The sequence below is a fragment of the Lolium rigidum genome, chromosome 3 (assembly GCF_022539505.1).
Source record: "Lolium rigidum isolate FL_2022 chromosome 3, APGP_CSIRO_Lrig_0.1, whole genome shotgun sequence".
Lineage (NCBI taxonomy): Eukaryota > Viridiplantae > Streptophyta > Magnoliopsida > Poales > Poaceae > Lolium > Lolium rigidum.
The window spans coordinates 102851526-102922418 of NC_061510.1; the positions used below are offsets into that span (position 1 = coordinate 102851526).

General features: G+C 47.8%; 5 protein-coding genes across 5 annotated transcripts; 2 read left to right on the plus strand and 3 right to left on the minus strand.

Annotated features, from left to right (window-relative positions):
* The first annotated feature begins 11200 nt into the window (after positions 1-11200).
* Positions 11201-12582, plus strand: LOC124697907 (AT-hook motif nuclear-localized protein 23-like). Its single transcript, XM_047230432.1, has one exon. It carries the CDS (start codon positions 11496-11498, stop codon positions 12291-12293), a length of 798 nt encoding a protein of 265 aa, XP_047086388.1. The 5' UTR covers positions 11201-11495; the 3' UTR covers positions 12294-12582.
* An 8816-nt stretch (positions 12583-21398) lies between these two features.
* On the minus strand, positions 21399-28848 carry LOC124702074 (serine/arginine repetitive matrix protein 1). The gene is made up of 12 exons (XM_047234174.1): positions 28716-28848; positions 28518-28607; positions 28278-28400; positions 27471-27638; positions 26203-26289; positions 25942-26066; positions 24110-24724; positions 23907-24020; positions 23691-23831; positions 23514-23597; positions 23305-23427; positions 21399-22521 (listed from the first exon to the last, which is right to left on the minus strand). Exons 1-12 carry the CDS (start codon positions 28734-28736, stop codon positions 21738-21740), a joined length of 2475 nt encoding a protein of 824 aa, XP_047090130.1. The 5' UTR covers positions 28737-28848; the 3' UTR covers positions 21399-21737.
* Positions 28849-31237: 2389 nt separating this feature from the next.
* LOC124697909 (protein PSK SIMULATOR 1-like) lies at positions 31238-33411 on the minus strand. Its single transcript, XM_047230433.1, has 2 exons — positions 31477-33411; positions 31238-31320 (listed from the first exon to the last, which is right to left on the minus strand). The coding sequence occupies exon 1, from the start codon at positions 32965-32967 to the stop codon at positions 31537-31539; it is 1431 nt and encodes a 476-aa protein (XP_047086389.1). The 5' UTR covers positions 32968-33411; the 3' UTR covers positions 31238-31320; positions 31477-31536.
* A 30234-nt stretch (positions 33412-63645) lies between these two features.
* On the plus strand, positions 63646-67426 carry LOC124702075 (uncharacterized protein At1g76660-like). The gene is made up of 4 exons (XM_047234175.1): positions 63646-63851; positions 63976-64158; positions 65506-66751; positions 66991-67426. The coding sequence occupies exons 2-4, from the start codon at positions 64057-64059 to the stop codon at positions 67215-67217; spliced, it is 1575 nt and encodes a 524-aa protein (XP_047090131.1). The 5' UTR covers positions 63646-63851; positions 63976-64056; the 3' UTR covers positions 67218-67426.
* Positions 67427-68109: 683 nt separating this feature from the next.
* On the minus strand, positions 68110-68646 carry LOC124695273 (skin secretory protein xP2-like). The gene has a single exon (XM_047228135.1). The coding sequence runs from the start codon at positions 68644-68646 to the stop codon at positions 68110-68112; it is 537 nt and encodes a 178-aa protein (XP_047084091.1).
* Positions 68647-70893: the final 2247 nt, after the last annotated feature.

Consider the following 70893-nt stretch of genomic DNA (forward strand, 5'->3'; position numbering starts at 1 on the left):
CTGGATCATGGTAAACATTCCGGCCCAAAGGTGCCGGTGGAGGCGGTTGGCCATTGCCTTCTCCCACCTGGTTAACTTGCTGGTACTGCTGTTGCCGGTTTGGCTGAGGCTGTACCGGTAGAGCATTTGCCCCGGTAAGCGGCGGTGGTGGTGGTAGTTGATGTTGTCGTAGCATATCTTGAGATGGTGGTTGTGCGGTGGAGCACCCTTGTGCTTGCGCATCTTTTACTGCTCCCTTGAGCATCAAGTACTTGGTCCAAGAGCAATCCTTTGTCAGATGATTTGACGGCTGAGCTGGATTCGGTGTGTGCCACCGGCAAGGTTGATCCATGGCGGCTTCCATGGTGTACTTCACAGGTTCTTGCCAGTTCTTTTTCTGGCCCCAGGGTTTCTTTTCGACCCACTATTTTTTAGAGCATCTCCACTCGTCTCCCCGACGAGGCCCCCGAACGACGTTTTTTCCATCCGGACGGCGTAATTTGGCCCAGTCACGCCCCCGGTTCCTCGTTTTCGTCCGGATTTGGGCCTAAATTCATTCGGCGATCCCACGCCATCCCCGGCCCCCGGGAGCGCTCGGGAGTCCGAACGAAACGAAAGCGCGGGAAACACCGAGGAAACTTCCCGCGCGTCTGGTGGCCCCAACTTGTCGGAGAGAGAAACCGATCGTCGTCCTCATCGCATCGTCTTCCGCGCGCTGTCAAAGCCTGCCGCCGGTCTGCATTCGCCGGCCACGCGGCGAGTTAATGTCGTCGTCTTCCGCGCACGCATCGTCTTCCGCGCGCACTAAAGGCTACCGCCGGTCAGCTCGCCGCGGACGCGTCGCATTCCACGCGTCATTAATCACCCGCGCCGGCCCGCGCCTATATACGCCGGTCCGCTCGCCGCGAGGCGCACCCCGTGCTCCACTCTCCCTCCACTCTCCCTCTACTCTCCCGATGGCGTTCTACGACGACGACGGCGCAGCCAACAACGGCTTCCCCCGCCGGTCGCTCCACGCGTGGGAGGGGCACCTCCTCCACCAGGCGGGGTACCCCTGCCCGCCGGACACGAGGCCTCCCAGCGGCGGGTGGCGGCTTAGTGCTGGCGGCGTACCAATCCCGCCGCCGCCTCGTGGCCACGCCCTCGACGTCGCCATCGAGGAGGCGCGGATGACCTTGACGGACGAGGAGCGCGCCGAGCCACGCCACCAGCCCGACAACTACACGGCGTGGAACTCGTACTTCCTGCGGCAGTGGGAGCGGGAGCTCGCCTCCTACGATGGCCCGCCGCCTCCGCCTCCGCGCAACAACGCCGCGGGCCGCCGACGTTGGTGGAGCGCGCCGGAAAGGACGCTGGCGAACGTCCTCGCGCACATCGAGGGCGGAAACTTCCCGGTGCTCACAATGCCCCCTCCATCGAGGGCATCGGCGAGCCGCCGCCGGGGAAACGTCTGGCAGCCACGGCGCACGGCTGCCAGTTCATCGTCTTCCGGATCGGTGCCGAGGTCATCCTTCGCGCCGGTGAAGAGGGAGGAGGCGACGTCGCCTTCGACGCCGGTGCGCGTCAAGAAGGAGCCGGCGTCTCCGCCGCCGACCAGAGGGCGTAGCAGCGGCGCCCTCGTCATCCGCGACCAACCCTCCCAGTCTGGGCGGAAGAGGAAGGTGCCGAAAAAGGAGGACGCCGCGGCCGCCGCCACAAACAGGCTCGCCGAGGAGGAGGCGAAGCGCGCGGAGGACGCCGCCGTGGCGGAGGTGATCGCCAGGTCGCTCAACGACCTGGTGCCTGCCGACAACGCCCTCCCCGAGGACGCCGCCCTTGCGTGGTCCAGGCAAGACTGGGAGCGCGAGGAGGCGGAGCAGCAGCGGCGGCTGCTGGACCTGGCCGCCGCACGCCGACTCGCCGCCCGCGCCGCCCGCGCCGCTCCAACCGCCGCCGACGACGCCGCGCGCTACCGCCGTCCTGCGACACCTCCATCCGGCGTCGTTGTCCCCGTCGTCGACCTCGAGTCCTCGGACGATGAATGGTACAAGCCATCCCCGGGGTGGGGAGACGCCGGCCAGGGCAGCAGCCGCCAGGCCGCGCCGCCGAAGGTCGAGGACGACGGCTCCGACGACGGCGGCGACGACTACACGGTGTTCTACCGCCGTTTGGGCATGTAGAGCGCCGTGTTTTAAAATTAGCATTTGAATTCCCCTAGCCGAATTCGAAATATAGTCGAATTCGGCCTCTATGTATTAACTCCGCCCGTTTTAGTCTAAATATCATTAAATTTAGTCTATATTCGCCCGAATTTAGCCGAAGTTTATCAAGTTTCCGTTTTTCAAAATCGCATCGTCGTCTTCGCCTGGGCACGCGGCTGGGAAACTACTCCTCCCCACGCCAAATCTTCCTCCAATCCGGATGAAAATTTCGCCGGATTTGGGCGTGGGGAGCGCCAACGAGTGGGGATGCTCTTAGGACCCGCCCATGGCTGCGATTCAGTTCTTTGCCTCTGACTGCCGCTGGCCTCAGAGTTCTCTTGTACAGCAACAACTTGCTGCGGACTGTACCTTCTATCCGGGAAATCTTCCCTTCTTTTGTTGTTCCGGTTATCCCGGTGTTGCTCTTGGCGCTGCTGAGGCGGGTTTGATTGTTCCGCTCAGCTTATGTCGCCGTTGCATTGGGTCTCCCAATACATAGTTATCTGCCACACGTATCATTTCCGCCAGCGTTGTCGGCATGTTCCGCTGCAGCTTTTGCCACAACGGCGAACCTCTTCTGCACCCACTGCTAAATCAAGCAATGGCTTGCGCCTCTATCACCCCTTCACAGGAGTTCCTTGTGGTGTTCCACCGGGCCAGGTAATCCCGGTCTGTTTCATTTGGGCGATGTACACACAGGGCGAGCTGCTGCGGCCTGTTTGGCCTCTGGTACGTGCTGCTGAAGTTACTCACAAAAGCCTCCTCAAAGTCCAACCAACCATTTATGCTTCCTGCCGGCAAGTTGTTTAGCCAGATTCGAGCCGGTCCCACCAAGAATGATGGTATGATTCTCACGGCACAACGCCGGTTTCCTCCTCCAGCTACGGTTCCTCCGCCACCGGCGACGTATACCGCGGTCACGTAATCCGCGAGCCAGTCTTCCGGCTTAGTGGTGCCATCATACGTTTTTGTGTCACGGGGCAACTGGAAGTTGCGAACCGGTGGTCCTTCTTTCATGATCCTTGGACCAAAACATTTTGGGCCCGGAGGACCTTCTGCCTCTATCATTTCCGACAAATATACTCTATCCAGACGGTGCCTCGCATCCCGTTCTGGCAGGTATCTTTCTCCCAGGCGTTCTCCCCATGGGTTCCGATATGCTGCGGGTCTTGTGGAATCAACCTCATCGTCATGCTCCGGTACCGCGGCCCTTGCCTGCCGGTACCTTGGGGGATCCATTTCCTCCTCATCGTTCGCTGCCCTTGCAGCTCGATAATTTTGCCCGGTTTCGTGTCTACCGGCATGATTGTTTCCGACATAGCCTCCTTTGGCGTAGCCTCCGTCTGCCCCTTGCCTTTTTCTACCGGCATCATGTTGCCCGGCTTGTTGCTTTCCGGCAAGAACCGGATCATACACAGTCATCTGCTGCGCATTCATCTCTTTTTCTCTTCTTCTGTCCGGATGGGGGGACGAGGCCTGCCCATGGGACTTGCTACCGGCATTCTTTGTTGAACGCGCGGATTTTGAAGCCACAGCCTTGTTCAGCTTAGCTAGCTGCTCAGCGTTTGCTTGCTCGATGGTTTCAAGCAGCTCCCGGACACGCTCTTGTTGTTTTACCAGAGCATCCCCGGAAAGCGATTCACACAGCTCTACCGCAGCCTTAGCAGCTTTTATAGTTTTATCCGGGCTACTGTACTTAGGTTTCTCTACGATGCTCACAGATGCAGAGACACTTTTGCCGGCAAGAACTTCCTTACGCAAATCCTGATCTAGATTGCGAGCCTTAAGCCGGTTTTCTGGTATCCTAGCAGCATGAGCGCTAACTGAAGCAAAGCCATGGGCAGCGTTATACTCACGTATGGTTAGGTTCAGCTCGCGCTGCGCCCTGACGACGTCCTTGCCGTTCTCGAGCAGCTGCGGCGCTGCGCCTCCAGCTCCGCCTGAGCCGCTGCCAGGTCGATGTTCTGCGCGATGGGCGTGGCGAGGACGCTCATCGCCGCTTGGAGCGGTGTCTCCGGTAGCGCTGACGATGCTCCCGCAGCGCCTGCGTCGCGCTCCAGTGGTGGCTTGGCCGCACGGGTTGATGCCGCACGCCCAGCACCTTCATCCACAGCTTCTTTGCCGGCACCAACCACGCCAGCCATCATCACCTCCATGCTGCCGGGGGCGCGGCCAGCATGTAGCCACCTTGGCGGATCCGGCGCCACCAGCACCGGCGAGAGGCGCTGGGGCACAGGGACAGTGCCGAAGTAGACGCGGTGGCTGCCGAACTCGATGATGCGGCCGTTCTTGGGGAAGATGCCGCCGTTGGCGAAACAGCCTGCGTTGTCGTTGATGAAGTCCATGGCGTAGATGCGCTGCACCAGCGCGGACACCGTACGCTGGCCGGCGACGTCGAGGATGCCCGTCCGAATGTGAACTCCAGCAAGCGCCACTTCATGCCCCACGGTGGGCGCCAACTGTCGTCGTGGTGAACGAGCAGATGCCATGGGATGGCTTAAGTTGGGGCCGAATGAGCGCAAGATGATTCGGGGGAGGGTTTGTGATTAGATGGGATGAACTTCCGGATGCTTTCCTCAAGAACTCAGCCAAAGGCAGTGATACAAGAAGAAACACACAAGGAAGAACTCTGCTCTAGATCACTCTCTTCATTGATCTCAACAGGACACAGGTTTTTGGATACAAGGTTCATCTAAAGATCGACCATCCCGGATACGGGTGTGCCCCCTCTCCTTATATAGGGGAGAGGGTGGCTTACAGAGCAAGAAACCCTAATGGCATCTTTGACTGGACAAACTACTTTACAAAGTAACTTCAATCATAGATGACGCCGGGGTCTTCTTTAATCAGGGAGGCTGACGTCCTCCGGCTTCTTTCAGCGTCATCTTCCTCTTTGGCGCCAGGGCTTCATTTAAAGCTACTCTGCTTAGCTCATCTTTGTCCTCTAGCTCTGAAGAGAATCTTTGACCAGTCCTGCCGACATGCTCTTCTTACCGGTAGCCCGGTGTCTTCTTTATCCGGTTCCGGTATACCCCTCTTGGGGATACCGGCTTAGCTTTACTTAGCCAAACTCTTATCTTTGTGCTCCGGTATAAACATTAAACCGGTATCTTGATGGCTCAAACCATCCGGTTTGGCATACCTTTGGCATACCGGGGGTCATCCCCCCAACACAACCGGCGTAGCTGCCGCCCTCCTCCTCCGCCGTCGTGGGCCCACGCATTTCATCCTCGGGACTCTGTCGTATGCAGTGCCCCAGACGTTGTGCCGTGCCGCCATAGCCACCACCACCTCCGTCATAGCCGCCGCCTCGGACGCCGCTGCCACCAGCCGGCCGGTGAGTTTGGCTCCGGCGTCGACCGCTCCCTAGGCCTCTTTTTTTCTTTTTCCTACTTATTCTCTCTTAGAAATATTTAGAGATGGAGTTAGAAATATATAGATAAATTTAGTTAGAAATGAGTAAATGTTTAGTTAGAATTTTTTAGTTAGAAGTATTTAGTTAGAAGTATTTTGTTAGAAATATTTAGTTAGAATTTTTTCATATAGTTAGAAATATATAGTTAGTGAATTCATATACGTTAGAAATTTAATATATGTTAAAATATTGTTTCATATAGTTCAAAATTTCATATATGTTAGTGAATTCATATATGTTAGAAATATTGTTTCATATAGTTCAAAATTTCATATTTGTTAGAAATATTGTTTTATATATTAAGAAATTTCATATATGTTAGAAATATATAGTTAGAAATAATTTTGTAGTTAGAAATTTAATATATGTTAGTGAATTTCATATGTCTTAGTTTTATATAGGTTAGTGAATTCATATATGTTAGAAATTTAATATATGTTAGTGAATTCAATATATGTTAGAAATTTTTGCTAGGGCTAGAAATAGAAAATAGAAAATGTGGGCAACAAATAAGGAAATTCTAAGAATATTACATTTTGGACATAAGATGTTGTTCTGTATTATAATTTTGGACATAATGATTTTGTGATGTTGTGTATTAAAATTTTGAGATGTAATTATGTATTAAAATTTGGTGCAGCAATCGCGGGTAGGGGAAGTAATGTCTTCGGGTCGGGCATGGCAACGCGCGCCATATAGGGATGATGGAAGGATGTGGCAACGCACGCCATATAGGGGCATCATCAACCTTTCACGCGGATTTCTTAACTCTGTGAAGGCAACCATTTTGCTCTATGTCCTTGATTCATTAGCGCTTTGTTGTGTTTATAGCATTGATATAACTTGCAACTCTTTGCAAAAACTATGGACCCCGACAGAGAAGAAGAGCAAGAAGAGTATATGGCGAATCTCATCGCCGTTGAAGATGATATCACCACAACTTATCTGAACGACTCCGGCGAGGGAGCGGAGGATCTCGAGCGAAGAGATGACTCCGGTGAGGTAATGGAGGGAGAAGTTCTTTCTTCTTTTGACACTCCGGAGTGAGCCAATCTTCTGTAAAGACGAAACGAGGCCCGACGAAAAAATTGGACAATAATGCTAGGTTCAAGATCGAAGAAATCGCTGAACATGGCCAACCGATTTCTCCCGCGAAGAACGCATATTTTTTTGTAATTCAATGCAGACTTATTGTTAGGGACAACACTCCGATCACCATTCGAGAATGGAACAAGCCAAAGGCAGATGGAGTTACTTATGTCGAGGATATCCAACGATATGCTTTGGAATACGCTCATGGCACATTTCACCCTACCGGAAGATGTTGATCCATTAAACATAGTTATAGAGCGAAAAGTCAGAGCGTGGGATCTTAAGAAGATGGCTGCATAATTCAACAACCACAAGAAAATATTGCAGAAGGACTATATCATGAAAGAAAAGACTTGAGAGTTCACTAGAGCGAATGAGAAGCTAAAAGATCACTCGGATGAATTCATGTTGTTTAAGAAATCGGATGTAGCTCTGAAAAGGTCGGGAACAAATAAGGCAAATGCAAATATGAAGATATATCACCATTTTATGGGGACAAGTGGCTACAAGCAGGCGCGGATCTTGGGCCAAATCCCATGGCGGCGAAATGGTTTGTGAGGACGAAACATGCTTATTTTGGTCATTAGATGAGTCACTTAGTAGTAGATACTATGGCATTTCTTGCTGGGCTGGGGGGCAACAGCCCATTTCGCCCCCGAGAAGGTCCGCCAGTGGCTACAAGAATAACAGGCCTAAGTGGAAGAAAGCTGAGAAGGAACTGAATGACAAAGGGATCACTCCAGAGACATCGGGGTGGACCGAACGGGAAAAGGAGTGGTTCTACGGGGGTGGGGGACAGTTGAACCCAGAAATAGGGCTCTGTATTTATACAAAAGAACATCTTGCACAACCTTACAAAGCCCTTAAAACTGCACATCAGGAGGTGTAGGGGGAAGTTCCACCCCGAAAGAGAGAACAACGAGCTGACACGCACCCTTGGAAATTCTAAGCACGTAATCAGGACAAACATGAGTCACAGCATGCTCCCTTCTGCGGAAGTTTGGGTTTGCCGAGGAAAGGAAGAGATTTCCCGATAGAACCCGCAAGAGGAGAAAGGCAAGGGATGCAGACTGGATGCAGCAGATAGAAGAAACATTGAGGTCACAGTAGGAGAAAACTAACGCGGTACTTAGCCAGCAAGGTGCCGGCCCATCTCAGCGGCAGCATGAAGATCTTGCATTTGATGCTACCATCCCACTATCTCAGCGGAAAAGCAGTGTGGCTTCCACGGAGCTCCCGACTGATGATGATGCGTGCTACCCCGTGGATGATATCACAGAGAACAAAAATGATGAGTTGCATGTGAAAGTCGTGAACATATCCATGAAGGTGGAAGTCAGCTTTGTCTTACCTCCTAGACCTAGACCAACTTACCATTGCTCTCTGGTTCCATATGTCTATGTTCATGCCGGGGTGGATGAAGTCATGATGGATTTGAGCAGCTGAAGCTTGAGTTCCTGGATGTGAAGGGGATCTGAATGAACTGGGAGAAGCAATTAGAGGTACCATTCTATGGCGAAAAGAAAACATCGTGTTTCCAAATTGGAAGCCAATGCCACCTCCAACTCATTCTCCACCGCCTCCGCCTCGTCTGCAGACTCTGCCGCCTCAGCAGACTCGGCAAAAGCGGAAGAGCACCGCTGCTCTGCCGGCTAGTAGTACAATTGCGAAGAGATTCTCAACTACGAAGAAGAATCCTCCTAAGTTACCATACGAGATGACTGATGAGTAAAATGTTGTTGTCGTGGCTGCCCATGTGAAGCAACGACAGAAATAGTCGAACGAACATCCATAAATGTTGGTACGGCTGTTCAATACCAAGGCTACTATCCCACGGCTAAATTAGCATACAGATACTCATATGGGAAGCCTCTCCTCAGATCTGACTAGTCCGCGCATCTAGGAACACAAATGCGAAGATGCATGATTGGTGCATGAAAGCCTGTGTGAAAGGGGACATCATGCTCATCGCGGCAGTTCGAGATGAGAATTACTTCCGTGGAGACGATGAGATACACATTAAGTTTGAAGAATTATTTCATCTATTCAATCAAGGCACCATGGAAAAATCTCTCGTCGGTAGCTATTTTCTTTAAGTGATTTATTTCTGTAATTAAGTCTCTAGCTCAGCTCGTTTATTGCACGAATAATTATCATCATCATATTCTTATGTACCCTATTATGCAGAATGAAGATGCTCGAATGCAAAATATGGATAAATCTATGACCTTGGGTTCATTGATCCAAATACCGTTCATAAATTTACAGTAGAAAACCATGCCAAGGACATAGAGGATTACTTGCTAACGTTTTTAATGAAACAAGAAACCAAAACGGAAAAACTATTTTCTTACAACTTCAAGTGAGTGTTACTGTCTTGTACACATTCGATTTCGCTTACTCGATGTTAAGTGTTATCCTCTGAGTTATGTGTGTCCGGTTCCACTTTATTCTGCTAGTCATTCAGACCTTAGCAGAATGCTCTAGAGGTAATTTCAATCATTATCGCTCTTTATCAACATCTTCCATTCATTTCCTGATATCAAGTAATTAATAACTCATTTACTCATTTTTCTTTACCGAGCAGGGTTTGGAAACGGTTCATCAAGCTTGCTAGGGGCGAATGGAAACAAGACCTTACATTTCGAGATTACGATGTAAGTAGTACTATAGCTAGGTCCACGCATCTCTTTGATTCTTGTTTCCATACCATTATCATGCTTGATTATTATTTTGATTGAACTCTATTCTCGTAAAGTGTTTGACGTAGCAAGATGGAAATAATTTATGTGGATACTACGTTTGCGAGTATATTCGCCAGATGACCTGTCGATAGGGGGGAGAATTCTACAAAGCCTTCATGTACGGAAACAATATTAGATCGGATGTCTGCCGGATATTCTCCTAACAAAGGATCGCGTACAAGCAATTCAAGAGGAATTGGCGGGATTCTTACTTACGGAGGTCATAGATGCAAAAGGAGAATATCATCAGGACTTTGTATTTAGAACATACGGATTGTAAGAGGACTTATATTGTATATGCATTAATGTATTCATGACAATGTCTATATTCATGACTGTGTTGTGTAATGCTTCCTTGATTGTTGTATGTAATACTGTCAATTTGAATGAAAAACATAAAACCCTAAATCTCGGTCGCGGCAGAGAAACAACCATTTTCTCTACCGCGGCAAAGAAACGGGTATGTCCCTGCGTCTGACATGTGGACGACTTTAGTCCCTGTTGGTAACACCACCGAGACTAGGGGGGGCTTTAGTCCTAATTCCTTAGTCCCGGTTCCAAAACCGGGACTAAAGGCACCTTAAATTCAATATAAAAGTAAATATTTTGTCTCCTTAAAAAACATCAAAAGGTGCGGAAAATGTATCCTGAATTAAAGTTAGGGATTTGCACTTCGTGCTCAGTCAACTTTAAAACCGATGAATTCTGCATCGTGATTTGTGCATCTATGAGCTGAAATCTTTAGTTGCAAGTAGGGTGTAAAGTGGGGTCCCACTTAAATCCCACATGTAATGCATTTTAGCTTTTCTAGTGTAAATTGTGTCCTCAAAATTTGCACTAGAAAAGCCAAAGCACACTATAGGTGAGATCCCAAAATTTACACTAGAAAAGACAAAGCACACTATACGTGAGATTTGGGTGGGGTTTCAATTGACACCCTACTTGCATGGTGGGTTGCAACTGAGATTTTTTGGTTGCAAGTTGAATTGTAATAGAGATTTATTTAATTGCGAGTGAGGTTGCAACAAAGAATTTTAAAACTGAAGGTGAGTTATAAATTAAAAAAAATATTTATATAATATAGAATTATGGGATGACGTCACTTGACTGAGAGTCGGCGGAGAACTAACTTAATTCTTCGATCACTGAGAACTAATCACATCTCTTAAGTTATGAATGAACATGTGCAAAGGTCATAAACATGCACATGCTAAAAATAGTTGAACACATTCGCAGTTTTGGTTGAAAACGCAAGCACATGTGACTTTGAAGCCCTTAATTTGAGGGCCGACTTGGGCACCCTGTACCAGATGTAGGTAGAGGTGGTTTTCCATTTGTTACTTGCAAGAGACGATAGATAGCCGTATGTGTTGAACTTTGAACAGACGACCGGATTAAAGCAGCAATTGAGCACGCATGCATGGATTGGCACAGGGCCGGCGACAATGCAAGAGGGAACGGCTCATCATTCATGGATTCCTCAAGACGCGCACGTGTTTCAACAGCTCCGACGCTCCGTGCATCCGAAGGCAGGTCTCTCGGTGCATCTTGGTCGATTCGCGCGACAAATTTTCAAAGCCCACCTGACCCGATCAGAAGGCCATGCTTCCTCCTAACACTGCTTAACGTGCGCTACTGCCCGCTGGGTCACACCAGCTAGCTAATGAACCACGACGACGTACTACCGCCAGCAGCTAGTAGATACCAGTGGGCAGAAATGTGCATGAGCGCGAGCCTTATTTAGTCGGCGGCGTAGGTTTTGATTTTGGGGAAAAGGAGAGTACGTACTCGAACTAGTAGGACTAGTGTACGGCGCGCGCGCCGAGCAAGGAAAAGGATGCGAGGCGAGGCGAATTCCAGAAAGATAGCGTGATAAATAGCTGATGAGAGCAACGCCCATAGTTCCGTTCCATACCATTCACCCATCCACCACCAAGCTATAGCTAGCTACTCCAGCACCAAGACACTGACTGCTGCTACCTGCTGCTTCGCCTCGCGCGGTAAGCTTTCGCGGCGTCTTTGATTACGGCGCCCAAGATAGTAGGGCTGGCAGAGTGGTGGCCGGCCGGCGCGGCGGCCGGGGAGATGGGGAGCATGGACGGGAACTCGCTGCACGGCGGCTACGGCGCCCACGTCGGCGCGGGCCCCGCCGGCAGCAACAACAACGAGGACGACGACGCCTCGCCGCCGCCCTCGGCCGGCGGCGGTGGCGGGGGCGGATCCTCGGGGGGCTCGGGGCGCCGGCCGCGCGGCAGGCCGCCGGGGTCCAAGAACAAGCCCAAGCCGCCGGTCGTGGTCACGCGGGAGAGCCCCAACGCGATGCGCTCCCACGTGCTGGAGATCGCCAGCGGGGCCGACATCGTCGACGCCATCGCGGCCTTCTCCCGCCGCAGGCAGCGCGGGGTCTCCGTCCTCAGCGGCAGCGGCGCCGTCACCAACGTCACGCTGCGGCAGCCCGCGGGGACCGGCGCCGCCGCGGTCGCCCTCAGGGGCCGGTTCGAGATACTGTCCCTCTCCGGCGCCTTCCTCCCGGCACCCGCACCGCCGGGGGCCACGGGGCTGGCCGTGTACCTCGCGGGAGGGCAGGGGCAGGTGGTGGGCGGGAGCGTCATGGGGGAGCTGATCGCGTCCGGCCCCGTCATGGTCATCGCGGCAACGTTCGGGAACGCCACCTACGAGAGGCTGCCGCTGGACCAGGACGCCGAGGAGGGCGCCGTGCTGTCCGGCTCCGAGGGCGCCGCCGCGCAGCTGGAGCAGCAGGGCAGCGGAGGCGCCGCCGTGCCCCCCTCGATGTACCCCGTGCCGCAGACGCCGCCGCACGACATGTTCGGCCAGTGGGGGCAGGCGCCGGTTGCGCGGCCACCGCCGCCCACCTCCTTCTAGACCTGCACCGGTCGGTCGGCTGATCCCTGGCGCGCGCGCGTGATTCCTCTACCTAGCTAGCCTAGCTTTCTGCTTCTTCGATCCCTAGTTGTTTACCTAGCCTTGTTTATCTCTTGTTAATTAATGTGCTATGTCATGCATGACTACTTGTAGTACTAGCATGATCCTTTTTCCTTTTTTTGTTCCTCTTTGGTGTTTGGAGCTTGGGAATGTACAATTCCTACACGTATAAGACCCAACGAACAATTGTTGATCGTCAATTAGCAGCTTCCTAATTTCCCATGATCAATTGAAGTCCGCATAATGCATTTAACAAGGTAGCATATCTAATCCAATTTCTTGAGGAACAATGATCCTTCTCGAGTTGTGTACGGCCATGCATGCTCGTATGGTTGTATATATACTTGTATTGCTTGGCTTTGGATATGCAAGTTCTTGTTATTCTTTTGTTTTATTTTGCAGAAAAGTCAGTCGCTCATCCATTCGTGTAGACAGAGGTAAGAGAAGGTCCACAGACAATCTCGTTCGATTTTAAACCATTCCACGATCACACAATGTTCCAAACTTCACAGGTGAAAGAAAGAGCCGTCGGTGACAAAAGTGTAACCATTATATGCGATATGCCAGTGGTGGACCTAGGAAATTCTCAAAGCCTACGCGAGCCACAAGTAAACGCCATTTTTCTTAGGTGGTAGAACCGCCGCTGACTCTATGGACACACGTTGTTCCATGCTTCTTGTAGTAAGTCATTTTATTTCCTCGATTTACCCCGTTCAAACAAAATACTTGGATTTACTTTGTTCCATTCAAAATGTTTTGGAATACATTCTAGAAGCTATAGAGCCATGCTTTACAAGAAACTTCTTGCTATACATTGGCTCGATTTACATTAATTTGGTAGCCTAGGCTATGTATATTTTGGTACATCCCCCTTATCAATTTTTTGTATGAGGTCATCTATGTCCTGGTCGAATGAGATTTTTTTATGTCTTAGTTGATTCTAAAGATGCAACTTTTTCGAAAAAACATGCATTTACAAAAATATAAGTTGCACTTTTCACGAGCTCAAGTTACAAATCTCAACCGAGTGAGAATTAGTAAAACTATTGTCTACTATCGTCTCAATGAAAATCATTTCCCGGAACAGTCTTTGTTTATATATATATTATGATACTCATATATGATCCGGGTATCCCCGGGTTCCGTATCCACATGGCAAGGTATGGACACACTTTTATATCAATTTGTATTACCCATATTTCATCCGTTAGGTCATGGGTATGGCATAGATATAGTTTTTTACCCGTGGATATACGTTTACCCTACCCGTTTATACTAACATGTGGACCTATACAGCCTAGCAAACCAGTAGCACAAGGGTCCTTAACGGTCAAAGGAGTTGGGTGCCCCATCTACTCTTGTAATTAAGCCTGCTCGTAATCCGCTCGTGTCCCCAACTTAAGAGTGAGATTGTGATTTCTGAATTTTGATAATTGTCATGCAACGTGTTAAAGAGTAAAATTGTGAATAACTTGGGTACTCTTTGATCTACCCGTTTGCTGCCAAATTGGAAACGGGCACCTGGCGGATATATGTTCAGTAAAATTTTATACCTGCGGATATGTGTGTATGCAGAACGGGAGCAGGCTTAATTAGAAGAGTATATATATAACCCAGTGACTATACGGGTATGGAAAATATTTTGTTTTAATTTACCCATACCCTACCATTGCTATCCTCATACTGCTTGAGATTGCAGGGCTATTAAAGAGTAGCAATCGGCCAAAAGAGCTAGCTAATGCTTCTCATGCGCGCGCGCAGACACACATAAAAGCCACGACACGTACATAAAAGCTTCAAACAGTGGACCAGAGAGCCATAAACGGTACAGTACGATGATCAACAATAGACTAGTAGTGCCCAATTTTGCCATATATAGTATATTTCTGGAACCAGGTACATTTTGTGGGCATATTTCTAGTACATGACAGGAGCACTGAAACGGGAGCAGCAAACATATTCCGCCCGTCCGGAATCTATCTATCCAACTTTGCATCATCCCTGTCTGCCTCCCAAACATCTCCTTTCTGCTCCATCACGAACAAACCCCCACTACCGCAAATGCTCACGGCTCACCCGTCTTTTCAATTTTCCTGAATCAGCTCGGCTCAGGTTGGACAGGAAAGGAATGCTTCCCCCCACAGACCACAGGCCACAGTCACAGGGGCTAGCGAGCACTGCTGGGCTATAGCTGAAGCGTGTCAGTGCAGATTTAAAGCAGCATGGGGACGACTCAATCCCCCTCTCCTTTTTCTCTCCACATCCCTCTAGTTGAGAGTCCTTGTTGCACCGGCCCTTCTCCGGCGGCCTCGCGGGCCGGAGAGGATGGGGAGGGGAAGCATGCCTCCCTCTGTGTATAGGAGTAGTTGTAGGTTCTTCACCTAGGTTGAGACTGGCGCTACACGATTAGATCGGAGCAGAGCACTCGATCTGTTCGTCTAGATCTGGTGCTGGCTAGGGTTTCTTGCTCTCGTTTAGGCTAGAGCTAAGAGCAAGGAAGAGGAGCACCGTTTCCTTCAATAAAGCCGAGGCTCATGGCCACCTCTCCACGTGCAACCGAGGTACTGTTGAACTTCTTCTGGCCAACCGCGGTGGCAAGGGGAAGAGGCAGAGCAGCGCTCCGATCTACTCATGTGGAAGGTGGTGGGAAGACCTTTGATGCAGATCGGAGAGACTCATGCGGTGGCCATGCTTGCCATGTGACCGTAGAGGCATCCTCTCCAATCGCGTTTCTTCAACCTCCGGGGCGGAGGCCCTTTCCGAAGCTTCTGGCCAGCGGCTTCTCGCCGCCAACTGGTTCGTTCTCGGTAGTGTCAAGACATCCAGCGATGGAGGCTTGCATCTGGTGGCGAGGATCCTGGACTTGATTGTGTAATATTTCTTTCAGGGTCCTTAGTGCAAGTTTGCCGGATTATGTTGTATTTTCGCTTTTTTCAATGTCCAGTCTATAAATTGTTCCCACCGACAGTATAATGTATGCAGCTTCGGGACCCTTCGAGGCTCCTCTCCCTGTCTTTTTTTAAAAGCAGTATGGAGATGGGGACCGTGAGCGGCGGTCATGCTGAACGGACACCGACGGATCGGGTGAACAGAGAGGAATGATAGGTGCGTGTACATGGATATTTCAATCTGTTAAAAATATGTTACTCCGATTCATATTGCTTGACGTTAATATAGATATATCTAGACGTATTTTAGTTGTAGATACATCCAGTTTAACATCAAATAATATGCATCGGAGGGAGTACCTTACTCTTTCCATCAATTCATAAATAGTTGGCTACCCGATATGTTCAATATGGTATGAGAGCTAAGAGGTCTCGAGGTCAAATCATATTCAGCGTAGTATTAATACAAAATAATTGCGATCTGTCATAAGGTCTCGAGATCAAATCCTGCCAAACGCACTATTAATATAAATTAGTTATGATCTAACCTCAATCTAAGTCTTAGTCTAGACGGAGAGAGAGTGTTAAAATACGTTGCCTAACTATTTTCATGACTTTTGACTTTTGTAATAGTTAGCTAACGTTCAATACAATCCACTCTCACGAGACGGAAGGGTTGCTCCTCTTGCTTGCTCATTTGCCATCTTGGGATGCCTCGGGCCATCTTTTCACCGTCGCTTCGGGGCGCTGTGGAGACGAACCTTGGTGTCAAAACGTATTCGGTCGCCCTGCCGGTGGTGCGGTAATTTTGGCAGGAATATGATCGGTTTATCCCAATTAATCCATCTTCCACTCGCTCGCGCTCGCTGGTAACTTTGCGTCTTGATTTGAAGTGCGCCTGTCGTGATGGGCAATGCATTTGTGCTGATCCGAGCTGGCGATGCCTGTGTCGCCGCTGAGAAGAAGCAGCAAGCGGTAAGGGTTCACATCGGAGTTGACGTTGTTCTGCACGGCAACGTGGATCCTGCTTGATTTGCCTCTGGCTAGCTTGGCCCGTTAAGGGAAGCAATCAATCAGCTGACCCGGCGGGCATCTTCGTTTTCACCCTACCTCGCACCGGCCGGTCGGGGGATTAGGTTCGACATTTCAGCCGATTTGACCTCACCAACTTTCCCACCGCTGCTACGACGGAGGGATTCCTTTCCGACGCCGGCCGGCATTGTCCAGGGCTCCAGGCCAGGCGGCTCGGCGCCCGGCGGCCGGGACGCGTTTGCTTTGTTTGCAGCGCACGCCGTTAATGATTGCGGACGGGCGGCCTGGGCCTGGCCGGGCGAGGTGAAGGCGACGGAGAGCCATTTTCGGCCGTTGCTTGTGCCGCCCACCTGTCGGGCAGACGGCGCGGGCAAAGCCATGGGTTGATGGAGGCTGGGGCCGTGTGGCGGGTCGATGCCGCACGTGGACATGACCCTGCACAGCCCAACCTTCCCACGTGGAACCAGTCGCGGCATTCAAGCACCCCACTGTTGCCCTACGCCGCGCGCGCCAGGATAGACTGGGGAAGATGGAGCAGTGGGCCCGCCATGCCATGCCATGCATGTAAACATTGCACGAGTAAATGCATATGATAAGCATCACCTCAGCCCGTCCAAGACCGGGTCCAAGCTTTATCGACCAGCGACCTATTTTGTTCTGGCATATATGCGAGTGTTTTATACGACCGAGTTCCTAGGGTCCAAGCATATCATCATCCAACCAACGAAAAGTGTCTTTAGCACATGAGCACCAGTGCTCCTGGTGCTATAAAATCATATTATTTGAATTTTAAAAAATTTGAAATTAAATACCTACATACATATAAATATTCTGAAGATACAGTAAAACTTTTGGAGAAAAATATATTATATTTTGACCTATATAAAAAAGACAAATTTCTGATAAATATACGTCCCTATACGTACGCACAAATTTGTTTTTTTTTCCTGTAGCTCAAAATACAATGCAACTTCTAGCGAAACTTCTCACGAGTATTCGGAACATATATATGTATTCATGGAATAAATGTGATGATTTTTTGAAACATAGATACATAATTTTTTTAATATTTAGAAAACTGAGAGCACTAGTGCTCATGTGCACCAAATGCTCAATCCAACCAATGCATATAGTGTAGGTTAGAGCATCCACAGATGTCTCCCAAATAGACGTCGGCAAGAAATTTGGGGAGCGTCAGCAAAGCTGATGTGTTTTGGGGGATCATCTTCCTCTACCGGTGTCCCCTAATTTGAACCCCCATTGATCAAAAGATATAAAAAAATAGAAAATCAAATCATAGTTCAAAGGCAGATCTCAAATTTGTATTCACCGGCCACGTGACGGCTACCAAAACGACACCAAGTCTAACAAATCATATTACAAACCACGGAGAGAGAAACAAATGGAGGAGGTCGTTGGGTCATCGATGATAGTCGGTGATGGCTGCTCAAGCGTCAGAAGTGGAAGTTGTGTCGTCGTGGGGGGGGGGAGCTGCATGGCCGACGTGCTCTGTCGCCAATGCTGCTGCCATCATCTCCTTCATGATGCGAGCCCGGGCCATCTTATACCACACCTTGGCATCATCATCCATGGTGGAAGTGTTGGCAATCAAGAACTTCAAAATCTTCATCTTGGTCACCGCGGCTTGAGATAGCTTGCTCATGGCATGGATGAGGGTGGCTTGGGTGGCTACTTTGGCGGCTTCAACCTTGGCTTCCTCGAGCTTGAACCAACCTTGGCTTCCTCTAGCTTGAACTTGTGTTCGTCCTTAACCAACAGGGTATTCCACCTTTGATCGTTCTTCTCATCTCGCTCATCATCACTATCTTTTGAACTTGAAACAACCTCGGCAATGAGCGGGGTTTGCGCGGTCAGGAACGCGCGTAAGAGGCGGGAGAGGGAGAGAGGCGGACGGGAGTGGATTCTACGGCGAGGTGGAATTTGGGAGAAGATTTTTCAGGGCGGGGAGTGAGTAGATCCCTCCGATGTTGTTGCCATGATGGCTCGCGTAGCTTTTCCACCATGCCGAGTGTTCTCGGCGCCCTCCGTTCAACCCCGAGTCATGGGGCTGACACAGGTGTGTCCGTGTGTTTATAGGGCCGCCTCGCGTGTCGGAAACGTTTATGGGGCGCCGATGGGGATCAATTTTGGGCTTAAGCCCCCTAAGGCTGTTTGGGGGGCCTTTGGGGGCTCCCAGTAGGGATGCTCTTAGATCCATATCCCACACATGCAAACGGCTAGGATTGTCTAGTTGCGAGAAATTTTTGGCCTATGTTTTGTCTTCGTCTTCCTAATTAGTTGGCATTGCATGTATTTCTATATTACTATTGCATTTGTTCTAAAAATCAAGGCGTGTTTTTTAATCAAAAGCCGAAGCATACTAAGTTTGAACGAATATTTACACAAAAATAACACTATTTACAATAGTGAATGTATACAATATGAAAATGCATCTTATGGTGAATCTATTGACACAAATTTGGTATTGCAGATACTCCTATTTTTCACATTATTAACTTTTGACTAAATTATACTACCTTCATCTCAAAGCTTAAGGCTTATATTTTCTTGAAAAGTCAAACCAAATAAAGTTTGACCAAACATTTAGAAGAATATATCAACAAATATAATATTTTTTAGATACCACACGAAAATATATTTCATTATCTATCTGATGATATTGATTTTATATTTTGCATGTTAGTAATTTTTGGTAAAAATTTAGTCAAACTTGACATAATTTGACTTTCTAAAAATAATATAAGTCTTAAACTTTAGGATGGAGGGTATAGCTTATTTCATGGAATGGAGGTAGTACCTATGTTACTCTCAACAGTCTTAATAATATATACATGTTACTACTTTATTTTACTTTCCACTGTAGTAGTACGAAGAGAGTTAATATGATCCAAATATATCCTCCAAGATAGACATAGGTTAGAACCCACACGCAAACGGCTAGGATTGTCTAGGTGGGAACAATTTTTGCTCTCACCCCGTCCTGTGTGTTTTGTCTTGTCTTGATACCAAAGTCTAACCTGCTCTAATAACTTCTAAAACAAGCAATTCAAGGCACTGCTCTGGGTCTCTAACCCACTTGCCCTAATAACTTGCTGCAAGGAAAACAAGGACAGCTACCGGAATGGATGACGCTCATGCTCCAGGCCGCGCGACCCACGGATTGAAGGTTACGTGAGCTACCGGAGCGGCAGCAAGTTGCACGACTTACGGTGGCTCGCGACAGGAACCATGACAGCGGCAGGTCAGAGCGTACAGCGGGGTTTTGAGCTTTTGGGACAATTTTCCTGGACGAATCGCCTAACAACGGACGATCTACTTCCCAGCTTTTGAATAACAACGTGGCCAGAATCAGGGGCAACCGGTGGTGGTACCAATTCGGTCTGCAGTCATAACAGTGTGCACGACAAAGTTGGGCATGGTTTTGCTCGACAAAGAAAGTTGAGCGTGTCTGCAAAGCTGAATTCAATCACGAGTTCGGAACCTACAAACTACTGCTGGCTAGTGCTGAAATTGTCCGGCACGAGCGAAATGACCAATGGAGGCAAATAGTAGGCTGCACTAGTATCAGCGGTATCAACTTGAAAAGGAACACCACTAAAAAAAGCAGTGGAAAGGGTACTTCAAACAAAACAAATGTGTGATGAAACATGGATAAAAGCACAGATCACGGCTGATTGAAGACTAATTTTAATTGCCGACTGCAAAAGTTGTACCAACCCAGGAATAGGAACAATGACGACAGAAATAGAAACATTATTTAGCCCTCCAAACACACCAGCCGACAGCAGTACTAGAATGTACCTCCATTCTAAAATAAGTGAGTAGAAACTAGTTGTTGGGACATTACACTACGGTTTAAACAACTCTTTCAAGGAATGTGAATGAAAACTACACACTGCAATGACCTCACAACGTTTTATTTGTCAAATGATAACTGCGCCAGAAAAAATACGACTTGTCACTGATGACAGCGATGATACAAAATGCATTGAGAACTAATATCAAAAACTGGCAAAATTGGCAAACGATAATACATGACAATGCGCATAAAAACAAGGCTAAAAAGCATGGGGACGCAGGATAATAACCACAGATCAGCCATGTATAGAAGACAATACTATCAACACTCAAACAAACAAAAATATTTTGTTTCAAGAAAGCAAAACACAATACAGAACACTAGCATCAGGGTAAAATTCCCATCATAGAGAAAAGGAATAGGATGGAAAGAAAACAAGTTCAGCATCATGTAAAGCGCTGTCGGGGTAGAAATGGAAGCTCATATCATTTTAAAAGAAACCTACAAGGTTGCACCCAATTGCCCAAAGGCATAACACCGTGAATTATCTGTTTCACAGATATAACATGCTATGCCAATCTATAATTTGAACTCCGAATGTAACAATAGATACCTCCTCATAGGTACCAAAAGAGAGAAAAGGACAACTCATGTTCACTCAACCTGTAAAAGGTACCTTCTGGGCATTCAGTGTGATATTAACAGCATGGCGCTTTTACTAGCTTCAGCTTACAAGACATAAAAATAAGTACTGTGCAAACCTCATTCTAAGCAGCAGCAACCAAACGAAACAGGAGCACTTTGGGGAAGTATCACAATCATCAAAGGAGTTACCAACTTGGTTGTTGCTGAGGTGAGGGTTATATCTCTGGTACACAAAAAAGCTTGTTCACATGGTGCTAATCTGCCAACAATTCAAATTTAAATCAACAAAAAGACACAGCTCACAAGGAAGTGTGTGGTGCCACTGCTAAATAAGCATGCTACCATCACAAAGCATGTTCAGGCAAACAATCAAACTTCATCAATCCACATTGCAACAACTGTGACCACTAAAGCAGATCATCTAGAGCTTTTCGTTGATATATTTGGAACATGTCTGATACCAGGTATTTGATAGAATAATCATCTATCGGGCAACACGATTTAGCTGACAGTACATTTTCATTAGTTAAATACAAATAGCAGGTACAAAATTATCTAGGACTAATCAGCATCCTTTCAAGAAATTATCTACCAGCATAGTTATCTAAGGGTGAATTATTCATTTGAAACCAACTGGAATAACGCAAAGAGAGCACATCATCACAAAAATAAATATTTCCTTCTCAGGTTTATGGTTCTTACAAACATGTAAAAGCAAACATTACCAGATAAAAGCAGCTGCAACAAGGAAACAGCTCAGGAATCGTCAATTACTCAGAGCAACTGCCACGTAAACATACAGAACATTAAACAAGTATCATATAAGCACACTTCAATAACATAAAACGTATGCAACTTTAAAGAAATAGAAACATGCAAAAGCATTGCGAGAAATTCCTCAGCCTAGTGATTGGCAGCCTTCTTTGATCCGAAGAGATTCAAGGGTCTTTTTCTGAAGCTCATCTTCAGTTGGTTTTGATCAGATTCTTCTCAGACAGCCTACAAAAGTTTCTTCCTAACATCATCATCTGAGTTAGATTCAGTATCCTTATCAACATCTGAAGACGGAGTAACAACATGCTTTGATTTCTTTGCACTAAACGATTCAAGAGCCCTCTGACGAAGCTCAACTTCAAGTTTGTTCGGATCAGGTTCTTCTCTGGGAGTGTATGAACCTTTCTTCTTAACATCAGCATCTGAGCCAGATAGATCCTTCTCAAGATCTGAAGGTGAAGTACCAAGATACTTCAATTTTTGTTTACTGGCATGACGGTCTGCCCTTCTGCGGTGCCGTTCTTCACGCCTAAGGCGCCTTTCCTCTTTTCGCAGCTTTTTCTCTTCTCTCCTCCTCCTCTTGGACTCCTTCCCATCTGAGTCAGAATTAGACTCAGAACTGTCATCGTGATGCCTTTTATGCTTGTGACCCTTCTTATGCCTATGTTTCTCAGAATGAGATCTGTCTTTCTCAGATTCTTCTGAGCCTGAACTGTGATGATCAATGTGATTACTCCCATATGTTCTTTTCTTAGCTTTTTGAACAGGACTTCCAACATCTGATAGGGAAGCTTCGCCAACTTTACCAGAATATTTCTTTGCTACATTAGCATTATGTGAAGCTGCCTTGGCATGCTCATTGCTAATTTTATCAATTGCAGGGGACTGCTGTTTCACACGAGAATCATCAGGAGAATCACTCTGGCGTCTCGTTCTTCTACTATCACGTGCATCTTCTGATGAATCTGATAATTCATTGTCATATTTCCTGGGGATATCCTTGCCGCCACTAGAATAGAAAAACCATTAGACTGTTAACAACAACAAAAAATATGTTGGACTGAGATGCTCCAGATAATTATTGATAATACCGATTTACATCATAACTGTTAGAACTCGTTTGGAAGCCAGGTTTTCATTTCATTTGTAGCATTTTGAAATGAATACATGTATTCATTTCATTTATATTGTAATTCCAGAAATGGACACTTGTTTGGTTGCCACAGGAATTGTAAATGACAGTAGAATTCAATATTGAATTTGTTTGGTTGCCACAGGAATTGCGAATGACAGGTTTCAGCTTGGAATTGTGATTACACATGACATCATTTTGCTGGATTTCCTAAATGAAATGATGGTCCAATTCTGTGGCAACCAAACAGCCCACCTATGGAATTTTAAAATGAATTCCAGGATTCCAGGCTCAAATGATGGATACCAAACGACCTCTTACTAGAAAAAAAATTCAGACCTTGATGCATGCTTTATCAGCTAAATAGCATTCAGGAAAAAACTTTTATGGAGAAGTTTATCCTGTAAGATATACCGAAGTACACACTAGTCTATGGGGAGGTGGCAGTGGTGGCACATTTGCGACTCCATGTTAGAATAAAAAAAATGCATTATAAGTCAACAAACAGGACTCTTTTCTTAATGTACAAAAACAATGCAATGGAGAGTATACGGAGAGATCCAATCAAGCATCATGTGACAATGTGGCATGAGACTCAAGAAAAAGTTTATACGGAAACTAAAGGCAATCTTCAAGCAGTGAATAAGTAGAGAAACTTACTCCTTTTGTAATCTAGATGGGGATTTTTCTCTAGGGCTTGACTTATCAACATCCACTTCCTTTAGTTGCAGGTCAAAATCCTTAGATTTCAAGCGTGATGAATTGGCCTTCCGTGCATTTTCTCTGTGCAAAAGAGAAGAAATGTATAAACATCAACAGCTAGGCAAATAGTTTTAGAACACACCATTCATGAAAGACTGGAGTCCAACCTTGCACGACTCAATTCTTTCTCATCCCCACTGCTATCTGTGCTGTCCTGACTGGGTAAATGTTTCCCAGTGCTCTTCAAAGGACTGTATGGTGAGAAAGTTGACATCCCAGTTTAGACACTTTTATGCAGAAAATGAAAAGGACAGAATACAAATCGATGTAGACAAAAAAAACACCTGTCACGTGTGGAGACTCTTTCTGCATTCGTAGGAGACCTCAAGGAATTTGTGAGCCTACGTTGTTCAGAGCCTGGTGAACGATGACCACTCATTTCTCTATCATTGCTGCCATCGACATATGATTTTCTTCCTCGGTTCCTGCGGCAATACCGGAAGTAAGACAGTGACTTCACAGAATAACTATGACAAAATATGCCTGCATCGAGGTGTTACCTTTGAGCCACATCCCTATCTTTAGTGGAAGGCATACCATTTGTTCCATTTTCAGTGTCTCTACTCAGACTCCTACGGGAACGATTTGGACTCCTGCTGTATGGACTGATACTCCTGTAAGTATCAATGCAAATGTATTCAACAAACGGCACTTCACTCAGAAAGATAACATCAGGTGTAATGAAAATCAGATTGCAGCATACCTTCTCCGCTGGGGAGAAACTTGACGATTTGCAGAAAGTGCTCTACTCGAAATTGGGGATTTTCTCACGCGTTTTGGTGACCTCAATTGGGGTGAGCGATGAGGTGATGGTGACTGCCCTCTTCCTGGAGACTCTGGCCTATTTCTTCTAGGAGATGGAGATCGTAGCCTGCGTCTTCCAGGTGAAGGGGATCGTGGCCTGCGTCTTGCCGGAGACGGGGACCAGTGTCTGTCAGCTGGTAATCTGCGTCGAGCAGGTGACCTCCGGCGAGAAGGAGATGGTGATCTCCTAGGTGGACGAGGTGGAGACCGGCGGCGATAGGGAGATGGTGTTCTACGCCGCCCTGAAGGTGGAGATCTCCTCCTAATAGGAAATCTCCGCCGAGGCGATGGGGATCTCGGTACTGAAGGAGATCTCCTGGAATAGGGTGATCTCCGCCTAGATACTGAAGGAGCAATTCTAGGAGAATGCCTTCGGGGAGAAACAGAACGTCTAGGTGAAACTGAACGTCGTGATGATCTTTGCCTGGAAGGGGATGGAGAACGCCTTCTCGGAGAAATAGATCGCTGCCTACCACGAGGTGACAAAGATGTGCTCCTAGGTCTGCGATGTTCCCTAAAATGGAATGTCGATTAGTACAGCCGATGAGCAAATATTACTGTTGAGACTGACAGAACTATTCCTTGCCATGTAGTACAACTAGTGATACATAAGACAGGGTAAAAAAAAACTACAGATTAAACCAATACAGATCAGGTCGCACAAGTCGCCATGTTTATTCGTCACTAATTAAGTTGCACTGCTTATCATTAAGTATGGATGTCACACCAGCGCACTCTCTTTATCAAGGATTCGGGGCATCGCAGGGCCATATTGTTTAATGATTCTTTGAAAAGGTGACAGTAAAATGTAAATGCCTACAAAGAACAACCCTTTGGGAACAATTAAAAGCATTGGACCAAGATAAGGATACTAAAAAGAAGACGGAATGAGAAAGAATAATGCATAAAACAGTACTATTTTTAGACGGAGGGAGTATAATTAATCACATTAGGAAGTGAGCTCACTTGGGTGAGGAGTGGACGTACACTACCACCTGGGTTGAAGTCCTCACGCACTCAACTTACAGTATTCTTTCAAAAATGGTGCACATTTCAGACTACATATAGTTATCAACATGAACATGACAAACCTAGAAAGATTTCAGATATAACCATTCTTAATGAGGATGCTGAAAATTGCAAATACGAAGAAATAAAATTTCCTTTTGAAGGATATCCTATTTGACTTTTATGAACAATGATTAAAAAATTGTGCGTCCGAGGAATCGCGAGCAAAAAAGTGCAACTAAGCACCACCAGTGTAGCATACAACTGTTACAAATTTCAAAAAAGGAGTAGAACAGTACAAGATCTTATTGAATAGATATTAGAAATTCATCTTACACGAGTCCAAACTATTAGCTACTATACGAAGGACCGAAATTTAATTTGTAAAGTTGGCAATGCGCATGTGTAACAGGACTGTTTTTCATAGACTGCTGTTTAGGTCATCACCATAATGGTTAATTGGAGAAGAAATATTTTACAAGGTGAACAAAAACAAAGAAACCCACACAAACATGGGCTATTCTTGGGCAAGAAAGTATATCTTAATTTACGCATAATCTGAAAAAAAGATATCGATTCCATTTCAAGGGCATGCATTATATGAAAGTTCTCCTGGTGATAAAAGAATCAAGGGGCCTCAAAAGTGAGTATTCGATGAATACTACCCAATCTGGCATGCATTAGAGAGTAGTCCAAGTTAAATAAAAGGAGTTAACAACTAACCGGCTCTTTGTTCTTGAGCTATGCTTCAAGTCCAATTCCCTCTCTTTCTCAGCATTGGCATCAGGATTATTTAAAGCAGAGCCAAGTGAATCACCTTGAAATCTTGAATTACCGGTACCCCCGTCCTACAGTAGTTGAGGTAAAGAACGATATGAACCGAATAATCGTGGAAGCTATCTGAGTGTCATCAGAAACACAAGAGGTCACGAGATAACCATAAATGAGTTAAACAATGAAACTGTTCAGAAGGAATTAACTCACAATCATTTTGCGTTTATCCAGTTCTGTGTCCCTTCCATCTTTCTCTCGTTTCTTCTGGATTTCCTGGGCAATTCTAGCCTCTTCCGCCTGAACAGAAGATAGACGGATTAATAAGAAAATTGCCCCCTATCTGTAATTTAAGCCCCACATGCAACTCCATGAGTTGTCAAATACCAAGTTCACTGAACAAGACAGAATATAGCAAATGCCAAAATAAAGCATACTCGCTTTCCAGAAATAAACCTCAGAGAAATGTAATAAAGTCCACCACGAAATTTCCACTGTACAATATTTTACCAGCGAGAATACTGGACAAAACATTCACATATTTTGTTGTTCTATGTGCAATGTCCACAAAAAATAAAAGGTCGTCCACAGATTTAACCATACTGATAGATTGCTTAGTTCAGTTGAGACATGATAACAAATTACAATACTCTACTGTAGGTGGCTAGCTGAGTATCGCTTACACGCGTATACTACACGGTCATTGGATGAATCAGCAAGTCATTAAACCAAGAGACCAGAAAGGAATGACAACAGTATCCATGGCAGCAATGTCTTGGGAATAAAAGAGTGATAAATTTGTGCAAGTGTTTATTCATGATTGTGGAAAGAGGGAACATAAATGATGCGAACGAGAGGTTTGAATTCGGACTCAATTCCAACTTGTGTATGCTGTCAGTTTTCTTACATACAAAGGACAAAAGTGTGTACTGTTTTAATCAAGCAACAAAATAATCAAAAGTTATCCAAGCGTTATAACCTATCTTCCACATCAGGGACGAGCCCCGTCACGGGTTGTTGAAGGTGAGTACCCTATCACTGGTTTTCCAATACTAACCCTACCAAACTTGTCCAATTGTGAACAATCTTCATAACATTGTGGGGTTTATATTTTCTAAATAGGATTTCCTGAAATATAGTTATAATACAGTAAAACAGAAAGCGGTGACTCAAAAACAAGTTCTTTGATTGTAATTGAATCTTGCTTTCTCCCAATGGACACAGAAATTAATTAATTTAGTAGTTAGTTGAATTATTAGAGCTAAAGGACGAGCTGAGTCTTTGGGATACCGACTTGTTGACTAGTAGGCTAGTGACGAATAGTTGATGTTTCCTGATGGAAGCAGAGTAAAAACGGGCGAGAAACTCTAGTTCAATTTCTTATGTGTTAATTATGGATTGTATGAGTTAACTGAAAACAACATTGCCGAAGTATGCCATACATATATTAGTAATAATAAAGTGAAGTATTTAATACAAACCTTTCTCTGCTGAATCTCGGCCTCTTTAGCATCCAAAAATTGCTGGGGCACACCACTGGCATTCTGCTGTGCACTAAGGAGGAGGCTCCACAGCTCCTTCATGAACTTAATTGTATTCTTCTCCATGAACCCTGTCAACTGGATCTGTATGTGCTTCCCGTCCACCTCCTGCAACACAAACAAAAAAGCAATGAAAACCGTATAAACTTCATGAATCATATTATCAGTTGCGCAAACAACTAACTGAATCATTACATAGGCAGAAAAATATAGTACATAGTTCGGCTTAACTAACCCGGCAGAATTATATACTAGTAACAAATAACTCGGTAGCATGGCCAGAAACAAATCTAACCGAAGAGGGATTAACTGTTACAGAGACAACCCAGACCTTGCTTCGCTAATTCATAACAAGTCAGTGAGCTAATACTTGGAATCTTGCAAATTATGAAGTGGTGTGGCTTAGCTGGATAAGATGGGCATGAGTACCTGTCTTACACTATCCAGACAAACCCATGCAAGATTCTGAGCTTAATCCTGAGTTACACATGCGTGATTTGAGTTTTAATTCCTGAATTACACATGCATGGTTTCAGTTCAAATTCCTGAGCTACATCATGAGATAGTTTGGTTTGTAGGTTGCACTCTTAAAGCTCATTGGGCAAGTACAATCCAGAGATGATCTAAATTAACTAAGTACACGGTTCCGACTATACTGGGCTTATCTTCATCAACAATTCATCTGCCTTTGTACCATTAGCACACAACTCAATGGGGCCACAAGAAATATCTCATCAGAAAATTCACCTTCACGTCGAGCAGGCCGTAGATGAAGTTGATAAGCACTTCGTCCTCGAACCCAAGAAGCTCGGTGACCCTTGTCGCGATCCACGGCTTCATCACGTCCATCTTCACCTTCGACATGTCCACCTAAACCCAACAAAAAAACAATTAGAGTTCCTGTTGAATCAGCAGCAGAAGGTTTTCCTCTGGACGCTCATCAGCTAGAGCTCAATGGAGGCATAGGGCACGAACGAACAAACTAACATGGTGGTCAAGCTCGGACGCGAACTTCTGCGTCTTGAGCAGCTTGGCATGCTTGTTGGAGAAACGGGTGTCCTGGTCCGCCGACGTCCCCTGCGAAACCACGGCGAATCAGCGCACCTCTCACAGATCCGACGAACCAGATATACGAAGCGAGGTTGGCGAACTAGATCGATAGTAAGTCGATTGGTGACCGCTTACCCGGAAGAAGCCTCCCGACATCTTCGCAGACGGTACGGCCGCCGAGGCCGCCGCCGCCGCTTGTCAGGAGGATGCCGATGAGGGGTGGCTAGGGTTGGAGGCGTGCGTGGGAAGACGACGACGAGTTGGGGGAGAAGGAAGAGACGGCAGGAAGAGCTGTAGACAATAGCCCGATCCAGAACAGTCGGCCACGTGGGCCCAGCCCACCCATTTCTGGTTCTGGGCTTGCAAGTCTATTCACTCCGAGTTCGTGTCCATCGCGATTCACTAACGAGAACCGACGGTCCACCAAAAAATAAAACTCGAGGTTCAAAAAAAAACAAAAACAAAAAACTCTAGCGGTTCTCCAGAAAAAAATCGAGCCAACAGTTAATTTTAAAAGATTTTTTCAGAATATGTATTTAGAAAATTCAAAAGTGTCTGTCTTTTTTACATAGATACATAACATTTACACAAAAATCACAAAGTGTGGCTCTAGGTGTTTGGTTAGGCTTGCTTTTGACTTTAGGCTTTTGATTGGATAATATTGCTCTACGGCGGTCACCAGTACCAATTTGGAAATTACGACGGAGGCACTCCTAGATAAATACTTAGGTCTACAGCGATGTTTGGAGCTGATCGTTATACGTCCTTCCAATTCCTAGTAGACCGAGTATGTCAAATAATTAATGGATGGAAGGAAAAGAATTTATCTTCTCGTGGGAAGGAGATGCTAATCAAAGAGATAGCCCAAGCTATTCCAGTTTATGCGTTGTCGGTCTTCAAGATTCCAAAACAAATATTTAAAGGAATCATTTTAGCGATGTCAAATTTCTGGTGGATGATGATTCTAACCGCAAGAGGATGCATTGGCTAGCATGGTAGAAACTTTATGTACCAAATAACCAAGGCGGGATGAGATTTAAAAATATTCATTGCTTTAATCTCAGATTGCTCGCCAAACAAGTGTAGAAGATCTTAGAGGATAAACTTGAACCTATGTGCGTGAGAGTTCTTAGTGCCAAGTACTTCCCCAACGGGATTTATTGAATGCACATATGAAGAAGTGGAGCTTTTTTACCTGGCAAAGCATCTAGGCTGGAATACAAACCTTCAATAATGGCCATATTTGGCATGCTGGAAACGGGAACAATATCAAGATATGGGATGATGAGTGGGCTTGAGGTTACCACTCAAGGAAGTTAATAACACCTAAAGGGTTGAACATTTTAACTAAAGTCTTCGGGTTAATCGATCTTGTCACTAACTAATGGGATGAGGAGTTGGTTGATCAAACTTTTCGAGGAGTCGACAAACATAAAATTATGGCCATCCCTCTACCGTCACATGATATGGAGGACTTTGTGGGGTGGAGCCTAACAAAAACTGAGACTTCCTCAGTTTAGACAACTTATAATGCAGAATGGGGATGCCAAATTGGATCCAAAGTATTTGGTGATGCAGCTGCAAAATCAATGAATCCACACCCGACGTGGGATACAATCTAGAAATTAATATGTCCAAGTAAGGTGAAAATTTATCTATGGCAATTGATGTAGGAAACAATACCATGTCGGGTGGTGTTGGCAAATAGGCATGCGCTGGGCATGCATGTGAAAGTAAGTGCACTATGCCCTTATGTGACCTTGGAGTAGAAGACACCAAGCATATGATATTTCAATGGTCTCTAGCCAAGCTCACCTGGAGGAAGCTGCGACTAGAAGAAATGATCGCTAGAGCTTCCACAACCGAAAGTTGTACTTGAATCTCGTCTTGCAGGCCAACACCAAACATCGACTGTCCTGGGGCAGCCAAAAAATCCTTGAAATGGTGGCAGTCATGTGTTGGTATTTATGGTGGGAAAGAAGACAATCATCACATGGAGAAAAAGTGAAAGAAGTGGCGAAATCGGCAATGGCCATCGGCGCCTTCTATTCAAATTTCGTTGCAGCTTGTTCCCCCAAAGCAAAGATTCATAAGGTGAGATGGAAGAAATTGTTACATGAATTTGCCAAGTTGAATGTAGATGCCTCGTTTGATGAGGGCGAGCTACGAGGTGCTACCTGGGTTGGAATTCGAGATTGCAATGGATCCTTCATAGTTGCTAGTAGCAGTAAATTGGAGTTTGTTCATGATGCTTCATCAGCTAAGATCAATGCGGACTTTTGTTGGCTCAAACTATTGGCTGTAACAAAGTATGTAATGTGCTGGTAACCTAGACATGATCCAAGCAGTGCAAGAGGGAAGCTACTCAAAATGTAGCGGCAACCGATGATTTTAGATGACCGTTATCGCGTGGCAACAGAATTCTCAAAAATATAGTTCGAGCACAATTTTCATGAAGCAAATAAGGTCGCCCATGAACTAGCGAGAGTAGCTTGGAGATACAATCAGCATGTGTGGCTCGATGAGCTGCCTGATTTTACTGTACCCTTCTTGGTAAATGATGTAACTATGGTGAGAGCTGTGTTTATATAAAAGAAATCATACTCTCTCTATATAAAAATATTTGACTCAACTAAAATGTATCTACGGGACATTTATATGCAGACAAAATGAGATACCTATTTTTAGACCGAGCGAGTACCAATTGACTTCTCTTTAGTGCACGTATGTACACAAATGTATCAGACAATCACTTACTCCTGGAAAATCATTTTCGTTCCGCTTAGCCCTATCGGGTATTTTAGTGATAGGTTCTATAGTAACTGAACGATCCTATTTGGTTAAATACCTAACGAAAAATTACGATTTTCCTTTAAGCAAGGTGAGGGCTTCTTGTTTTTCCTACATGTTTGTCGTAATATTTACACGTGACACAACGCACGGAGCGCCAGCCCAGCTAGTCGTCCCAGTCAGCCGGCCGGCGCCGCTGGTCTTCGTACCAGCAGACGCAGCTTAGCTCCACGAGCACCTCCACGATGGCAGCCTCCGCCTTCCGACGGTCCGCGAAATGCAGCGTCTGCACCATGGTCACTCGTGGGCTCATGCTGAACCGCTGCTTGCGCTCCATGCCCCTCTCGTCGTGCCACCGCAGCGTGTCATGCGCCATCGGGCCCAGCCACCGCAGCACCCTCTCCACGGCGTCCATCGCCGCCGCGGCAGCCTCGTCGTCCACCTGCTGTCCTCGCAGCCTCTCCCTCAGCTTGGCCTTCACGGCCGCGCGGATGGTCTCGGGCAGCATCTTGTACAGCTCGTCTCTCATGGACAGCTCCATCATCCCGTCCTGCACGTCTTCGTCTCGGGTCGCCGGTCTCAGCGCCGAGAGCAGCATCTCGGCCGACAAGATAACGTTCGCGTAGCGCAGCTCCATTCCCGAGCCCCCGACCGTGGTCGCAGGCGGCTTGATTGACTGTGATAACGACGTCGTCGTCGAGGCGGCGTCATTCTGCAGGAAGATCGGCGCCGAGTGCCGGATGGCCGCGTCGGGCGCCATCGTCGTCGGCTGGTGCAAGGGCCCGGACGAGTGACCGAGCGCCCGTGTCCGGCGGCCTGCTGCTAACGGGGGCGGCAAGCCCGGCACGACCGCGGCGAAGGCAAGGGAGACGCGCGCGAGCACGGCGAGCACCGACCTGGCCATGAGCTTGGTGGCCTTGTGGACGGGCACGCTCCACAGCGAGCCCTCCCTGAGCCGCCGCACCTTGTGCCGCTGCAGCTTGAGCTCGCGCAACAGCTTCTCGCTCGGCTCGTCCCGCTTGGTCTTGGACGACTGCGCGGGGATGGGCCCGCTGTGCTGCATCCACTGCTCCATCCGCCGCTCCGACGCCTCCAGCTCCGTGAGCGCGTCCATCTCCGCGTACAGCTTGGCCGTCGCGGCCACGTGCCGCTCCATCTTCCTGAGCCGCTTCCCCGCGCCCCGGGAGAACCCGACCGCCGCGTCGAGCCGCGCGAGGCCGCCCCCTCCCCGCTTCGCGTCGGCGTAGACGAGGTCGAAGCTGTGTAGGAACGGCGCGTCCGGGCCGCGGCACCGCGCGCCGAGGCGCGCGGCGGTGGCGGCGGCGCGGTCGAGGTCCGCGAGGAGCTCGCCGCACGCGAGGCGGAGCAGGAGGGACTGGTCCGTGGAGGTGAGCCGTGCGACGCCCTCGCCGCGCAGGACGTCGCCGCGGAGCCGCCGGACCTCCTCGTCGGAGAGCGAGCGGTGGAGCGACACCAGCCGCGACATGGCCGCCGCCGCCTCGAAGGCGAGGATGCCGAGCCCGTCCTCGCTGGCGCTGGTGCCGCCGAGCCGAGAACGCAGGCCGGCGAGCCATGACCTGGGCATGACCAGAACCATATATGCACACACGCGCGCGCTCGATGGAATACGAAAGAAGGAAGCAAACTCTAGCTGTAGGAATGTACGCTGTTGACTGCGGTGGCGGCGGGTCCGAGCTGGGGGAAGTTATAGGAGCGGGATCAAGTCGTTGTAGGAACCTTCGAACCGAGCTGCCGCACCAAGATCATCCCATGCGTAGCGTAAGACGAGCTCGGAGAGGATTAGATCATGCGGATGCCGCGTTTAACAGCGAAGAGCTAAGCAAGCACGCCGAGGGAAAAGAAGCTGTGTGTGGTGGAGCAAGTCGGCAGCGCGACGCGGGAGAGGCGAAGTCGTCCTCGTTAGTTGCCATGTGCAGGGGCTGGCCGGTTCGCAAGCAAGCGATCGTCATGGATAAACTACCTGACGGACCCGGAGGCGGAGACTTCCCCCGGCGAGTCTTCGACGATGGCGATGCCTGCCTGTTGCTCTTCCCGCTTGGATTGGAATAGTCACGACTCACCAGTGCATCATCACACATGTTGGTTGCCTGGTGGAGAATTGTGAGGACAAGGCGCGTTTGCCATACGCCTGCACGTCGCCTCCACTGTCGCTGCGAGATGGAGGAATAGCCATAGTTTATGGACGTCTTCTTCTCGGTCAACCGCACTTTAAAGGAGGTCGTTACTATGCTAGACCGCCATTTTCAACCCTCGCCTGTGCGTGACTAAGAGTGTTGCCACGGCAAGTACCAATTAACCACACAATTGAGTTACCATGGGGCTCAGGTAAAAAGAAGTTACCATAAGGCCCAGGGTACACTTTAAAGAGAATTTTGTTATTTTCATTGAAAAGGCGTACAAATATAGGCTCGAACCCTCCTCCTTGATTGCTCCTTCTCTTCCACCGTGAGGGAGCAAATCTTTCCATGGAATGGCTCGATTGGGGTATCCTCGCCACAGGCGGATAGAGGCATTAACTGATGGTGGTATCAGACAATTGCAGCCAAGGAGAAGCGGTGGAAAGCTAGCGATGCTTTCATCAATGCCATGCGGGGGCATGGAAGGCGCGAAATAGGAGTGTTTTGAAACAAGGCCGTCCTCCCTCTTGTTGTCGCGAAGTTGGTCTGTGAGGAGATCGCGCAAACCGCTTACGCCGACACCTAGGATCCTCGAAACGTTCTCCATAAGCTACACCTCGAAAAAGGGAATGGTGCACCAACGACATCATGGCCCAATTTTTTTTGTAGGTTTTCGCCTTGGAGCAAATCCGAACATTCCAAACAATGCCTTCAACAAGGACGCCATTGCTAGATACAGGTAGTGAAGGCCAGATATTAGGTTTCCATCCTAGACATCAAGACTCGGTACTCGAAGAGCACCGCCAAAACCAAAATCCTCAAGCGTTGTTGTTCCCACTCGTTGTGGTCGCCGCTGAAAAGTATTAATCACTAGGCTCACATGCACATGTGCGATGTGGAGAAGAACAACGTCATGTAGTCATGCCCGCACAACAACCTATGGAGCAACATTTTTCATTATCTCAAGACTCCCCCTCGTCAATGCCTTCAGATATTCCAACCATAGTCGTCTTGGCGTCCCTGCCTCTGCCAATCAAATATGGTACATCCTCAGTTAATAAAGAAGCTATAACATTTGGCGGTTTATCTGCCGAGACACATGGAAGTGTTGCTTCCGTACTACAAATGCTAAACACACAACTCGAAAATGTAGTAGAAGTTTGAACATATTCTTGTTTTACGCTTCGTCTCACCAAAGGAGGCTCGAGAGATGACTCATCTCCCGCCCCCAGACTCCACCGGCTTGAGGGCTGGTCCTCTCTTCTGCTTGCCGCTCTGGCGGCACGAGGGAGGGGGACCTCGTTCCTCCGTTTTGGTCTAGTTTTTAGGGTTACGGTTTGTCTGTTGTGGTGCGCCGTTGGAGTGTGGGAGCGGCGCCAGGGCGAATAAATCAGCCTCAACTCTACTCCCACACCGGCTTCTCGGAGTTGATGGCAACGTGTGCTTGTCGATTATTCATTTCGACGGCGTGGTTTTCTCGTCGTTTCTTCATATCTGGCGAGATCTGTTTCTCGGTGTGTCGCTGGCGTTCATCGTTATCCACAGCGACGCTGGGAGCCGGGGCGAGGTGGATGCTCTGGAGCAATAATGTTGGTCCGGAGGTGGTGGATCTATCGTTATTCCCCGACTTCCTCGATGGGATGCGGTGGATCTTGGTTCAAGATAGCACGGGGACGTCCCGGGTCGACGTGCCACAACGACATGTGCCTCGCTGCCTGCAGCAGGCTTGTCTATCGACTCACAGAGCCTCATTAGTGATGGTGCTCTCTTTGATCTGGCAATGGTGGAGGCTTGACGTCTCTTCCAACGCGCATCTAGGCGACGGCCGCTGGCTTCCGCGAGTGTAGGAAACCCTAGGGATTGTTTTGTTTTCTATCCTTTATGATTTTTTTCTGCAAAGTTTTTAGGATAATTGTTTTCTCCTGATCTGTCTGGTAGTTTCCACGTTAATTTACTCATGTAACTTGATTTTCTATTAATAAAATATGTGGTTGCTCTAGAAAATCAGTTATTTTTTTCCTTTTTGTTTTCTTTCGAAACCGGCTCGGATCGTGCTTCGGTGATCAAAGAGACATACTACGTATGTGCCAAATCCAGACACGGCGGGCTTCACCGGCGGCCCAAGGAACGCCAGGGCCTGCCGTGATGGAACGGCCGGGCCCAAGTCACAGCAGTACTGACAAAGTTTAAGCCCAAGTCGCAGCAGCAAACCCAGTCCGCTGCTTTCTGGCTGAGATGCCCGTCATCTCATCATCGTCTGGTGGACGAAACAAAAAGACGTAAAAGCAAATTAAAGGTGTCACGTGGAAACCAGTGGATCCCATCCCGTGCATCGCCCGCTCGACGAAAGGAAAAGAAGAAAATCCACTGGAGGAAATGGGACAATATTGCTATCCCTAAATCTTCTGGTGGAATGGGATTTAGGGATTTTCAGCTCTTTAATCAAGCTATGTTAGCCAAGCAAGGATGGAGATTAATTTCAAACCCTGAGTCCTTGTGTGCTAGAGTTCTTAAAGGTAAATATTTCCATGACTGTGACTTTATGTCAGCTTCAAGGAAGAGAAAAGCTTCCCATATTTGGAATGCCATTTTATTTGGAAGGGAAGCATTGAAGAAGGGCATTATTAAACGTGTTGGAGATGGCTCTACTATTAATATATGGGAAGATCAATGGATCCCTACTAATCAGAGTATGCGTCCACTTATTCGTCTACCAGAAAAGGAAGTTACTCTTGTTAAAGAATTGATTGATGAGGAGAACGCTTGTTGGAATGAAGAAAAAGTGGTGGCCAATTTTTGTCCAGTGGATGTGTCAGCCATCTGCTCTATTCCGATTGGTCGTTTTATTGAGGATACATGGGCATGGTCGCAGGAGGAGAATGGAAATTTTACTGTGAGATCATGCTACAAATTGTTGGCCACGATAAGGCAAGGTTTTGATGCAGTGTCTAGTTCGGGTGATAATATTAATCGTTGCTGGAAAGTTCTTTGGAAACTTCCAATACCACCCAAGGTCAGATCCTTTTGGTGGAGAGTGATAAATAATTTTGTCCCCTGTAGACAAATTTTGAAGAGGAGGCATATGGATCCAATTGCATTCTGTAAAATTTGTGGGGCAGAAGAAGAGTCCATCTTCCATGCATTTTTTGAGTGCACTTGGGCAAAGTTGTTCTGGGAGGATTTAAAGAAAGTGACTTCTATTAAGATCCCTACGTTACACCCAATATCCTGGGCTACCGATATGATAGAAGGGAAACTAATATCAGAAGCTAAGGCTTGCGTCATATTATGTGGTTGTTGGTCTGTCTGGACTGAAAGAAATGCAGTTTGGCATGGGGAATCACGAAGATCGATAATCGCCTCTGTCCGATGGGCAGTAGATACTACCTATGATCTTGCTCAGTTGGGAAAGAGGAAGACAAAAAATCCGATCAAAGTCAAACCATTGTGGAAGATGCCGAGTCCAGGAACCCAGAAAATCAATGTTGATGCAAGTTTTGTTAAAAATGAAGGTGCTGGCGCGACAGGGCTTGTGGTCCGTGATTCCACGGGAGCTCTTAACAGGGCGCAAGCGTTGTGGTATGAGAATGCGGCTAGTCCGCTCATCATGGAAGCGTTAGCTATTAGAGATGGAATACAACTAGCTATTGAACGTGGATTCCAAGATGTCGAGATAGAAACTGACGCACAAGAGGTCATCAAACTGATTGAAGACCCGGGTGGTGGCAGATCAATTATTGCCAGTATCCGTCAGGAAATCATGGAGCTTAGAGGGTTTTTTACTAGCTTTAAATTATTGTTTGTGTTAGATGTATATATTTGTCTATTGTAGTTTCCCCATATGTTAGGGGGCTTTCTGCATATGTGCACCTGTACATGTACTATATATTGTGGCCTTTGGCCCCCTGGTAATACAACACGCATATTGCTCTAACATGGTATCGGAGCTGAAGGTTTAGCTCCTCTTTTCTCCTCGTCACGGCCCGCCACCTCGCCCGGTCTCCGTTGCCGGTTCCGATCCGGCCGCCGCTTCTTCATTCTCTCGCCACGATTTGGCCGCTGCAATCGCTCCCGATCGTCTCCTCGCGCGCCCTGTCCGATCGCCCCGCGGCGCGCCCTACCCGATTGGTTGCTCTTGGGGAGGCCGGATACTGCTCGCCGCCCGATCTGGGAGCTGCTCTCGCTCCAGCGCCAGACCGCTCGACGTCAGCCCGGATCTGGGAGCTGCTCTCGCTCCAGCGCTAGGCCGCCCGACTCCAGCGCCACGTCTCCCCGATCCGTGCTGCTCCCTGGCCTATCGTGGCCTTGCTCCTTGTTCTGCAGCCTTGCTCCTTGTTCTGCAGTTGCTACTGGCCTATCTTGGTATCGCCCGCCTCCATCTTGGCCGCCTCTGCTCAATCTGCCCACCGATTGACTTCCGTCTGAATCAAAAAAAAAAAAAAAAAGCAAAAAAAAAAGCAAAAAAAAAAAAGAAAAAAAAAGCAAAAAAAAAAAAAAGGCTATGTCTTCCGCTGATCCCGCCCCTTCTTTGGGCCCACCTTCGGTACTTGGTATTTGTCCGCTGCCTCCGTGCATGACTGCTAGCTATTCTTCGTCGCCGTTTGCGGCCTCTTCACGCGGCTCTGCCCGCGTTTCACCGACTCCGTCTACGTCGGCTCGCCGCTCTATACCGACTTTCGCGGCCTCTTCACGCGACTCTTCCCGCGCTTCGCCGACTTCGTCTATGTCGGCCTGCCGCTCTACATCGACTTTTGTGGCCTCTTCACGCGGCTCTGCCCGCGCTTCGCCGACTTCCTCTATGTCGGCTCGCCGCTCTACATCCACTTTCGCGGCCTCTTCACGCGGCTCGCCGCGCGCTCGCCGACTTCCTCTATGTCGGCCTGCCGCTCTACATCCACTTTCGCGGCCTCTTCACGCGGCTCTGCTCGCGCTTCGCCGACTTCGTCTATGTCGGCCTGCAGCTCTACATCGACTTTCGCGGCCCCTTCACGTGGTTATGACCGCGCTTTGCCGACTCTTTCTTCATCGGCGTGTTGCTCTCCGTCGCCCCCTTTGGTGGCCTCTGTGCGTGTGGGTGATAGCTCCTCGTCGGCACCTGCTTGTACGTCGACCTCTCCAGTCGCGCCCCTCTCTGCGCATGAGATAGCGCAGCTTCACCGCATGCTTGATGCTTGGGATTCCAGTTTACGTCAGCAGCCTCGCGGTCCGAGTCTCCGCCCTCGTCCTCATTGCACCTACTCGTGGCAAGGTTGGCCACACTTCCTCCACCTCGCCGGACGCGGGATCCCCGCTTACGTCGGCGGTTCCACGATCGTCGCCAGGCTGGCTCTTCGGGATCTTCTGCAGCTTGCACTCTCTCGATCGGGACATTCTCGGGGGTCTTCGTCGTCCCGCTCGCTACTCCGGACTCTTCCTCGCCGGCGCTCGCCGGTTCCGTGACTGGTTGTTCGGCACCGCGCGACCACCACTTTCTACACGGTCGAGTACGTCCCCGTGGTATTCGGATTCCGGAGCTTCCTTTCATATGACTTCGAGTCTTCTATTCCGTCTCGCTCTCCGGTCTCTTATTTCTCCCGTCCGTGTTGTCACGGCCGATGGTACCTCTATTCCTGTTTCTAGTACGAGCACCCTTTCTACTCCCTCTTTCTCTCGTCCCCGATGTTTCTCATGTTCCTCGCCTTCGAGATGAACCTTTTCTCTCGCTAGCCAGCTCACCGATTCCGGTTGTCGCGTCATTCTTGACGCCGAGTCTTGTGCGGTTCAGGATCGTCGCACACATACCCTGGTTGGAGCCGGTCCTCGTAGCCGTCGGTCTCCGGGGCTTTGGGAGTTAGGCGGCTTCGTGTTCCTTCCGCCGCCACTTCATCTGCGCGTTCTCCTCCGGTTGTTGCCTCTGTCACCGGCTCTTTTCAGCGAGTGGCATCATCGTCTTGGTCACCTTTGTGACTCTCGTCCGTCGTCTTTGGTTCATCGTGGCCTTCTAGGGTCTCGTCTCTGGAGATGGGTCGTTACATCGTCGTGGTTGTAGGTTAGGCAAACAGATTCAGCTTCCCTATCCTACTAGTGTGTCCGTCTCTCGGCGACCGTTCGATTTAGTTCATTCGGATGTTTGGGGTCCGGCTCCCTTCGCTTCGAAAGGGGGCCATCGATACTATATCTTATTCATTGATGATTTTTCACGGTACACCCGGGTGTTTTTCATGCGCTCTCGCGGTGAGGTGCTCTCTATTTATCGGCGTTTTGCGGCCATGGTCCGTACTCGGTATTCCTCACCCATTCGCGTGTTCCGTGCCGATTCTCGCTGGTGAGTATATCTCTCAAGCACCTTCGTGGTGTCCTTGGCCGAGGAGGGCACCCTCGCTCGCTTTTCTTGTCCAGGCGCGCATGCTCAAAATGGCGTCGCCGAGCGTAAGCATCGTCATCTTCTTGAGACCACCCGTGCTATGATGATTGCCTCTTCTCTTCCGCCACATTTCGGGCTGAGGCTGTCGCTACGTCGGCCCACCTCATTAACATTCAGCCTTCCGCTGCTCTACGGGGTGGCATTCCTCTCGAGCGTCTCTCCGGTGTTTCTCCGTACTACTCGACTCTCCGTTCATTTGGTTGCATCTCGCTATGTCCTTCGCCTCCTCGCGAACGCACTAAACCGACCGCTCGCTCCGTTGAGTGTGTTTTTCTCGGATACAGTGATGAGCATAAGGGCTATCGCTGTTGGGACCCCGTTGGTCGTCGGATGCGCATCTCTCGTGACGTCACATTTGATGAGACGCGTCCCTTCTATCCTCGCCCCACCTCGGGTACTTACCCGGTGGATGATATCTCTTTTCTTCTTTTTTCGGATGCACCCCCGCTATCCCGTCTCCTCCCCCTCTTAGTCCTGATGCGCCCCCTTCGGCGCCATCCTCTCCTCCGTCTAGTCCCCCTAGTACTCCTCGTTCTCCGATTTCGGATCCTTCTGATGTTGTCCCTTCTTCCTCTTCTTCTGATGAGTTGTCCTCCGCTGATGACCTTCCTCCTTCACGGCCTGTTCGTCAGCGTCGTGCTCCAGCTCGTTACTCTCCTAGTCAGTATGGTCTTTCTGTCGTTTCCGAGCCGACTTCTTATCGGGATGCTGAGCGTCATCCTGAATGGCAGCTTGCCATGGCTGAGGAGATCGCTGCGCTTGAGCGCACTGGCACTTGGGATCTTGTTTCTCCCCCTTCGGTGTTCGTCCTATCACGTGTAAGTGGGTCTATAAAATTAAGACTCGCTCCGATGGATCTCTTGAGCGCTATAAAGCGCGTCTTGTGGCTCGTGGCTTTCGGCGGGAGCACGGCCGTGACTATGATGAGACTTTTGCCCTCGTGGCTCATATGACTACTGTGCGTACTCTTCTTGCTCGTTGCTTACGTTCGCCGCCGGTCCGTCTCCCGGCTTGATGTTCGGAATGCTTTTCTTAATGGCGAGTTGAGTGAGGAGGTTTACATGCGGCCTCCTCCCGGGTATTCTCGTTCCCGATGGGATGGTTTGTCGTCTTCGACGTTCTCTCTATGGTCTCAAACAGGCCCCTCGTGCCTCGGTTTGAGCGCTTCGCCTCGTGGTGACTCGTCGCTGGTTTCTCTCCTAGTCTTCATGATCCCGCACTTTTCGTTCACACTTCTCCTCGTGGACGTACTCTTCTTCTTCTCTATGTTGATGATATGATCATTACCGGTGATGATCCTGAGTATATTGCCTTTGTCAAGGCTCGTCTTCGTGATCGGTTTCTTATGACTCGATCTTGGTCCTCTTCGCTATTTTCTTGGCATTGAGGTTTCCTCCACTTCGATGGTTTTTCTATCTCTCGGGAGAAGTACATTCATGATCTTCTTGCTCGTGCTCGCTCTTGGGGATGAGCGCACGGTCGATACTCCTATGGAGCTTAATGTTAAGCTTCGTCCTACTGATGGTGATCCTCTTCCTAATCCCACCCGTTATCGGCATCTTGTTGGGAGTCTTGTTTATCTTGCTGTCACTCGTCCTGATATTTCTTATCCTCGTTCATATTCTGAGTCAGTTTGTCTCAGCTCCTACCACTGTTCATTATAGTCATCTCCTCCGTGTTCTTCGTTATCTTCGTGGCACGATCACTCGTCGTCTTTTCTTTCCCCGTTCCAGCTCTCTCCAGCTCCAGTGCTATTCGGATGCTACGTGGGCGAGTGATCCTACGGATCGTCGTTCGCTTCTCGCTTACTCGTGTGTTTCTTGGTGGTTCGCTTGTTGCTTGGAAGACGAAGAAACAGGTCGCAGCTTTCCCGTTCGAGTGTTGAGGCCGAGTTGCGGGCTATGGCTTTGTTGATTGCTTGAGGTGACTTGGTTACGGTGGTTGCTTGCGGATTTTGGGGTCTCGTTACGACACCCACTCCACTTTTGTCCGACGAGTACAGGTGCTATCGGTATTGCACGTGATCCGGTCAAGCATGAGCTGACCAAGCATATTGGTGTTGATGCTTTTACACACGTGCACGAGTACAGGATGATGTTGTTGCGGTTCATTATGTGCCTTCGGATTTGCGGTTGGCGGATTTCTTTACGAAGGCACGGACTCGAGCGCAGCATGATTTCTTACTCTCCAAACTCAGTGTTGTGGATCCACCATGAGTTTGAGGGGGTGTTAGATGTATATATTTGTCTATTGTAGTTTCCCCATATGTTAGGGGGCTTTCTGCATATGTGCACTGCGTACATGTACTATATATTGTGGCCTTTGGCCCCCTGGTAATACAACACGCATATTGCTCTAACAGTTTGTTGGTAGACTTGCCAATGAGGCTGCTCATTGTTGTGCTAGGAAAGCTAGTAGTGTTAGAAGAAGGTGTTTGTGGGTGAACTATATACCACCTTTTCTAGCTGATATCCTGTCAAAGGATTGTAACTCTGTTACTTGATTAATGAAGCTCCTTTATTCGCAAAAAAAAAAGGAAAAGAAGAAGAGCTGCACCTTTTTGACCACAGCACTATGCAAAGGCAAACGCATGGTACGTAGTACGTACCTCGTCCGTCCGTCCGTCGGCCCTGTTGCCACGGCGGGGCAATGATGATGACACGATGGTGCCTGGCCGCACGTCAAAGGTTCAGCCACGCACCTGTGAGACCTGTAGGACGAACACGACGATACGACGGTGTCAAAGAGTCTAGATAAGCGATGATGCCATGTCGAGACTGCCGCAATGGCGTCAGACCCATGGATTATTTTCTTCCTCGTCACGAACTCACGATGCGACCAGGGCAAGGGACCCGTCAGACAGAAAGAAAGTGGCCAACGGTCCCTAAAGTTCTCGGCTTACTTTCTTTTTTCGCAAGCGTCACTGCAAACGAAAGGTTACCAGGATGATTGCACATGTCTGGTTGATTTGTGGACCAAAAGGAGTTTCTTTTTATTCTTTACTTACATACAGTTGAAATGGAGTGTTCTCGTCAGGCTGTACTAAGCCAGAATGGCTACCGCATCCTCCTGTTCTATACTACGAGCAAGTGAGAATTAGCTAGCTTCTCGTGTTGTAAACAAAAGGCTAACTTTTTTTTTTGCGAGAAATCCACCGATCTATTAATAATCATCAACAGTAGTACAATTAATCCAAAAAGTAAAAAAAATTACAAATTGGTACTCGGACCACCTAGCGACGACTACAAACACTAGCACGAGCCGAAGGCGCGCCGCTGTCCTCGCCCCTCCATCGTCGGAGTCAGGCAAAGCTTGTCGTAGTAGAGCTTGTTGTAGTAGACGGACGGGAAGTCGTCGTGCTAAGGTCCCAAAGGACCGGCGCACCAGAGCAGCAACCATCGCCAATGATGACAACCGTAGATCGGAAGAGACTGACATGAAACCACACCAACAAACACGAAAACCGACCAGATCCCAGGAGATCCGACGGGCACACAACTCCACACGCCCTCCGTCAGCGCTAGATGCACCACCGAAGCGAGGATAGGGCGGGAAGGACCTTATTCTGACTTCAGTAAGTAGCCACCGCCTCACCATCCCAAAAAGAGACCGAAAAGCAAACTAAAATAAAAACGGAAACTCCCCGCCGGCGAGGAACCGTGATCCGCCACACCTCCAAGGCCCCAAGGGCACTGGAGGCGGAGCGGACCGACGGTATCGCCGGCGAGGAGGATGGAACCCTAGATGGGTTTGTGTCTTTTTTCCGCCGCCTGGGTTGTCTCTCACGTACCGGTTCACGTGTGGTTGTAACAAAAGGCCAACTTGCCTTCTCAGATCCCTAAGATAATGGCTTCTCAGATGTAAGCACCAGTACAAGCAACAGTTGTGATTTGTGAGGACCATTAACTGATAACAGTAGCATACTCTTGCTGTTGTGCATGATTCATACGGTTCAGACGCTTGATGGTGTCTACGTTTGGCTGTTGTGGCCTACTTAAACTGATGATTCTGTCGCTTACATCATTCTTCTCGTTGATAGGGGGTGAGGGCCGCTCTAAGCCCGTTCTGTGTCACCATGTGATGATGTATCTAATGCTGCTCTAATGATCCGTAACTCTAATCATACATTTCATTGTACTCTCATCTAGCAAAACTTTTGGTTCCGTTTCAAAAAGAATGATACAGTATTACAATATAATCTTGCAAAGCTCGAAAGTCTTTTTCTCTACTCTGTTCTGGTGCTCGTTGATTCTCGCGGCAGAAAACATTTAGTGGTTTATTGCAAGAGCAGGTCGCGTCGACGCTGATGAGGAAAGCCTTATTAGAAATATGCTAATATCTACAAATAATTTGCATATTACAACAATATATTCGACGGCAAATCTAATGAAACTAATAAGATGATGCCGATGTTGATACATTTTTATACGCTTGTTCAAATTTAAAGAAGTTTGGTTCAAAGAAAAGTTAGCACCTTAAACATTTTGGAAATGGGGAGAGTATTTAGTTCAGACGATGACAATAAGTGGAGCTCATTGGTCGTTGTATCGCCAAGCTACCCGCCAGGTGGCTACGTAAATATTTGAGTAACTCCAATAGATTCTCGTAAAACACCTCATCCTCTAACGAAACTTCTAGTAGAACAAAAGATTGGGAGAAAAAAAAACCGCTCTAACATATCTCTACCCCTGAATCTTAACTGAGGGCACTATACATAGCTGAAATGGCTTGTCGCACATGATAAATCTACCGTCACTATGTAAGGTTAGGAGATACGCCAAAAGAGCGCACACGGTATATTTAGCCGTGTTGGGCCATCCTTTCGCACACGCTTTTATTGATCACCAACCGTGTGCGAATATGACGACCTTCGCAAATGAATTGTTTCTTTTAAGTGTGTGTGTTTCGTACGGTCACAAACGTCTTGTGTTTCTAGTTGTATGTGTTCATCTTATTTTGCATATGAACTAGTAGTACCCGCAGCAGATGTGTACTCAGTTTAACACTCATGAAAGTATGGTACCAAATCTCAATTATATTTCAGTACACGTATGATACATGATGTCTATAGATAGCATTACAAATAGTAGAGATAGATATAAAAAAGGAGAATATGTGGCTTCTCTTGGTTACGTCTTCGTCTCCACGATGATGATGTACCTTCCAAGAATATCTGATGTAACTTGCAAGGATATCGATAGCATCACCATCGACTTGGAGCACATTCAATGGACAATCTAGTCATGATACTGCTTCTCCTTTAAAGGTAGAAGCTGCAAATATTGCTCAAAGGATATGAAAATACAATTCAAAATGTTCTTTAATGTGAGAATGTTATACACAAATAGAAATGATTATCACATATGTCATATGCCAATTGAAACAACTAGTCACTTACGTGCAACATCATGGTACAAGGTAGAAGGAAGGATGTGAACTCCGGCCCCCTTATTTTCTTGCCAAGATGGCATGACCAGGCCGTGAATGTGTCTGCACAAAATTATCATTAATGTGAGAAAGTTATCCTATATTTTTCGTCTTGTAATCTGCAGTCATATGGTTAGGGAACAAAGCGGTATAACACGGAGCTGTATAAAGAATAGGGAGCGACGATACGACATCGCATGCATCCCCTTGCGTTGTTCTTATGCAGTGTGACCAAAATAAGATCCCTATTATACAAGCATAGAATGAAAATATATTATTATAGATGGTAATACACAGTCGACCTAATGCATATGTAGATTTAACACAACCATACAAGACTATACAAGTTAGTTAACAAATAATCTATAGATGTGAAGTAATTAAAAAACACCATATTCAGTAGATATACTGCATAGCGAGATCTAAACTACAAGACTACCCTAATAGCAAAATAAATAACAAATCAACTGTGCATAGCTAACAAGTTAATTAAATTACAAAATCATCCGAGCATAGATAGATCTAAAAGTTAACTAAATAACAAATCAATCGTGCATAAAATAGATCTAACAAATTAACTAAATAAAAGGTTAACAAATCAACTGATTCATTTGAATGATTTAAGAAAGACGAATGATTGATTTAACAACTTGCTTTGCGACGGAGCAGCGGCGGCGCCCGGTACCTACTGGGTAGGGAGGCCGTGCATCTCCACTCGTGTCGATGAACAAGACGGGACGATGCATATGCACCGCGTCATCGACGTGGATGTATTTTGTTTGAGTAGTGACTTGTTATTGGAAAATTGTGAGATAATTTTTTGATGGTTGCATATAATGATATGTTATCTTCTATGATGTTCTTGTTGTGAAGTGTACAAGTAGATTGCCTAGCCCTTTCCATCAGTTCGGACTTTTGGTTCAAGTGGCTAGTGCATGAAGCTTAACATGGTATCAGAGCCCAGGTCTCGAGTTCAAATCCTGGTTTTCACAATTTATTCTAAAAATTATCTCCCCTCTTCTCGCGGCCGCCGCCGCCCCGGCTTCTTGCCGTTCCGCGCCCGGCCGCTGCCGCCGCCTCTTTGCCTCTTTACACGTGTTGACTTGTCTTCTCGTCTTCCCGTCACACGCGAGTGGGGGTGTTGTGAAGTGTACAAGTAGATTGCCTAGCCCTTTCCATCAGTTCGGACTTTTGGTTCAAGTGGCTAGTGCATGAAGCTTAACAGTTCTCTTGTACTGATATATGAGTGCCCACATATTTTAGGGAATGCAATGAGGTTGTCACAGTTGCACGATAATAGAAGAATGGACGGATGGAGATTGATAGAAACCATGCCCCAAGTCTTAGACATTATGTTTTATAAATTCATGGTTAATCAACAGGATGTATGACTACAGGGACCTTTAAACATACATAGGTGGTTAGACTTTATTCTTAATAATTCTGTTATTTGCTCATACCTATGTCCTTAGGATCAACCACTAGTGATGTATTTTCTCATAATTATGGTTGCACATATATATAGCTCCACTCTAGAAGAAACACAAAAAAGACTATCGAATTGTGACAACCAACAAATGAAACATCAATTTGCCTGAACAATTACTCCCTTGAGTTACTTTATCTTACTCCACTTCACCTCACAACATGTACTTTACTTGAACTAGTTTTGCTTCCTACAATTATTTTGAGTACTTTACAATTTTCTTGTTCCTAGCAGAAACTACTTTACACAAACTCCAATCCATTGATTTGCACGAAGGGTCGTATTAGTGGGTTATAGGGCTTTAGAGAATAGATAGTTTACCTTCATCTCATCGTGGGTTCGATAATCAAGTATTTATCGAATTGTACTAGAGTGATCCCCTGCACTTGGGGGTTATCAGGACCCAGGCCACCCTATCTCCATCGACAAGGCAGCCTTGTTCGAGGAAGAGCAACCTCAAGTCACCAAAGGAGTGTCTTGTAGAACCGAAACTTCAATGATCTTGAGGATGTGTGCCTTTGCGAAGCATGGATCGAAGTTGGAAAAGATCCAATTTGTGACGTCCAACATAGGGGTGGCACATTTAGGAAGAATATTCACAACTTCTTTTGAGCCCAATGATAGCGTGTAAGACACACGTCCGTTGGGAACCCCAAGAGGAAGGTGTGATGCGCACAGCAGCAAGTTTCCCCTCAGTAAGAAACCAATGTTATCGAACCAGTAGGAGTCAAGGAACACGTGAAGGTTGTTGGTCGCGGAATGTAGTGCGGCGCAACACCAGGGATTCCGGCGCCAACGTGGAACCTGCACAACACAATCAAAGTACTTTGCCCCAACGTAACAGTGAGGTTGTCAATCTCACCGCCTTGCTGTAAACAAAGGATTAGATGTATAGTGTGGATGATGATGTTTGTTTGCGAAGAACGAGTAAAGAACAATTGCGATAGATTGTATTTCAGATGTAAAGAATGGACCGGGGTCCACAGTTCACTAGTGGTGTCTCTCCCATAAGATAAATAGCATGTTGGGTAAAAGAATTACAGTTGGGCAATTGACAAATAAAGAAGGCATAATGACAATAGAATTACAGTACTATGAGATTTAATCAGGGCATTACGACAAAGTACATAGACCGCTATCCAGCATGCATCTATGCCTAAAAAGTCCACCTTCAGGTTATCATCCGAACCCCTTCCAGTATTAAGTTGCAAACAACGGACAATTGCATTAAGTATGGTGCGTAATGTAATCAACACAAATATCCTTAGACAAAGCATTGATGTTTTATCCCTAGTGGAAACAGCACATCCACAACCTTAGAGGTTGCTGTCACTCCCCCAGATTCAATGGAGGCATGAACCCACTATCGAGCATAAATACTCTCTCTTGGAGTTACAAGTATCAACTTGGCCAGAGCCTCTACTAGCAACGGAGAGCATGCAAGAACATAAACAACATATATGATAGATTGATAATCAACTTGACATAGTATTCAATATTCATCGGATCCCAACAAACACAACATGTAGCATTACAAATAGATGATCTTGATCATGATAGGCAGCTCACAAGATCTAACATGATAGCACAATGAGGAGAAGACAACCATCTAGCTACTGCTATGGACCCATAGTCCAGGGGTGGACTACTCACACATCGATCCGGAGGCGATCATGGCGATGAAGAGCCCTCCGGGAGATGATTCCCCTCTCGGCAGGGTGCGGAGGTGATCTCCCGAATCCCCCGAGATGGGATTGGCGGCGGCGGCGTCTCTGGAAGGTTTTCCGTATCGTGGCTCTCGGTACTGGGGGTTTCGCGACGAAGGCTTTAAGTAGGCGGAAGGGTAGGTTTAGGGGCGACACGAGGGCCCCACACGCCAGGGCCGCGCCGCCCTGTTGTGTCGGCGCCTCGTCGCCCCACTTCGTTTCCCTTTTGGTCTTCTGGAAGCTTCATGGAAAAATAAGACCCTGGGCGTTGATTTCGTCCAATTCCGAGAATATTTCCTTTGTAGGATTTCTGAAACCAAAAACAGCAGAAAACAACAATCGGCTCTTCGGCATCTCGTCAATAGGTTAGTGCCGGAAAATGCATAATAATGACATATAATGTATATAAAACATGTGAGTATCATCATAAAAGTAGCATGGAACATAAGAAATTATAGATACGTTTGAGACGTATCAAGCATCCCCAAGCCTAGTTCCTACTCGCCCTCGAGTAGGTAAACGATAACAAGGATAATTTTTGAAGTGACATGCTATCATAATCTTGATCAATACTATTGTAAAGCATATGAGATGAATGCAGCGATTCAAAGCAATGGTGAAGATAATGAGTAAACAAATGAATCATATAACAAAGACTTTTCATGAATAGTACTTTCAAGACAAGCATCAATAAGACTTGCATAAGAGTTACTCATAAAGCAATAAATTCTTAGTAGAAAGCTTTGAAGCAACACAAAGGAAGATATAAGTTTCAGCGGTTGCTTTCAACTTCAACATATATATCTCATGGATAATTGTCAACACAAAGTAATATAACAAGTGCAATAGGTAAACATGTAAGAATCAATGCACACGAGTTGATACAAGTGTTTGCTTCGAGATAGAAAGAATAGGTAAACCGACTCAACAATAAAGTAGAAGAATGGCCCTTCGCAGAGGAAGCATGGATTACTATTTTTGTGCTAGAGCTTTTCATTTTGAAAACATAGAAACAATTTTGTCAACGGTAGTAATAAATCATATGTGTTATGTATAAGACATCTTATAAGTTGCAAGCCTCATGCATAGTATACCAATAGTGCTCGCACCTTGTCATAATTAGCTTGGATTAACATGGATTATCGTTGCATAGCATATGTTTCAACCAAGTGTCACAAAGGGGTACCTCTATGCCGCCTGTACAAAGGTCTAAGGAGAAAGCTCGCATTGGATTTCTCGCTTTTGATTATTCTCAACTTAGACATCCATACCGGGACAACATAGACAACGAGATAATGGACTCCTCTTTAATGCATAAGCATTCAACAACAGATAATATTCTCATAAGAGATTGAGGATTAATTGTCCAAACTGAAACTTCCACCATGGATCATGGCTTTAGTTAGCGGCCCAATGTTCTTCTCTAACAATATGCATACTCAAACCATTTGATCATGAAAATCGCTCTTACTTCAGACAAGACGAACATGCATAGCAACTCACATGATATTCAACAATGGTGTAATAGTTGATGGCGTCCCCAGAAACATGGTTACCGCTCAACAAGCAACTTATTAAGAAATAAGATACATAAGTACATATTCTTCACCACAATAGTTTTTAAGGCTATTTTCCCATGAGCTATATATTGCAAAGGCAAAGGATAGAACTTTAAAGGTAGCACTCAAGTAATGTACTTTGGAATGGCAGAGAAATACCATGTAGTAGGTAGGTATGGTGGACACAAATGGCATAGTTTTTGGCTCAAGGATTTGGATGCACGAGAAGAATTCCTCTCAATACAAGGCTAGGCTAGCAAGGTTGTTTGAAGAAAACTCATGTATAAAAGGTGCAGCAAAGCTCACATATGAACATATTGTAAGTATTATAAGACTTTACATTGTCTCCTTGTTGTTCAAACACCTCAGCCAGACAATATCTAGACTCTAGAGAAACCAATCATGCAAACCAAATTTTAACAAGTTCTATGTAGTTATTCATTAATAGGTGAAAAGTACATGATGCAAGAGCTTAAACATGATCTATATGAGCACAAAAATTGCCAAGTATCAAATTATTCAAGATATTATACCAATTACCACATGCAGCATTTTCTGTTTCCAACCATATAACAATGAACGAAGCAGTTCAACCTTCGCAATGAACATTAAGAATAAAGCTAAGAACATATGTGTTCATACGAAACAGCGGAGCGTGTCTCTCTCCCAAATAAAGAATGCTAGGATCCGATTTTATTCAAACAAAAACAAAAACAAAAATAAACAGACGCTCCAAGTAAAGCACATAAGATGTGACGGAATAAAAATATAGTTTCACTAGAGGTGACTCGATAAGTTGTCGATGAAGAAGGGATGCCTTGGGCATCCCCAAGCTTAGATGCTTGAGTCTTCTTGAAATATGCAGGGATGAACCACGGGGCATCCCCAAGCTTAGACTTTTCACTCTTCTTGATCATATTGTATCATCCTCCTCTCTTGACCCTTGAAAACTTCCTCCACACCAAACTCAAAACAAACTCATTAGAGGTTTAGTGCATAATCGAAAATTCATATATTCAGAGGTGACATAATCATTCTTAACACTTCTGGACATTGCACAAAGCTACTGAAAGTTAATGGAACAAAGAAATCCATCAAACATAGCAAAACAGGCAATGCGAAATAAAAGGCAGAATCTGTCAAAACAGAACAGTCCGTAAAGATGAATTTTTCAGGGGCACTTAACTTGCTCAGATGAAAATGCTCAAATTGAATGAAAGTTGCGTACATATCTGAGGATCACGCACGTAAATTGGCAGATTTTTCTGAGTTACCTACAGACGAGGCGGCTCAATTTCGTGACAGCAAGAAATCTGTTTCTGCGCAGTAATCCAAATCTAGTATTGACTTTACTATCAAAGACTTTACTTGGCACAACAATGCAATAAAATAAAGACAAGGAGAGGTTGATACAGTAGTAACAACTTCCAAGACTAAAATATAAAACAAAAGTGCAGAAGTAAAATAATGGGTTGTCTCCCATAAGCGCTTTTCTTTAACGCCTTTCAGCTAGGCGCAGAAAGTGTGAATCAAGTAACATCAAGAGACGAAGCATCAACATCATAATTTGTTCTAATAGTAGAATCATAAGGTAACTTCATTCTCTTTCTAGGGAAGTGTTCCATACCTTTCTTAAGAGGAAATTGATATTTAATATTACCTTCCTTCATATCAATGATAGCACCAACAGTTCGAAGAAAAGGTCTTCCCAATATAATGGGACAAGATGCATTGCATTCAATATCCAAGACAACAAAATCAACGGGGACAAGGTTATTGTTAACCATAATACGAACATTATCAATGCTCCCCAAAGGTTTCTTTATAGCATTATCAGCAAGATTAACATCCAAATAACAATTTTTCAATGGTGGCAAGTCAAGCATATCATAGATTTTCTTAGGCATAACAGAAATACTTGCACCAAGATCACATAAAGCATTACAATCAAAATTATTGACCCTCATCTTAATGATGGGCTCCCAACCATCTTCTAACTTCCTAGGAATAGAGATTTCAAGTTTTAGTTTCTCTTCTCTAGCTTTTATGAGAGCATTTGTAATATGTTTTGTAAAGGCCAAATTTGTAGCACTAGCATTGAGACTTTTAGCAAGTTTTTATAAGAACTTTATAACTTCAGAGATGTGACAATCATCAAAATCTAAACCATTATGATCTACAGCAATGGAATCATTGTCCCCAACATTTTGAAAAATTTCAGTAGTTTTATCACAAACAGTTTCAGCAGTTTTAGCAGTTTCAGGCAATTTTGCACGCTTTGCACTAGGAGTAGAAACATTGCCAACACCAATTATTTTACTATTGATAGTAGGGGGTTTAGCAACATGTGAATCATTAACATTACTAGTGGTGGTAATAGTCCAAATTTTAGCTACATTATTCTCTTTAGCAAGTTTTTCGTTTTCTTCTCTTTCCCACCTAGCATGCAATTCAGCCATTAATCTAATATTTTTATTAATTCGAACTTGGATGGCATTTGCTGTAGTAACAATTTTATTATCATTATCCTTATTAGGCATAACTTTCAATTTTAAAAGATCAACATCAGAGGCAAGTCTATCAACCTTAGAAGCAAGAATATCAATTTTATCATGCTTTTCTTCAACGCATTTGTTAAAAGCGGTTTGTGTACTAATAAATTCTTTAAGCATGGCTTCAAGACCAGGGGTACATTCCTATTATTGTTGTAAGAATTCCCATAAGAATTACCATAACCATTACCATTAGCGAAGGATATGGCCTATAGTTGTTACCGAATTATTCCTATAAGCATTGTTGTTGAAATTATTACTTTTAATGAAATTCACATCAACATGTTCTTCTTGGGCAACCAATGAAGCTAAAGGAACATTATTAGGATCAACATTAGATCTACCATTCACAAGCATAGACATAATAGCATCAATCTTATCGCTCAAGGAGGAGGTTTTTTCAACAGAATTTACCTTCTTACCTTGTGGAGCTCTTTCACGTGTGCCATTCGGAGTAATTTATCATCATATCATCAAGAAGCTTTGTTGCCGCCCCCAAAGTGATGGACATAAAGGTACCTCCTGCAGCTGAATCCAATAGGTTCCGCGAAGAAAAATTCGATCTGCATAAAAGGTTTGGATGATCATCCAAGTAGTTAGTCCATGGGTAGGGCAATTCTTCACCAAAGATTTCATTCTCTCCCATGCTTGAGCAACATGTTCATTATCGAATTGCTTGAAATTCATTATGCTACTTCTCAAAGATATAATTTTAGCGGGAGGATAATATCTACCAATAAAAGCATCCTTACATTTAGTCCATGAATCAATACTATTTCTAGGCAGAGATAGCAACCAATCTTTAGCTCTTCCTTTTAAGGAGAAAGGAAACAATTTTAATTTTATAATGTCACCATCTACATCCTTATACTTTTGCATTTCTGTTATCACCAGATTTTGGCTAAATCAGGAGGTGGGCCGCGATCAAGGTGGGCTTGGAAGATTACATATGGAAGAACTATGAAGCGGCCTTGCACGGAGAATTTGGGCTAGTTAGCCCGTGTATCTTAATATAATAGATTGTGTATCGGTTTAGAAGTTAGAGTTTATCTCGTGCACGGTTTAGTGCACGTCCACATTAGAAAGTCCGCTGGACTATAAATATGTACCTAGGGTTTATGGAATAAACAACAACTCACGTTCAACCCCAAAAACAAACCAATCTCGGCGCATCGCCAACTCCTTCGTCTCGAGGGTTTCTATCAGGTAAGCGACATGCTGCCTAGATCGCATCTTGCGATCTAGGCAGCACTAAGCCACGTTGTTCATGCGTTGCTCGTCTTGAAGCGCTTTTGATGGCGAGCAACGTAGTTATCATTAGATGTGTTAGGGTTAGCATTGTTCTTCGTTTAAGCATGCTTACGTAGTGCAACCCTTGCATATCTAGCCGCCCTCACGCCTATCTCGGGTGTGGGGGCGGCACCCGCTTGATCATTATTTAGTAGATCCGATCCGTTACGATTGCTCCTTGTTCTACAAGGATTAGTTTAATATCTCGCAATAGTTAGGCCTTACAAAGGGGGAGGATCCGGTGGCACGTAGGGTGGCGTTCGCAAGTCCTAAACGGGATGTTCCTAGGATCAACTTCATGTTGGTTTTTTGGCCTTGTTTAGGATCGGCTTACGAGCACCGTGCGTGGCCGCAAGGCCCAACCTGGAGTAGGATGATCCGATTATGCGGTGAAAACCCTAAATCGTCGTAGATCTCATTAGCTTCATCTTGATCAAGCGGGACCACCAAGTATTCGTGCACCCGTACGGATCATGGGTGGATCGGCTCTTTGAGCCGATTCACGGGATAACCTGAGAGCCGATCGAGGCTCGTATTTAACGTTTACATGTATGCCCTGCGGGAAACTAAGCGAGGCATCTTCATCACCTTCCCGGCCGGGTATAGGTCAGGTGGCACGCCCTTGCACTTCGCAACGCCGCGTGTGACCGGAAGAGCATTGCGGGCCGTTGCTCGGAGGGGTCTCGGCCAGCCGCGGCTCTAGGCTCTTCCCGGCTCTACGGTGTTGACAAGGCCGCTGCCCGCCGGTGGGTTTTGGCGAGTCAACACATTCGGAACGCCCGGTGGGACAATCGTCTACATCAACCACATCGCCATCTACATCCGAGATGGCGGACGGCACGCCAGATCACATGCGACGAGATCAAAGCCATCCTCGAAGCCGCACTCTTCGGCTCTTCCCACCGAACCCACTCCCATGGCGTCAGGGGGAGGGGCTCCACGCCCGAAGGCGCACTTGATGGGAGAGATCTCTCCACCCCGTTGGAGGAGCGCACCAAGTCTCTGAAGCATGGGGATCTGCCCAAGGAGCTCAGAAGGAAACATGACGGAATCAAGGCAACCCTTGGAACCGAACTCATCGGCTCCGCTGAGAAGGCCCGGCCGCACGGTATCGAGCTTGGTAGAAACCCACGTCCGGGTCCCGGTGTCGACACGGTGGATCTCAGCCACCCCATAGATCGGCCAAAGTTTTCCTTTGGTGTCAATATGGCAGGATCCGCAAGCCGCCATGACAAAGAGGAAACAGAAGCGGCCACTCCCGTGGCACGGATGAAAAGGGAGCCGATCCGCGCGACCAACCCCGAGGTGAGGACAGGCGGTACACGGCAAGAGAGGGAATAAGAAGCATGCGGTATCAACGCCCACACTCCAAGCACCCTCTCAACAAATACGAGCAGCACCACGACCAGAGCGTCGGCGCTACGACGCGGACGATGAAAGGAATTTCCGGTCGATGCCGAGGTCGGAAGGTACCGCCAACATGGTAGAGGCAACAACGGGTACGATCGTCGCGCCGAAGGGAGGCCAAGGGGCAGAGTGACATGGATAAGCACTGGGACTGCCCGTTCTTCAAACATTGCTTGGGACTCGGGGATGAGCCGATTGCCAACAATCGAGGACTGCCCGAATGCAAACAAAGGAAGAAGGGTGCCGCTAACGTGTACGTGTTCAGCCGGCTAGGGCCTTTCCCGCATCGGAACAAGCGTGCTGAGTCCCCTCGGATGGAAGATCTCGAGGAGCTAGAGGACGGCGGTGAAGAATACAAATATCATCGGCCCGAGATGGTTCCACGATGGGCTCAGCCGTTCACGAAGCAAAGAGTCCAGCGTCGCGTGGGTTGGAAGAAGCGAAAGATTATACTGCGCACGCTAAGGAAGGCACGGCCTGATGCGGCCGCCAAAGTTCTGCGAACCACGGACGAGGAAGGTCGGCCACAAAGAAAAGAGTGGCGCCCGAACAGAAAAAAGCCGATGATGAAACATCGGCTGGCACAAATATGGTGTTTATCCTCCCTTCGGAGTTCAGTGCTCCGGGATTAGATGAGACATCCGTGGCACAACTTGACTGCGGCCCACGGCCGGTTATCTTTGAGAAGCCACGAGACAGGAGCTACAGGCATCTGAAGGCCCTGTACTTACGAGGGTATATCGATGGGAGGCCCGTAAACAGGATGCTAGTGGACACCGGAGCGGCAGTTAACATCATGCCGTACTCTATGCTACGTCGGCTGGGACGCTCAAGTTCGGATCTAATCAAGACCAACGTAACGTTGAGCGACTTCAACGGCCAAGCATCTGAGGCGCAAGGAGTTCTGAACGTGGATCTGACCGTGGGAAGAAAGACCATCCCCACGGCGTTCTTTATCGTTGATAGCACGAGCGGTTATGCTTTGTTTCTTTGGGAAGAGATTGGATCCACGCCAACTGCTGCATTCCCTCCACAATGCACCAATGCATAATACGGTGGGATGGTGATGAGGTAGAGGTCGTCCAAGCCGACGACTCGGCTGAAGTTTCAACGAGCTGGTATGAACGCATGGGAAGCGGCGAGGCCAAGAACCCCTCTCAGGCATCAAATTGGACGACTGCGAGCGCATCGATGTGACAAAGGGAAGGGTTAAGCTAGTTTTATCCACCGGCCTGACCATGTAGTTGAAGCCAAGCAACGTGCAAGTTGGCGAGGCTGATCCTTGTGATCGGCCCCAAGGGTCTATGAAGGAGCATTGCAAAACCTTCACTGAGCAAATAACGTGGAGGCCGATTCCAGTAATCGGCCGCGGACATCCTCACCCACCATTCCGCTTCGGGTTCGACATGTTATCCAACGAGCCGATACCATCAATTCTCTTGACGGAATCGGCTCGGGGGCACCCGGATAGATAAGATACGAGGATATGCAACGGAAGCATTTCATCTTCGTTGATGGGTATTGGAATATGGGGGCCGATACGCAAGTCGGCCGAAAAAATCGAGAATTTTCAAGCAATTTTCAAGCATAGCCGATGTACGGACATCGACTTAAGAGCGGGGGGCTAGTTCCCTCCAAGAGATATTGCGCCCAGAATCTGGAGGGCATCAGAAATGTAAAGACGTTCTCACCGGGAGTTGCTTCAGCCTGCCAAAGATAATGATCTGATCTGATCAGCAAGGCGCAAGGTTTGGACTGAAGAAGCTCGGGGGAGGGCGGCTCGCCCTGAAATTCCCTCACTTTAAAGAGCCGATTTTGTTGAATCGGCTGATACGGCGTTGCGAGTTGGAAACCAAGGATGATCGATGTGACCAGCTCGTTGCTATTCTCACCCGACTAAGGCCGGGGGCAGCTCACCTTGAAGGTTCTACGCTCCGGGAGCCGATCTCGTTGGAATCGGCTAAACTCGCACCACAAGTTACACGAAGAATGGTGCTTATATTGCAAGATTATCATAGCCTCGCTGGATCGGCTGTATGGACCCTTGACGGAAGGGAGGTGATCGGCTGGTGGTCCTGCGGGATAGCCCTCTTGGACAAGGTTGAGCCCGCCCCGAAATTTCAACGGTAATGATCCATTCTTGATCCTCGCTTTGGCTGAGACTCGGGGGGCAGCTCGCCCTCGAGGTCTAACCAACTCTGTCGGAATGGGCTCACTCTTCGTGACGGCTCGTTCAAGAGACAGTGATTGTCGTAGAAGGAAACTGCCGGAGCTGAGCGAGCAGAGTTCGGAGAAGATAATTTAAAGGAGACCGACATTATTTCGGGAGTTTTGCCGCTAAGTTCAACATGCCATCTTGAGAGATCTGCGGATTTGCGCGGTTAGGGCTTGGCCTTGTTTGGCAAGGAGTTTGGGTCTGGGTGGATCTATCTCGAAATCTATCGTGAGAGACCGATGCAATGCCATCGGCCTGTTGGGCATTATCCGGTTTGGCAATCGGCAGAATCAGAAGGAAAGACAATCGGCTAAATTATCATAAAGGGGATCGGCAAAATCAAGTTGGGGAATTTCTTCATTGATAAGCCGGATTTCTTACATAGAAGAGCTGATTGCTCTCAAAAGAAAGTACCAGGGGGATACATTGCCCCGTCTGCTACTGCTAGCCCTATGCTAAGACCCTATCTAGGGGCCGCTGCCGCCCTCGTCGTCGTCGTTGCCGTCGTCGCCACCTGCCGGCGCTCGCTCCCTCGCCGGCTCGTCATCGCTGCTCCGGCGGCCGCCGATAGGACCCTCGTCGTCCTCATCCTCTTCGTCGGCGTCGTCGTCCACCGCCGACGTCGGCTGGAGTTCCCGGGCCGGAGGTGGCGGCGTTTGGTCGGCGGCTCGTCGGAGGAGCTGTCTTCATCCTCCTCCTCCTCTCCCTCCTCCTTCACCTCCTCGGAGGTGGTGAAGTCCGCCCAGGAGAGGCGGTCGTCTTCGCTCTCCTCCACCGCTTCCTCGTCAGCAAGGAAGCGGAGGTCGCTCTCCCCGTCGGTTTGGGATTTGTCATCCTCGGACCAGACGTAGGAGTCATGATCTTCTTTGTCCCACTTTGTCGGGGCAAGGATGTCGTACGCCGCTTGCGTACCCCACGAGGGCGTCGACTCTCGGATGGGAGAGGACACGTGGGAAAGATCCGACGAAGAAGAAGAGGAAGAGGAAGAGGACATGGTTGCAGGGGAGGGTTTTTGGAGTGCTACTGCGGAAGGGGTGAAGAAGAGAACTGTTCGTTGCGGCTAGATAAAAGGAGGTGGGGTTTTTTTATTTCCGAGCAGTTCTCGAGGACATGATGCCAAAATTGTCAAATCGTGCAGAGAAGTTGGGAAGGCAAGTCGTCATGATGAGGCATGCTGCGACAGTTCTGTTCTGCCGTGACACGACCCCTCTGAGGAGAAAAACAGAGTGGTTTTGAAATTATCATTACCAAAACCAGGGGGGCATGTGTTATCACCAGATTTTGGCTAAATCAGGAGGTGGGCCGCGATCAAGGTGGGCTTGGAAGATTACATATGGAAGAACTATGAAGCGGCCTTGCACGGAGAATTTGGGCTAGTTAGCCCGTGTATCTTAATATAATAGATTGTGTATCGGTTTAGAAGTTAGAGTTTATCTCGTGCACGGTTTAGTGCACGTCCACATTAGAAAGTCCGCTGGACTATAAATATGTACCTAGGGTTTATGGAATAAACAACAACTCACGTTCAACCCCAAAAACAAACCAATCTCGGCGCATCGCCAACTCCTTCGTCTCGAGGGTTTCTATCAGGTAGCGACATGCGCCTAGATCGCATCTTGCGATCTAGGCAGCACAAGCCCCACGTTGTTCATGCGTTGCTCGTATCGAAGCGCTTTTGATGGCGAGCAACGTAGTTATCATTAGATGTTTTAGGGTTAGCATTGTTCTTCGTTTAAGCATGCTTACGTAGTGCAACCCTTGCATATCTAGCCGCCCTCACGCCTATCTCAGGTGTGGGGGCGGAACCCCGCTTGATCATTATTTAGTAGATCTGATCCGTTACGATTGCTCCTTGTTCTACAAGGATTAGTTTAATATCTCGCAATAGTTAGGCCTTACAAAGGGGGAGGATCCGGTGGCACGTAGGGTGGCGTTCGCAAGTCCTAAACGGGATGTTCCTAGGATCAACTTCATGTTGGTTTTTGGCCTTGTTTAGGATCGGCTTACGAGCACCGTGCGTGGCCGCAAGGCCCAACTCTGGAGTAGGATGATCCGATTATGCGGTGAAAACCCTAAATCGTCGTAGATCTCATTAGCTTCATCTTGATCAAGCGGGACCACCAAGTATTCGTGCACCCCGTACGGATCATGGGTGGATCGGCTCTTTGAGCCGATTCACGGGATAACTCGAGAGCCGATCGAGGCTCGTATTTAACGTTTACATGTATGCCCTGCAGGAAACTAAGCGAGGCATCTTCATCACCTTCCCGACCGAGGTATAGGTCGGGTGGCACGCCCTTGCACTTCGCAACGCCGCGTGTGACCAGAAGAGCATTGCGGGCCGTTGCTCGGAGGGGTCTCAGCCAGCCGCAGCTCTAGGCTCTTCCCGGCTCTACAGTGTTGACAAGGCCGCTGCCCGCCGGTGGGTTTTGGCAGTCAACAATTTCACATAGTTCAACAAAATTATTAAGATGGGCAGTAGCATCATCAGAACTAACACCAGAAAATTGCTCTCTCATAACAAGATTTAGTAAAGCAGGTTTAATTTCAAAAAATTCTGCTGTAGTAGCAGGTGGAGCAATAGGTGTGCATAAGAAATCATTATTATTTTTTGCTAGTGAAGTCACACAACTTAGTATTTTCAACAGTACCCATTTTAGCGGTAGTAAATAAAGCAAACTAACTAAAGTAAATGCAAGTAACTAATTTTTTTGTGTTTTTAATATGGAGAACAAGACAGTAAATAAAGTAAAACTAGCAACTAATTTTTTGTGTTTTTGATATAAGAGCAAACAAAGCAGTAAATAAAATAAAGTAAACCAAGACAAAAACAAAGTAAAGAGATTGGATGTGGGAGACTCCCCTTGCAGCGTGTCTTGATCTCCCCGGCAACGGCGCCAGAAAAAGTTGCTTGATAGCGTGTAAGACACACGTCCGTTGGGAACCCCAAGAGGAAGGTGTGATGCGCACAGCAGCAAGTTTTCCCTCAGTAAGAAACCAAGGTTATCGAACCAGTAGGAGTCAAGGAACACGTGAAGGTTGTTGGTCGCGGAATGTAGTGCGGCGCAACACCAGGGATTCCGGCGCCAACATGGAACCTGCACAACACAATCAAAGTACTTTGCCCCAACGTAACAGTGAGGTTGTCAATCTCACCGGCTTGCTGTAAATAAAGGATTAGATGTATAGTGTGAATGATGATGTTTGTTTGCGAAGAACAAGTAAAGAACAATTGCGATAGATTGTATTTCGGATGTAAAGAATGGACCGGGGTCCACAGTTCACTAGTGGTGTCTCTTCCATAAGATAAATAGCATGTTGGGTGAACGAATTACGGTTGGGCAATTGACAAATAAAGAAGGCATAACAATGCACATACATATATCATGATGAGTACTATGAGATTTAATCGGGGCATTACGACAAAGTACATAGACCGCTATCCGAGCATGCATCTGTGCCTAAAAAGTCCACCTTCGAGTTATCATCCGAACCCCTTCCAGTATTAAGTTGCAAACAACAGAAAATTGCATTAAGTATGGTGCGTAATGTAATCAACCCAAATATCCTTAGACAAAGCATTGATGTTTTATCCCTAGTGGCAACAGCACATGCACAACCTTAGAGGTTGCTGTCACTCCCCCAGATTCAATGGAGGCATGAACCCACTATCGAGCATAAATACTCTCTCTTGGAGTTACAAGTATCAACTTGGCCAGAGCCTCTACTAGCAACGGAGAGCATGCAAGAACATAAACAACATATATGATAGATTGATAATCAACTTGACATAGTATTCAATATTCATCGGATCCCAACAAACACAACATGTAGCATTATAAATAGATGATCTTGATCATGATAGGCAGCTCACAAGATCTAACATGATAGCACAATGAGGAGAAGACAACCATCTAGCTACATGCTATGGACCCATAGTCCAGGGGTGGACTACTCACACATCGACCCGGAGGCGATCATGGCGATGAAGAGCCCTCCGGGAGATGATTCCCTCTCCGGCAGGGTGCCGGAGGCGATCTCCTGAATCCCCCGAGATGGGATTGGCGGCGGCGGCGTCTCTGGAAGGTTTTCCGTATCGTGGCTCTCGGTACTGGGGGTTCACGACGAGGGCTTTAAGTAGGCGGAAGGGTAGGTTTAGGGGCGACACGAGGGCCCCACACGCCAGGGCCGCGCGGCCAGGACCTGGGCCGCGCCGCCCTGTTGTGTCGGCGCCTCGTCGCCCCACTTCGTTTCCCTTTCGGTCTTCTGGAAGCTTCGTGGAAAAATAAGACCCCGGGCGTTGATTTCGTCCAATTCCGAGAATATTTCCTTTGTAGGATTTCTGAAACCAAAAACAGCGAGAAAACAACAAGCGGCTCTTCGGCATCTCGTCAATAGGTTAGTGCCGGAAAATGCATAATAATGACATATAATGTGTATAAAACATGTGAGTATCATCATAAAAGTAGCATGGAACATAAAAAATTATAGATACGTTTGAGACGTATCACCCAAGCATTTGGGCGATAACCCTATTGTGAGCGAATGGAGTGAGGCCTCGCTCACAAAAAGATGGGCGTGGATCCAAGAGCAGACCACCAAGTTCAACACCGCCTACAACAAAATGAAGAAGCGTAAGGTGAGTGACCTTGGCGTTGCCGACTTGATGACCCAATCTTTGAGCCAATTGAAGATTGATAACAAGCAAAATAATTTCAAATTGGTAAATTGTTGAGCCGCGCTCAAGGATTGTCCCAAGTGGCACGACCTATATGCGTCCTATGACGCCAACGTGCCTGGCAAATCCAATGTCATCGATGTTGATGGCGAGGTCCCAAGTGCACTGCCAAAGTAGCCGAGGGGGCGGACCAACTCCAAGGCGGGGCCCAAGCGAGATGCCTCCTCGCTAGCGGTGATGGAGACGATCAAGACGCTTCTTTCCCGACAAGGAGGTGTCGGGCGAGAAGAGGGACAAGAGGAAGCGGCGGGAAAATGAAGAGACTAACAAGAACTACTACGAGTACAAACCAAGAAGCTCGAGATTGAAGTTATCAATGCTCGCGCGACCGCAAAGGAGGTATATAACAAGCAAAAGGAGTTAGAGATCACAATACTCAACGAAGAGGCCAAGATCAGGGTGACCCGCTAGACTAACGACATGGACCCTACTCACCGGACATGGCTCGAGAAGAACAAGAAGATAATTTTTAGCTCTGGATATGTGATTCGTGTGTCATGCTTTTGGAATTCTGGTGCGTCGGCATGTTGTATTTGAACTCCTTGTGTTGAAAGTTTTTTTTTTCATTTTCGCAAATTATTAGCTATTTATTTGTGGACGACAATATTAAATATATAATTCTAAAAACACATTCGGTTGGAGGACGTGGACTGTCACCTGCATCCGGACATCGACCTCTCTCTTGTCTGCAGATTGTCACATCCGGACTGGAGCAGATCGAAATGCAGTCCGTTATGCGGCCGCGCGTTAAAGTTGGCCTATGGGTATCTCCAGCGGCCCAGCTCAAATGGATCAAAAGCGTCCTTTTGCATCTACGCGGATAAAAAACCCCATCCCAGCGGCCTGACGCAAAGTGATCGCACGGTCTGCTCAGACGAGAGCGCGGATTAAATTTGCGTCGTGAATACGTCTGCGCGGACTTGTCCGTTTGGCATGCTTGTTCCATCACTCTCCTCCTTTAATGCACGGGATGCCCACCACTCTTGCCTACACAAGAGACATCTTTTTTTATCTTCTCTCTAATTAATACATGGTTGGGCTTTTGCAGTAAAAAAAATACGTTTCTGACGCTAGAAGGGGTAGACGCATATGAACATGTGACCAATTTTCGTGTCCGTACACAACGTAAATGGACAGAAATCATGTTCAAAATTCATCGAGCGGTTGGAGATGCCTAATAGCCGCAAGAACTGAACCGTCCGGTTCGGTTAAACCGACCGCCTAGACACGAAGCAATTTTGCTTTCCCTTTTAAATAATGAAGTCTATACACTCCATCCTCACTCCTCACTCATAGCCCATCTCTTCCACAGCGACTTGTCCTCTCAGCCATCCCGTACCTTTCCTCTTCTCCTCCTCACCCAAGCTCCAATCTGACCCAATGCGGCCATGAAATCTCCCCTGTAGTCGAGCTGCCGCCGTGCCGTGCTGTGCCTTAGAGCCACCGCCGACGCGTCACATCCCAAACACTCCGTGCGTCGCCGTTCCCGTCCCACTCCATCGCGACATCGCCTCCCTACAGTCTCCACCCCGCCCGCAATCTCGGATATTGTTTCTCGAGGTATGAGCGTCAAATCATCCAGTGATAACTAAGCTAAAACTAACCTGAACAGATTTTGGGCACACCATTGGCAGACTACCACCCCCGATTTAGATCCTGACGACTTCTATTTCCTTCCAAGCAGGTAGGATCTCTGGATCCGTGAGAGAAACCTTGCCGGGGCCACGGAGAATGTGATCGGAAGCAACCGCGGGCTCAACCAGAAATGGCTATACCAGGGAGCAGTACTGGCGGCGGCAGGCCGGCTAATGGCGCAGCTGCCATCAATGGCGACGCCAGATTCCACTCCCAGCAAGAGCAGGATAAGGTACATACTTACATGTTCTTGTGCACTTAAGCTTTAGGTACTTTTTTTGTGCTGCTTGCTTTAGATTTGTGTACCTGTACTTGCAATTGCTAGGCATTGCCGATCTAGATGAGCACAGCCACTGCGTACTATGTACGAACTGCACTGGCCACTTGTGGTTGCAACTTGCAACTAGGACATCTTTACCTCACCAATTATGCTTTATCAGTACCAACTGCTTGCTCCCTTCTACGCATAATAACTTAATAAGCTGAATTGACTAATCTTCTTGGTGCTAGTCCACGTTGAATTGCATGAATTTTGCACTGGTTCGGTAATTTTGCAAAGATCCCGTACCTTTTCCTGCTACATCATCACCTGGAGTATGCTGCTCTCTCACTGCTTTCACAAAGAATGCAGATATCACTGTATAACTGATAAGCTTCTTCTGTTGGTTATCTGTTTGGCGTTCGTAGCCTTTACCATACTCCAAAGAATCTCTTGCTGCGCTTTTCGTTTAGGCTGGAGGAGCGTTCTGCTCTCTCCCGCGAGCTATCTAGTCTGTATGCTGAACATATTTGCTTCGTTCTGGCGTGCCCCTCTTTTCTATCTAGATACAAAAAGTATATAACTGATGGATTTAATGCTTTCGTACTAATTGGTTGCTCCCTGCTATGCATAATATGCCGGATTGACTATTCTTGTTGTTGTTCCATGTTGAATTGGGTGCATTTGGCACTCGTTCAGTATTTTGCAAAGACCAAATACCTTGTCCTGCCACAGCATCACCTGGAGTATGTTGCCGGCTCCTTGCTTTCACAGATAGTGCAGATATAACTATGTAACTGCTAGATTCTGCTTGTGTTGGTTATCTGCTATGGCGTTCTTAGCCTGTACTGTAAATCCTAAAATCTTGGTTGCGTTTTCTTTTTGTCTTGAGGAGCGTTCTGCTCTCTCCTCCGGACTCTCTAGTCCGTATGCTGAACAAATTTGCTTTGTGCTGGTGTGTCCCTGTTCTCTAGATAAGAAAAGTACATAAGTTATGAATTTTTCCTTATATTCACATTTTATCTAGAGTTGAGCTTAGGCTCAAAGTAGCTTTTGAATTTGGAGAGGCCTGTATGACAGATTATAGGAGCACAAACTATGTGGTGCTTTTCATGATAGGATCTTTTTTCATCTGAAGATTTTTCAGATTCCTGTGGACACTCGCTGTGATGAATCATGTGTGATACCAAAATGTATCTCGCGATACTTAGTTTTGTTTATCTTTACCAATAATTAGGAGGATGGTTTATTTCCATTTTATGAGCAATCAAACTCATGCACTTGCACTAATAAAACATATTTCTCTCTTCTTAACGGCAGGGCAGATGGGCAGGCTGTTTTTCTGGCTTGTCATGCTTCGGATCGCAAAAGGGTGGAAAGCGGATTGTTCCTGCAGCACGTGTGCCTGATGGGAATGCATCTACTAACCGTGGAAATGGTCGCCAGTCTGGTGGCAATTCCAACCAGCATGCGGCTATGAATCCATCCCTTCTTGCCCCACCATCATCGCCAGCATCCTTCTCACACTCTGCACTTGCTTCGACTGCTCAGTCACCTAATTGCTTCCTGTCAATATCCGCAAACTCTCCTGGTCCAACATCTAATATGTTCGCTGTTGGACCATATGCCAATGAACCTCAACTTGTCTCACCACCAACAGCCTTTTCAACTTACACAACTGAGCCTTCCACAGCGCCACTGACCCCTCCCCCTGAATTAGCTCATGCAACCACTCCATCATCTCCAGATGTTCCATATGCTAGGTTTCTGTCATCTTCTATGGGTCTTAAAGCTGCTGGCAAGGAGCAAAACATGCATTACTTATCAACGACATACTCTGGTGGTTCAGGATTCCAGGGATCTTATCCACTTTACCCAGGGAGCCCTTCTAGCAGTCTCATATCACCTGCCTCGGTAACTCCAAGAACCGGTCTTTCCTCACCTATCCCTGAGCAAGATGTTCCCACTGCACATTGGAAGACATCTAGGTCCGCCTGTGACACACCGTATTCAATTGCATCTCCCATTCCTGAGCAAGAGGTGCCTACGGCACAGTGGAAGACTTCTAGATCTGCTTGTGACACACCGTATTCCAGGACATCGCCATCCAACATGTTTGGGCTTGATTCAGCTGCCTCCAGAAACTATCTGCTAGATAGTAATTTTTTCCGTCCAGCTGCATCTGCTCAGTTCTACCTGGATCAGGCTCAGCAGTCATTTCCTTACAATGGTGGGAGGCTTAGTGTTTCAAGGGACAAGCAAGATTGTGATGAGGTTGAAGCTTACCGAGCATCTTTTGGATTCAGTGCAGACGAGATCGCCACAACTCAACATTATGTAGAAATACCAGATGCTGTTGATGATGGATTCAGCATATCTCCGTTTGGAAACAGTGCCACTGCTACTGAGGTGTGCCCATTTAATGGTCTTCCTAATCAGGTTCAGAGCATGGATAAGATGGACAAGTCAGTGTTCAACGTAAAGCAGATCACAAGTCCAAAGAAGTCAGCAGACCAGCTCTCCAGCGGCACAACACATAAAGTAATGCACGTGGATATGTTCAAAGGTAAACGTCCAGACTTTTCAGCCTAACCTGTATGTTACGTCTTGGTATTACTAGAATATGTAACAAGGTTTTGATTTTCTTCGCAAACTTCTGCGCAAAATAGGTATTCAGCAACTTGAATATAGTAGCACTTTGTAACCTGAACTGAAATGTCTATTGTCCACATACAGCTATACCAAGATTTTTATTTGCAATAATTCCTTATAGATGTTGTCTTGTGCTATTTCCTTTTGTCTCAGGAACAAAAGGGGGCCATCTGTCCGACGATGACGCGAGCCTGAAAGATCGCCATCCTTTCAGCAAGGCGAGGGATGAAATATCTCTAAAACCCATAGAGGTGAGGAAGAAATCTCCGCCTGGCGAGGCATGCTCAGATGCAGAAGTCGAGTACAGAAGGGCGAGGAGTTTGAGAGAGGCCAACAGTGCTCTGTCATGGCGCAGTACACTGTCGAGGCAGCTACAGTAATGGTGCGCTAGCATGCAGGACAAGTTTCAGAGTTTCCTTAGCCTAGTGTGCATCCGTTCGAGCTGTTAGAAGTAATCTGTAGTAGTCGAAGAGTAGCCTGTATTACAGTACGTTATATCTGGGGATTCTTGCTGCCAGATTGTGCTTCTGGATATGTGATGACAACCAGCTTTGTATTCTGTTTAAAATTACCGTGTTCCTCTTTTGTACTAGACACTCTAATCGTTAGCCGGTGATATGAAGTGAAAGGATGCTGCAGCATATGTTGCTCCCAGCCTGCTTGAATTCTATGATTTTGATGCGAGAAGTGATCCCCAGTTTGCTGCAGCTGGGACTGAATATGATGGTTGGGCAATGCAGGATTCTCCAAGATCTTTTTATATGCCCAATCCTCATGTTCTTTCATGATATGGTGGAACTTGAGTTTTGACATTGGAAAACTGAAGATCTAGTGCGAATTCTGTTTGGTTCCTTTCTGGCTCGTTATGCAGAAGCTTATGCAGCAAAAGCTCACAAGTCACAACCATGCATGTTCTAAACGGTGAGCAGAGGTCATCGGGATTGAGAATTTGAGATCGAGCCATTGTTTTATTGAATCCTGTCAACAATTGACGCACAACTGGTACCGGGAATGACTAGTTAATTATTTTTTGTCTAATGACACACAGAACCGCAACCACATTCAGAGTTTCAGACATGACCATGACCACGCTAGAATGTAGTAAAACTAGTTGCGCAAGCAAGATCACGATCGACTTGGAGACACGCACGAACGGGCGTGATCTCGTCTGCATGCGAGCCCCACGACGTCGGTGGCTTCGGCGGTCACCGCTGAGCCTTGCGCGCGTCGAGCGGCCGGGTGGCGGTGGCCTGGTTCAGCGGTCGTCGGCCCTCAGTGCTGGGCGTTGCGCATCTCCACCGTGCACTGCGACTTGAAGAGCGGCGCCAGGGAGGCCGGCTCCGCGACGGGCGCCGGCATGGCAGGGTGCCGCCACCCGCCGGCCACGCTGGGCGCGGGCGCCGGCGCCGGCGTCGGCATGGCCGGGTGCAGCCACCCGCCGCTGTGTCCGGGCGCGGGCGCCTTGGCCTTCTCGTCCGCGTGGCGCTCACCGCTGCTGGCTCCGCCATGCGCGCTGTGCCGGGCCGGGCTCAGGCTAAAGCCAGCTTCCCCGCCGCTCCTGGCCTCGGCCTGGGCCGACCCGCCCTCCCACAGCGGCGCCGGCGAGGTGACGAGCGGCGACAGGAGCGGGATCGGCGTCCTGCCGTCGGCCCACGCGGCGGGGGACGCCTGGGCTGCGGCGCCGGCGACCGGCTCGACCTGCAGCGACGCGGGCGCCTTCTTCTGCAGCCGGCTCGGCGGGCGCTTCTTGCAGCCGGCGCCGCCGCCGTGCACCTCGCCTGCGGCGCCGGGCGAGAGCTTCATCTCCATGGATACGTGCGCGCGTGCGTGCGTGGACTGGGCGGACCGCGATCGCTCCTCCCCTTTCTCTGGTGATGATGCGCGCATGCGTGGCGCGTGGAGGATTATAAAAGGGCGGCCGGGTTTGGAGGAGGCGCGCGCGCGCGTGGACGGTGGGGAGGGATTCGTGGCCGGGTTTGGCTTGGTTGTTTCTGGTAAACGTTGGGAGTACGTTCGTTGCTTTTTACCGCAACTGCTGCCGATTCCCGGCGAGAAAAGGTATGCGGTGCAACGGCTGGTACGGTTTCGGGCTTTCCAATCCGTTTTGGATAGGCGTCGCAGCCGTGGATAAACTGCATTGCTGATATTGATCCCAAGAAAAAAAATAGTAGTTATATCTAGTTTATGAACAGTTAGCCATGCACTGTAAAAATAGGATAGGTCCAATCTATGGTCATTAAGAGCATCTCCAGTCGCGTCCCCCAAACCGTCCCCCAAACCGCGCCGGATTGAGCGTTTGGGGGACGTGTTTCGTTCGTGCCGCGTTTGGGGGACGTCGCTCCCCAGTCGCGTCTCCCAAACAAAATTTCGCAAATTTTAAACTTAACTAGATTCGATTAGATTCGTCCAAACTTACATAGATTCGAACGAAATTTGACTAACTTTAAAACTAAACCTAATCTAGAACCACTTGCGGCGGCCGGAGCCGTCGTAGTACTGCTGGAAGTTGTACATCTCGTCGGTGACGACCTCCTGCTTGACGCGCTCGTCGACGGGCTCGTCCACGGGCTCGTCCTTCACCAAGCCGCTTGGTCCTGCCTCGCCGTCGTCGGTGTGGTCCACCAGCGGCTTGCCGGAGTCGCGGATGGACATGGCGATCGCCGCGTCCGGGTCGCCCCTCCGAGCGTCCTTGTCGTCCATGGATGCCAAGAACGCCGCCCGCAGCCCGGGCGGTCCTCGGGGTCGTCGGCTGCCGGCGATGAGCGGCTGGCGCCGCTCGTACTCCGCCGGCGGCGCCGCTCGCGGCGCTTCCTCCGGCTCCTCCTTCACCTCCGGCTCGGGATGAGGAGGGCGCCGCCGCGCCTCCCTTGCTGCCGCCCGCTGCCGCTACCGCCACGCCTCGTGTTGACGGGCGTCGCCGGCTCCTCCTTGACCTCCCGTTTGGGGACGGTGTAGGGCGCCGACCGGTACGACGAGGACGGCGTCGATCGCGCCGGTCCCGAGGAAGAAGAGTGCGAGGAGTACGAGTATGTCGTCCTCCTCGGCTGCCATTGAGGAGACGGCGGCGGCGACGACGGCATCTCCAGCCTTGGAGCGCCGTTGCGGAGGCCGCGGATGACGTTCTCGAGGGTGTGCCCCGGAACGCCCCGAACGGGCGCGGCCTTCCCCGTTCCCGGCTGTTGGGGCCGCCGACGAGGTTGTCGGTCGCTGTGCATCTCGACGTCGTACTTCGCCCGGAAGTACGTCGTCCACCGAGCGTCGTTGTCGTTGACCGCCCACGTCGGATCCAACCGCTCCTCGGCGGTGAGTTGAGCCCGACGGGCCTTGATGGAGTCCCTCCATTGGTCCGTCTTCGGCTTCGGCGGCGGCGGAACGCCAATGCCGTTCACGGCCATCTTCCGGCCGCCGGCCGCTTGCGGCCGCATGTCCGGCGGGGCCGGATACCGGGCGTGGTACGGCGCCCACGCCTTCGCCACGGTGAGGCTGCCGCGTCCGAGCCGTTCGCCGCGGCGATCTTGCGGGAGGACGAGCTCGACATTTTTTGAGCGGCGAGGAGAGGATGCGGGAGGGGGAGGCGGCGGCGGCGAGAAGGATTATGGTGAGCGGCGATAGCTGCGGGCGTCTTAAAACGGCGGCGGCAGCGGGTGGTTGCACGCAATAACTCCGGCGCGGACGGCCACACGGCCATGCACGACGAGACGCGTCCCTGCGTCGCACGGGAAAACGAGGGACGCCATTAACATCGCTTGACCAAAGGTAGGCGACGGGGTTTTAGCCTTCCGTGCCGGCGGCGGGTCGGGCCCGCGTCGGTTGGCCTCGCTTTTCGTTGTGTCCGGCGTCCCCGGAGCGTCCCCGTGGGACGGGGACGGGCTCGGGCGCCGGACACCGTATCGGGCCGCGCCGGACAAAAATGGGCTTTGGGGGACGCGGCTGGAACTCTTTTTTTGTCCGGCGCGCCCCAAATCCCTTTGGGGGACGGTTTGGGGGACGCGACTGGAGATGCTCTCAGGGCCTCCTAAAAGGATCTAATAAGTTCATCTAGTTGTTCTAAAGAAT

What these genes read in the sequence shown, in the direction of transcription:
- LOC124702074 (XM_047234174.1), bottom strand. Translation starts at nt 28,736, where the DNA reads ATGTCGGGAGGCTTCTTCCGG. An exon ending in TGTCGGGAGGCTTCTTCCGG is followed by an intron (nt 28,608 to 28,715) that starts GTAAGCGGTCAC and finishes GTGGTTTCGCAG; the next exon opens with GGGACGTCGGCGGACCAGGA. An exon ending in AAAGAATTGAGTCGTGCAAG is followed by an intron (nt 23,428 to 23,513) that starts GTTGGACTCCAG and finishes TCTTTTGCACAG; the next exon opens with AGAAAATGCACGGAAGGCCA.
- LOC124695273 (XM_047228135.1), bottom strand. Translation starts at nt 68,646, where the DNA reads ATGGAGATGAAGCTCTCGCCCGGCGCCGCAGGCGAGGTGCACGGCGGC.
- LOC124697909 (XM_047230433.1), bottom strand. Translation starts at nt 32,967, where the DNA reads ATGGTTCTGGTCATGCCCAGGTCATGGCTCGCCGGCCTGCGTTCTCGG.
- LOC124697907 (XM_047230432.1), top strand. Translation starts at nt 11,496, where the DNA reads ATGGGGAGCATGGACGGGAACTCGCTGCACGGCGGCTACGGCGCCCAC.
- LOC124702075 (XM_047234175.1), top strand. Translation starts at nt 64,057, where the DNA reads ATGGCTATACCAGGGAGCAGTACTGGCGGCGGCAGGCCGGCTAATGGC. An exon ending in CCCAGCAAGAGCAGGATAAG is followed by an intron (nt 64,159 to 65,505) that starts GTACATACTTAC and finishes TCTTAACGGCAG; the next exon opens with GGCAGATGGGCAGGCTGTTT. An exon ending in GCACGTGGATATGTTCAAAG is followed by an intron (nt 66,752 to 66,990) that starts GTAAACGTCCAG and finishes CTTTTGTCTCAG; the next exon opens with GAACAAAAGGGGGCCATCTG.